The 72,089-nt window shown below is 39.9% G+C and overlaps 1 protein-coding gene across 1 annotated transcript; it reads right to left on the reverse strand.

Annotated features, from left to right (window-relative positions):
* Positions 1–5,713: 5,713 nt before the first annotated feature.
* NXPH2 (neurexophilin 2) lies at positions 5,714–43,874 on the reverse strand. The gene is made up of 2 exons (XM_061354340.1): positions 43,458–43,874; positions 5,714–7,282 (listed from the first exon to the last, which is right to left on the reverse strand). Exons 1-2 carry the CDS (start codon positions 43,509–43,511, stop codon positions 6,539–6,541), a joined length of 798 nt encoding a protein of 265 aa, XP_061210324.1. The 5' UTR covers positions 43,512–43,874; the 3' UTR covers positions 5,714–6,538.
* Between the last annotated feature and the right edge of the window lie 28,215 nt (positions 43,875–72,089).

Raw genomic sequence — 72,089 nt, forward strand, 5'->3', positions numbered from 1 at the left:
ACCAGCTTTAGCAGAGGATATAAACCTGACCAATACTAGGACAGCTAAGCAAACACCCTGATAACTCTGGGTGGATTTTTGGGCCATTTTAAACTTTAGGGCTAGTTCAGGTAACCTCCAAGTCTCATATTTCGCTATTCTCTTTCTTGCCAATTTGGAACCAATTATAATGTATCACCTTTCAGGAAGATCACCAGCTTATTTGGAGCTGTTAAGATAAAGTAGCCAAAGCTTAATTGACTGCATAATTATGAAGGAGCCACATACTGTCTGGAAATGAGTCAAGAGAACAGAGAAATGGGATTTGCATCCAAAGGGCTAAACCATAGAGCTGCCAGGGCAGATGTGCAGGATAATGATGGAAGTGTGAGATGCCAGTCTGGGCTCAAGTTGGTAATAAAACTGTCTTGTTTCCCAACAGGAGTTAAAGTTGGAGGGGCAAGGTGAGTGGTGGGGTGTCTAAGAACATGTTTCAGATGCAGCTTTTGTACAGTTGCCTCTCTCTTGTGGCCATGCTCAGCTGTAGCTGTGTCCCCTGCTCTGAGCGCTCAGCCCTGAGTGAGAGCCCCAAGTCCTGCCAGAAGAGACCACTGTCTCCCTGTGTGCTAGCTCTATTTCCCGTGTTAGTCATTCCAGAGAATTGCAGAATGGTTTGGGTTGGAAGGGGCCTTAAAGCTCATCCAGTTCCCACCCCCCTGCCTTGGGCAAGGACACCTTTCACTAGACCAGGTTGCTCAAGGCCCTGTCTAACCTGGCCTTAAACACTGCCAGGGATGGGGCAGGCACAACTTCTCTGGGCAGCCTGTGCCTCACACACCCTCACAGGGAAGAACTTCTTCCTTATATTGAATCTAAATCTACTCTCTTTCAGTTTGAAGCCATTCCCTTTCTGAAGCTGGTTAGGAAAGGTAGTTGAACCTCTTGACATAAGCAGAGAAACACTCCACATCTCCCTCAGTATAATTCAGCTTCCCTTGTCCGGGTGAGGAATCACAGACATGGGCATTTTTCCTACAATGAAGAGAATACATTCAAAAGTCCCCGAACTAATGGATTTTTTTCCTTCCCTGTTCTGACCTGACAAAACCAGTGAGCAGTGCAAGCAAACCTGTCAAGCCGGCTGGCTGTTTCACTGCTGTTGAATAGGAAGCTGTTGGTGTTTCTTTTGGAGCCTTGTTTTAAAGTCCTACCACTGTCTATGTAGGTGGCTTTTTTTTTTTTTTCCTGAAAAAACCCCTGTTTTCCCATGAACATAATGGCTTTTCAGTGGGGGTGAAGCTGGTGCTGGATTTGAGCTGAGTTAAAGACTGAATTATGTCCTTGGAAACGCATTTTCTGGTGACTCTTTCCCTTCAGAATTTAGTCTAAATGATTGGGGTTCTTGCTGGAGAGCACCAGCAACCACAGGCTTGCTCCTGACTGAAAACTCACAGGTATTATGGGCTGGAGAGTGGCCTGATGGGGATGGTTACAGCAGTCTCTGTAGAAAGAGGCTGCTGTGCCGTGCTGCCAGCAGCATCCAGCAGACTCCAGTCAGCTTTCAGCCTTTCCAATTCCAGATCTGCTGAGGTCTGGCTGACCCTTGCTCAGCAGCCGCCCCAGGTGAGGTGTGGTTTGACTGAAGCAGGGGCAATTCATGGCAATTCAACTCCTTCTGCAAAACCAGTCCCTAGGATCCCTCTTTTGTGGATCCGGTGTGTTCCTTCACATGCAGCAAGCAGGGCTACACAGGCAATGGGGAGCTGCCTGGTGAGTCGTGGTTTAACTTCACTAACTCCAGGGACCTGAATCAAGCAGGAATGTGATATAAACCTGTGATTTCTTTGGAAACCTGTCGAGGGGATGACACTAACTGCTAGTGTTTTGTCTAACACAGTACAGCCAATAGTCTCTCAGTACAGTTTGGTGCTAGTTGCCAATATGCCATTTTCTTAGTTTTCAAACAAATAAGGAGGCTGCTTCTGACGGATGTGTGCAAGAGGCGTTGGCGAAAGAAATGGGACTGGCAATGCCTAGTTTTCAACACGACACCCAACAGCTAAAAATCCACTTGATTGCCATGTGTTTCATTGAGCTACTTTGTATATTGTGACTTGTTTTGTCTTTTCAACTGTGCGTATTTGAATAGGGACAGTGGAAATGATGGATCATTATTATACTATAAATAAAACATAATCCAGGTTAGGCTAGTCAGCAGAGCATAAAACAAATTGCAAATTCTCATGTCCTTGAATTAACAGAAAGCAGCACAGGATGCTGATGTGCACTGAACACCTTCGCCTAGCTGCTATGAGAGTTTTTCCAGTGGTATCGGGATTATTCAGGGGTTTGGTCTTTTAGCACTGCCTTGTAAATCCTCCCTTAAAAGAAAATGTAGCAACCCTGGGGAGCTCACAGCAACCAATGCTCGGCTTTTTGCCTTTTTCCTGCCTTGCTCACTGCTGTAGCATCTGCTTGATGTAAGAGTCTGGGAATTGCCACACAGACAGCAAGGCCGGGGAAGTGCCATGGCTCCCAGCGCAGTATCGCAGCACTGCAATGACAGGAGGCCGAGGAGCTTGCGGCAGGATCCGACCACAGGCAAGGGTTACAATGAGATAAAGGGGCTCCTGATCCAAGGTGTGAAACTCTTGAGGGGAAAAGGGAAAGCACCCCCCTAAAGTGTTAGTTCCCTGCTCCAGCTGAAATGATTAAAAACGCAAGCAGCACTCATGTGCGTGTGGTTCCTGCGGCACTGTGCACTGTGCTGCCTCAGGCACGAGTGCCAACGCTTATGTGGTATCATGAATTAGCTTTTTATTGGGACTTTTTATATGTATATCCATGGGATGGGAAAAGCAATAGGGAGTGTATTTAGTAAGGAGTTTAAATGCATATTTGCATTGCTATGCATGCATGCACAACTATACTGTTGAGATTTGGATTAAATTGAAGATGTATATTAAACTGAAACACGTATATTGAAAACTTCCAGATTACATTGCTGTGGTTGTAAGTCATTATTGTCCACTTGAGACCCTTCCAGAAAATGGTATTTAATCTTCCAGATTTTTACTTTAAAATCCTTTGAGTAAGAGTCATGAGAGGAAGAATCCCTGAAACTTGTCTGTTCCACACGAAAATGGTGGGTGGTTCTGTTTTGTTGGTTGGTTTGGTTTTGTTTTTAATGGCCTATTCTGTGTGAAATTAAATCGAATTTAATTCTGTTTAAACTTCATGGACAGTGTGAAATTTGACCTTATGAAGTCTGTCCCTTCTATTCATTACATTGAATTTTGCTTAGGTGCAAGTAACTTCTTTAATCTGACTTTGGCTGCAGTTAAGAGTGTGGTTTTTCTGCAGTGTTTTTCTTAAAATTGATCAGAAAAAAGCATTACAGGTTGGGGTTTTCTTAAGCTTAAGGTATTTTGATAGGAAAAAAGTGTGGTGGTGAGGAGGAGAAGGAGCAAGCCTTGGTACCAAACCCCTCCTGCTGTAGCTGCCTAGCCCCTGCCTTGTGCTGGGGCTTGGAGCAAGGTGCAAGCCTCTCCCATTGCCCCCACTCCAAGTGCTGGAAAACTGGTCAGATGCTGCTGCCGAGGTTAAGTTCTCCCTGGGAAAACACTCGGACTATGCTAAAGCACCCACTAAGTCTCCAAAGGCAGCCCCTCCTTCCTGAGTTCCGTTGCCTTTGCAACCTCAGCAAACCTCAGCTTTTGCTGAAGTGTTCGGGGTCTGCTGGCTGCAGAGGGACGCAAGCACGTTTGGTGGTGGTGGCTCTTCTATCAGGAGGTTTGGGAGCAGGGAGCTCCTTGGTGGGACTTAGATGCAAAAGATGACAGCTCTTCCCAGTGCTCTGCTGGAAGATGGGTCCAGGTTCACCATCTCCTGCTGTAGAGGGCTCTGTTTCTCTGCTGCTGCCCATACCCAACACTGCTCCCATGGTGTGGCACCTGCCTGAGCCTCACTTGAAGAGCCTAAGAATTATTTTAAGTCAAAAGCTGCCAGGTGGATGCATGTTGTTTTCCTGTTCAAGAAGCTCAGTGTTAAACCTGTTAAAATACTTGGCCCTTGATCCCTAATAGCCTTTCCATGTGGATCCCCAGATAGCCCAGGCTCTCTGGGTGTTTACAGAGTGATGTGTGTTTGCTCAAGGCCCTGGTTCGTCTTCCTGAGATCTGGAAAGCTGAACCTGGGATGTGGCTGTGCTGCAGTGAGGGGATGTCTGTGTGGAGGATGGTAACTTGGAGCAAGGGCTGAATCAGCAGCGTGCTGCCGCCTCTCCCAGCGTTTCCTAATTTAGACTAACCCCTTCACTTCTAATGCACCCTGCACAATTACTAAACAGTTCGTGACTTTGTCAAAACATGCACTTAATTTGTCAAATATGAAATGCTACTGAACCTACTCTGCCTAGGCTTGTAGCACAGTTCACTGTAGCGCATACTTAAACTTCATCTCCTAGAAAAACAAATGGGGAAAAATGTTCCAGTGGCTTAGTTTTACTTTGTCTTTAATATATATATGGGTGTGTGTGCATATATATATATATATATATACACACAGCATTTAAGAAAAAACATTAAAAATCAAGTATGCCACGAGCAAGTGCCAGATTTGGCAAACTCTCTTTATTTACATACAAATACATGTACACATATATTCTGTATATGTACACATATTTAAGAGTATATACATACATAATTTCCACATTCTCTACAATAAACAGCATGTAGGGTTTTCTTTTAATTGCCTACAGTTCTGAGTAAAAATAGATGGCAATAAAACCATGGCTTACAGCTAAATTACAAAAGCACCAACCACTGAACTCATTGCAATAAATCCGAGCTTATATACAGCCAGGACGAGGACACGCTATACAGAATACAAAGTAGACCATCTTGTAGGAATTGATAGTAACAGACAAACTAAAAACCAGCGTTTAGACCAAGAGAGACTCCGTATGAAATACGATGAAGGAAAACATTTAGATTATTGATCAAACTAAACCACACATTTAGATTTGTCACCTAAAGAGAAAAACAAATTAGCCAGTTACTCATCTATTTTTAACAGTATTTATTTATTTTGTATGAGTCTTTATCAAGGAAATCAGAGTTAATCTCCCAAGCTGAGTGCTCCCAAGCTGTCACAGGGTGTGTTTCTGGGTGTGCACCACTTAAATGGAGTATTTTAATAGTCCTGCAGCTGTATGTAATACTGAATATTTTTATACTGATAGTAGTTGTTTGAAATGTGCTTTATGAGGTGAAGGTACATAGGCTGTTGTTTTTTCTGTTTACTTGTCATTGCTTATATTTTGATTTAATTGCAATGCAATGCTAAGGAAGTCAACTGGATGCCATTAAGCAGAAAGCTTGTCGTTGTTTGGGTATTGCCCTTATGCTGTGATGTATTATCCTTGCTGCAACACAGTGTTAAAGAGGGCTAGACAGCAAAATCATAGAATCATAGAATAGTTAAGAGTTGGAAAGGACCTTAAGATCATCAAGTGCCGACCCCCCTGCCATGGGCAGGGACACCTCACTCTAAACCATATCACCCAAGGCCTCGTCCAACCTGGCCTTGAACACTGCCAGGGATGCAGCATTCACAACCTCCGTGGGCATCCCATTCCAGTGCCTCACCACCCTAACAGGAAAGAATTTCCTCCTTATATCGAACCTAAACTTCCCCTGTTTAAGTTTTAACCCATTACCCCTTGTCCTAATTGCTTCCTGTACATGGAAGCCAGCCCCTGCCATAATTTCCGAACTTAAACAGAGATTCTCTTTTTCCAAGGTAAGTGTATTCTCTATCACTGTAAAACTTGTACTGGTGTGAATTTAAACAGTGGAGAAGAATCAAAACCAGAGTTGATGCACACCAAACCTGCACACCTGGTGGGTCTAATAAACTAAAGCTCGCCAATGTCTTATTACATAATTGCATATCCACAGGTAAGAAGGCTGAAGGAAGAACTACCCACTCTTCACTTCAATTAATACGTACAACTACTATAACTCATAAAAATGCAGATGCCGTTCCTTTTTTTTGTCCCAGAAATAGCACTTTCTCTTAGTATTTGAACTTGATTCCTTAAGCCCCATGTAACATTCTTTATTAAATTAGTGGGAGATCTGTTTATTTGGATTTTGTATATAAGCATGTGAGAGTCTGCTTCATCATTTGTTCTTTATGTCATCATCTAATGTCCCCAGTGAGAAACCGAATCCAATGCAAGTAAAAGACTTCTCTACCATCAAGTCTAGTTTAGAAAACTGGTTTTCAAGATCAGTGTTCATGATAGACAGAATTCTGTTTGAGTTTTGTCATGAGTCTGCTTGGTAGTTCCCTTATTAATGATGAGAGCTAAAACGCAAGAGTCTCAAAGGAAAATGATTGTTACCTAAAGTTTATTATCTATGGTACAGCACAAACACCACTACAGTTTTTAAGGATTTTTTTTAACCTGTTAGGAAAACATGTTCTTCTCCAAAAGGTGAATGGAAATACGTATTTTTGAGTGATGCTGTATCTCTAGTTACCCATGATTGCATCAGCCAGAGGACAAGTACGGAGTCTCACTATGGTAATTATAATCAGGACAGACCTTTTGCACCAGTTTGTAATCTACGCTGTAGAAAGCAATGTAGATGCAGATAACTTTAAAGGGTTTGGAACACAGCCAGGAGACATGGCTTTGAGTCTGCTCTTGGTAGCAGATCTTTGAAGGATCAAAATTGCACAAGGCAGTTTTTTTAGCGCGGTCTGTTTTTTCATACTCGATTCGGCAGTTGAAGGACTTGGATTCCTTGGTCTCCAGTGTTGACTGTGGAGACGATTCAAACTCGACCACCTTGGAAGGTGGCACCAAGCTTACAGAAACATTTCCTAAACCTGTGGAGTTATGTCGGAAATAAACACTGAAGGTCCCGTTGCCATGATCGACGATCTTCCCTGTGATGAGGAGGTTCAACTTAACAGTTTTGATGTTAGAGTGGAAGTCGCCCCATCCGAACATTTTCTTGAATTTCCCAGTTTTTACTATAGGTCTGCGTTTAGTTCGTGTGAGGGATTCCTGAACCTCTGTGATGTTGGACAACCAATCCCAAAAGTTTTCTATGCTGTCTGAGTAGGACACCTGGCCGTGTTTCAGTACTGGAGATGGCTTAACAAACAGGCGTAAAGGATTGATGATCCTGGAATGGACCACGTTGTCAACGAGTGTCTCTGCAGCATCCTTGTCTTCCCAGTCCAGCACGTCTGTGGCTTGTACAACTCTGTCAGTGTCACAAAATACCTGTTTCAAAGCAGAAAGAAAGAGTTGTATAAAACTATCAAGATACTAGAGGAGCCATTAATACTTATTTTTACACCAGTAGCGTCTGAACCAGTCCAGCACCATCTTCTGCCCCATGAAACCTCAAGAATTTTACTCAAAATAGCTGACAGAAGATGGAAAAAGCTCAGCAGGAGCTGTCCACTGGCACAAATGGATAAATCTCTGGACAGGTTGCGGGCTGTGATGTGCAGGAGCAGTCACCCTCTGCTTGCAGATTTGTTAAATAGAAAGATGCCCACGGAAGCAGGAAAATCTGAAAGCAAAGTGGCACCTCTGCTGAGAGATGGGCGTGAAACAGAACCAGCAGCATTTCCCATTCCCCTTTTCTTTTTCTCTTAACCTGTCAACTGGTTTAAGCTTAAAATCCTGCCTTGCTCAGCTGCTTCTGGTATTGTATTTGTATACTAAACTGTTTATAGTACTTTTGTCTTTCCCGGTGTTGCCTCTTCCATTTTTCCCAACTCAATGTGCCCATTTGTGCTTTAATTTGAGACCAACGACAAAGGTAATCATATTTTTGGTGTCTTGGCTTCAGTTGCGAAGCTTGCCTGCGTTTAGCCAGGCCCAGCCTCCAAGAAGCTCTGAGCAATCCCAGCCATATCACACATCTCACTATTCAGAAATGTGATGAGACCAAGCTAAGTTTGATGCAAAATTGTCTGTAATCGGAAAGCAAGTAATTACTTCTTGTAGCAACAGAACACTCTTAGATTTCAGAGTGAAACACTGAAAGTAAACGGCAGACTTCCAATTTAAGGTAGAAAGACACTGCTTGTGTATGTTCCTCTTGCATGCTGCGGGAGTGCTGTTGAAAACGCAGAATGCTCAGGAGGTCAAAAGCAGAATCCGTATTTCAGCAGGCTAGAAATGACCACATAACTTTTCCTGTTTAATTCCTTTAAGGGTTGACTCTAAGTTTTGGATAATGGCTTTTGCACTCTTCAGGACTTCCTTATGCTATCATCCTAATGTATAGAGAAAAACTTTTTCAGCTGCAATTATTCTTACAAAATGTGTGAAGAGAATGAAATGGCACTCAAAATGTAAAGAAGAACACACTGCCCTCATCCTCAGTGAGAAATTGCTGCTGCCTCTTCCTCCTGGCCAAATGCTGCTCTCACTTCATCATCCATCTTGCAGTGCCAGGATCTGGATAGAGGGCTTCCAGTATCACTGCCACACAGGATGGAGCTTTCATTATGCAGCAGGCAACCACAGCAGGACTACAGGGTCAAATCTTGCCTAAAGCAATCAAAACACTGAGTGCCGATGCTGGGTGGGATATGCTGCCTGTCTCACTAGGGAAACGGCAATGCTGGGCTTGCTTTTCCCTCTGCTGCTCATCCAAAGGGGTCTTTTACAAATTTAGTTCCTAGCTGTATTCAGCTTCTAGAATATTCTGTTTCTATAATCTTTAATTTTTAGTTTCAACATCTGGCAAAGATCAGAAGCTCTGAAGGGCTTACTCCTCACTGGGGCCTATTCTCTAGCAATAGGCTCTACTCCAGCACCCAAACCCACTTGCTATGTTTTCCTTCTTCATCATCCCTAACCCAGTAATTAAGATTGGATGTTGAAAGGCAGCCATTGCAGCAATGTTCACAACTCAAATGCTGAGAAAGGTGGCCATCACCATTACTATTGCTAAATAAATCTACAGCTGGATCGAAATGCAGTGGTCAGGCGTGTTTCTGCAGAAGTACAGTATTTTCTTCTTCAGATTAGGAAGGGGCGAAGAACAGACAACAGCAATCACTCTCAGCCTGAGACCCTGTATGTCAACTTTCTGCCTCTATGCTACGTTTTTTTATGGCTGAGCTATGAACCCAGGAAAATAGGAGATTCTAATGGAAACAGTGACAGATGCTTATCTGTACCAGCACAAATAGCGCTGTCATAACGATGCTGGGGGAAGCATCATTTCCGCTGTGATGGAAAGCTCCTGGTGAAGCAATGTCATGTTTATGCGTGGGTCTTCAGCCACTTTTAAGCCTATTCCTAATCTCAGAATCAGTGGGGTGATGCTGGGAACAGCTGGCCATCACCACTGCCAGCAAAATAACTCCCCTGCCACAGAGAAGCGACCCTGTTCAGATGAAACAAGAACTGATGTGCATGTTCGCCCATCCTCCACCCCAAAACTGACCTGAGGCCTTTACAAGCACAGAAGAGGCTTTGCTGCTGTGTTTCTAGAGTGCAGCTGGGACCAGGGGCCTAGCAGTGCTGAAATACCAGAAACTTTTCTCTGTGTTTGCATGGCTAAAGCACTTGCTACTTAAAATGCTAATGACCACCCAAAAATGTGGGCACAGGTGGTTGGTGCTGCTGTTAGCAACCGAACTGGAGGGAACTGCCATTGGAAATTTTAAGTAGGAATAAATAGAAATGAAGCCACTTGGTTCACAGGAGGTTCTAACTTTGCGGGTGTCCGCACCCAGTTCTGACTGTTCTGTGGCAAGGGCACAAGGACACACGCACACACATCCTTCTGGGCTACTTCTGCAATGTTTACTGAAATCCATGCAATGGCTCTTTGGTATTTCTTCTCTCTCCTTTTATGAAGCGATCTAGAGGCCAATGAGTCATGTGCTGCTGGTAATACTCAATGTATGTCTCTTTAGGGGGCTTTCACTCCAAATGAGATAGCAGAGTATTGCTTTTTGAATTGCTTTTTTTCAGAAGGCTCTGATATAAAAAGAAGAAATATGTAAGTGTAAAGTTTGGGATGGCTGAAGGGTGGGAAATACTAATGTATGCTAAAACTAGGTGGGTTTGTCACACTGATAATGTATTAGGGCACAATTCAAAACCATGATGGTGGAATTGCAGAGTTGCATCACACTAAACTACTACTTTTAATTATTTATGTGTTACACTGAATGAGATGTAATCATAAGATAATGAAACAGAGCTACAGCAACATGGACTGTTTCATGTGGCAGCGAAACAGCTTTCATAATATGAGAACATGACATCATTAATATACTCAATTATAAGGATGTAATATTTGCCTTTAACACCTAGACAGCAATCACTAGCTACTGCTGAGAGATGTACCTGACACTTGACCCGAGTCTTTTTTTTTTTTTCCTCCTCCTCCTTGAAACAGTTTGTAGACTGCAGGATTCTCCGATCTCACTCAGAATTAACTCTGTCTTCATCCGACTTCTTGTTTCACAGATTTCAGTATCGGCAGGAGATTCAGAGGCCGAGAGAGTTGTCAGCTCCATGGGCTGCAGGGAAGGGGACTGGGCAGGGTGGCACATTTGTGTGTTTTGCAAATGTTCAGTACGAAGGTGTCTAACAAAAGTGCTCCTGGCTCTGCTCAGTGCCCAGCGCAGGAGCAGGAATGAGGGGGCATTGTTCAGAAATGTGAATAATACTTGTGCTATTTTAATGCAAAACCTTTTTTGTGCATGGGCAGGAGATTGGGTTTTTTTCCTATTTTGAATAAAGCTTTCTGCACTATAAGAGAACCAAACTCTTAACGCTTAATTTTCCTCTATACATCACAAAGGCCCTTCCTTTGCTTGACAGCAGGTTTTTGCTGGTAGCAAGGATGGGCTGATGCTCTTTGTTCATCTGTTTATTCACATTGGTTAGCAATTTCTGGGCAATAAAAAATCTGTATTGAAAGAATGCAGCACATGCTGGAAAAAAATTACTTCCTCAGCATCTTCCCATTTCACTATAATGCTTCCCTGTAGTGGAAAATACTGCTCGTAGGGTATCTGAAAAAATACTAGCTTAGGGAAGTTAGCATATACATTTAAATAGATGGCTATTGCTGTAGTTCTCTGCTGCACCTGCATTTCCCATTCCCTCCAAACCATCAATTTCCAAACAGAAGAAAACACCTAATCTTTTTCTGTATTACACAGGCTGTAAAATGTCACCTGGTTACCCTAAAATTTCCATTAGACTGTAGATATCTTCCAGTAAGAAACATAATCTTGGACCAGCCGAGATGCACAGAATACACAGCATGGTTTAGTGTTTCTTTTTGCGATGCTAACCACAAGAGCAGCTCAAACCAAAGCATGATGTGCTTTATATTTATGCAGTTTTAAACTTCAAGTCACTTGTTTTTCCCTGTGCACTTCTCTAAAAGATGCTTTTCAAAAACTCTCTCTCCATGAATGATCCTGACCATGGCAGAGCAGCACAGGGTTAAATAACGTTCTCTGTCAACTGTTTCTGAGAAATGAGCCTGCGTTGATGTGACACTGGAATCAGTAAATGCTCCAGTTTTTTCTATTTGCCCAGATAAATTTGGGGTTGTCTGGAACTTGCTGGGCAAAGCAGGTGTGCAGGAGTTCATCATTTTGATGCTTTGAGAATTTTACCCAGGTTATTCACCAATCACCACAATCATTTCTGTAGCTTCACCCTGCTAGGAATTGTTTAAAAACTCTTGGTAATTAGCTAAAATAAATAGATCTGTTGGGATAAATAGCTCTGAAGCACCTCTCAGACACTCACTGGTGAGTGTTTTATTCCACTGATGGAAAGGGTGGTAGGAAGGAGGTGGTACTCAGTAACTTCCTCCCACTCCCAGTTTCACCAGTGATAAACCCATAATGAGGGAGGCTTTCAGGGATCCCCTCACTCAGCTGCTTCCATCCCTTAGGCTGTACCTAACGGTTTATACTCGTGCCACTGCTGCAGCAGCACAGGGCACTTCTCAGGCTTCCTCGTACCATCTCAGAACCTCCCCTGCCACCATAATGCAGCATCACTGAGTGGCTGCACAAAACCTTAGTTTGAAGGGGGTGGGGAGGGAAGAGAAATAGTTCTGCTTTATCTGGTTGAAAATTCAACGATTTCAACACATTTATCATATTTGAAATAATTTATGTCTTGACAGGCCTTACCAATTTTGCAAAGCACACGCATTAACCAGATAGATAGATACAATGATCTCATATTAGCTTTTTCAGCATCTTACACTGAAGCCCAGAAAGATTCATAAAAACTCAGCCCATCATCAATTAAATGGAAACCCACAAAATTATGTTCCATTATAGCCTTTTTTTTTTCCTTTTTTTTTGGCAAGAAAATGCTGATGGGTTCTAATAATTCATCACAACAAGCTGAGCTTGAACTTTACTGATTATTAAATACGTTTTTCCCAAAGGCAGAGGCCATGATGGGTTTTATGGCAGCAGATGTGGTCGCTGTCAGGAATGCTTCAAGGAGTTCAGGAATTAAGCATCTTTTTTTCAATAAGACTGTAGAGAAGAGCCACGTTCATTCCATCTAGTCACAGACTTATTTTTCAGGATAGTATAAGCCCATGTGCTTTCATAATTGTCAGGTGGATTAGCCTGCATTTATCATCACAGCTTTTGCTAGGAATGAAAGCTGTGAATTAACAACTTAAGCTGCTACGCAGAAACATCCTTAAGGATGCCTCGAACTTCAGCTGCCTAAACACATGCTCAGGTTTCTGATTGTGAGTTTTTGATTTTTAATCCCTTCTCCCAAATATTCTGCTGGGAACATTTTGGATTCCCCTTGAGAAAACAAAGCTGCACAGGTCAGCTTGCCCCAGGAAACAAGATTTTGCTTTGCACTGAATCACAACTCTTTCATTTCCAGACAGCTTCTGGAATTTGCACTGCTTTCTCCTCCTCCTGACTTCACAATCAGCTGCAGCTCCCATACAACTACCCCTGTGCCAATGTGAAGGGCTAGTTCATGTTGCCAACAGAAAGCTGCATCAAGTGAAAACTGAGTGTGTACTCTGCTTTGTACACAGCACGTAACATCCTGCCACAGACTGCAGTTTGTATTTCTTCTCAGAAGGTGTATCTTAAATTACCTACGTACAGAGGAGTTGATAGAAGCTGCTTATTAGAAATTGGTTTTCTAAGTTAAGAAGTGTACGTGAGCACCTGTGGATGGTGCTCCCCCACTCCTGTCGATGCTCACTACTTATGTGGCAGCCGGTCTGACCCATGGGGAGCCCATGAGCCATCATGTGGCATTTAATCCACCGAGCACTGAGCTGGTGGGAGGGCATCGAGTGAGCAGGGATTTCCTTTTGTCAGTCTTCTGAAACGAAACGACAAAAGACAGCTGGTGATTGCGAGCGGGGTCTCTGTGCTCCATGTGGCTCTGGAAGCAGTGTCTGTGGTTTGCAGCCTGGGAGAAAGGGGTGCAAGAAGCACACCGGCAGAAGCGGGACCTGATTATTACTGAAGGTCCTGCTGTCAGCTTTATTGGTTAAGCGACCCCAGTTTCATTACACATTTGTCAAAAGCCGGGAATTAATTATTTCTCCATGTAAATGAAGAGACTCCACAGAAATCGCTGTCACCATTTACCCATGCTGGTGGTAGGATGTGAATATTCAGAGGAGGCTGAATGTTGTAACTGAAGATGCCCTTGCTCTCCAGGAACCCAAAACACTTTTCTACACTTGCACAACCTCTCCCTTGCTAAACTGTAAATAAATAAACACCAGCAAGTTGTTGTGACTGGCTTCCTCCCTCCTGTGGGCGATGACAGACTCTTTGAAACACTCTGGTGCCAAGATAAAATTAAGTAAATCATAAATTCAGAGTTCACCTGCTTTATTCCTCTCTCATTTTAGAATGGATTATAAAGAGGGACTATGGGGATCAGCACACTGATTTCAGCAAAGATACCCTTTACTTGGGGGAAACAGCAGAGCAGGGAGTGGACTGCCATAGGCGCAGATTGGCATAGCTGGACGACAGCAGAGCACAGACTTCTGAAAATCTCCCAGTCATGTCAGGGATGCTGCAATTTGGAAAGTTTTAAAGGCTCATACAGCTACTGCTACTGTCTTTTGCTCAGGAAAGGTGGACAGAAATCCCCTGTTCAGTAGCTAATAAAACTGGATTGCTTTAACAATTTTGTCCTGTCTCCTACAGTTAAAACTAAAATGACAAGCTGCTTCAGCAGAAAAAAAAAGCCTCATGATTGAACCTCGCAGCCCATTAAATTTTCTGCTTGTAAATGAATCCTACAGAGAAATTCCCCCCTGCAGAGGGATGGTGTACTAGCATCCCCGCCAACAGAAGGGAAGTGATCGTTGCTCTACCACATCCTGCTATCAGTGACCTAGTGATAGGGCTTTCTCCATAGCCGCTGCTGTTCAGCATCGCAGGAAAAGGGTCCGAGTGGCATGACAGGAAAGTGACAGAAAGAAAATGAGGAATGGCAGGCTGAAACTGTGCATCAATCTATTAACTGAGAATGTTAATACTTGTCTGAAAGTCAACTAATACTGCTAAACACAAGCACACACTTAAATATCTGAAAGAGACATAACAATAAGGGTATACCTGAAGCTTTCTCTTGCTTTTTAGCCTTTTGCCTGTCAGGATTTTCAGACTGTCACAGAAGGTTAAGTCAGAAAACATAAACTGGAAACATGAAAGCCAGCGTGCGACTCAGCACTATTTTTCGTCCCTAAAATGTAGCAAGTTGCTCTTCTGCTCTCACGGTAGGCGTGCAGGAAGCTAATGGAAGTGTGGCTCCTGGCACACTGCTGAAAGGTGCTTCGCCATTTTTCCTCAAAAGATCTGACAGAGAAAGATCTCTGTCTACATCTGTACACAACTAAGGGCTAGGGAGGGCAACAGGTAGAAATCTTGGCTTTAATGAGGATGTGAGATGATAATATCCAAATAACACACAGACAAAAATATGAATCGAAAATGAAGGGGTATTTTGGGAGAAGTTTCAACTCGTGATGCGATTTCATTGCACAGTTTTAAACAAAACAGATACTTCAAACTCAGTGCTGTGTTTTACAGAAAGATAAAAATCACTTTAAGATCCTCCAATTTGTGTGAGAAAGCAAAATAATATTTTACAAATACAGCACTTCAACAAAGAAACAAAACTGGGGAGGAAGAAGGAGTAAAAATTAAAAGTAAAGCCTGCGAAGATTTCCTTTTTCACAGATGTATTTGTGGAAAGTATGTATGTGCTGCCTTTTCACACAACCCTGATAAGTAGTTTTAAGTTTTATCTGAGGTGTTCCCTCCAGCCTCAACTGGATAAATTGCTTAGAACACAGCTAGCTTTTAAATTTTATCCACTCATTGAACTGATCTACCTTTTTGCTGAGAACAGAAAATTTGTCCTGAGAAACGCTTCTTGCCAAAAAATGTGCACCACAGCCATTCTTGAAGACTTAACCTCTTTTTACTTGTTTAGGTTTTGCCCCTAACTCTGAAATAGAGATCTTTGAGATAAAAAATAGGTAACCCATTTGTATGTCTGTAGAGGAATGACTCTTACAATTTTGTCTGAAACTACTATGTAGTTTTCCTCTTTGCTATATATGGTGATTCCAGCTCTTCTTGAAGGGTGGAGAAGTAACATAGATGTAAACCATTCTGTGAATGACCTGAAAACAAAATATCTTGTACAAAAAAACATTGAATTAAGTTATGATAGATACAGAAAGCTTAGACTTTATATATATATATAAATATAAATACATTAAATGTTCAAGAAGAATTTTTGGTTCATAACAAGACAGATAAGGAAATGCTGCCAAGGAGTGGTGGGTTGGTGATCCACCTGACTGGCTACATGGTGTCTTGAACTGTGTTAAGAGATCAACTGTCCTTCAGCAAATAAAATAAAAAGATCGTTGAGTCTATGACAGTACTGGAATAACCTAGCCAGGTGGGACTTCTGAAGGACTTCTGCTGACAGATGGCTAAAAGCTGAACTCTGACTTCAAAAATCAATGTGCATTTATTTCAAGAGTAGTTTCAAACCTTGGTAATTGGAAGGGAGAAGATGAAACCTAAGCTGACCATGTGGGTTCCTGATGGAGCAAGTCCAGAGGAGGCCATGACGATGCTCTGAGGGCTGAAGCACCTATCCTACGGAGACAGGCTGAGAGAGCTGGTGCTGTTCAGCCTGGAGAAGAGAATGCTCTGGGGAGACCTTTGAGCAGCTTACAGTACCTAAAGGGGCTTACAGGAAATCTGGAGAGGGCCTTTGGACAAAGGAAAGTAAGATGAGGACAAGGGGGAATAGCTTTAAACTGAAGGAGGAGAGATTTAGATTAGATATTAGAAAGAAGTTCTTCCCTGTGAGGGTGATGAGGCACTGCACAGGTTGCCCAGAGAAGCTGTGGATGCCCCATCCCTGGCAGTGTTCAAAGCCAGGGTGGATGGGGCTTTGAGCAACCTGGTCTAGTGAAAGGTGTCCCTGCTCATGGCAGGTGGTTGGAACTAGATGGTTTTTAATGTCCCTTCCAACCCAAAACCATTCTGTGATTCTATGGTGGCCTGTGTCTTCTGGCTGTCCAAGTGCATCTCAAGGCTGTGGTGGGGTTGAAATGGCTTTTGGCAGAGGTCTTCAAGCAGGTACCTCTAAATGTTGGGTTCTCCTCTCTACACAACCCTCTCCCTTTCCTTGAAACTTAGGCTGCACTCTTGCAATCTGTTTTGCACTGAGCTTCACTGGTGCTACATGGACACACGTATTCTCTTCTAGGACTGAGCATTTTGCTTTTAGGATGAAGATCTGGCAGTTACTTATTTTTAGAAGACATTCCTGTTCACCTGAAAAGCATGTGAGATGTCCCGGATGTCTTCAATCTCCACTGAAGTCACCGTGCCACTTGCAGACACTGCCCACAGAATCATTTTGTTTGGAAAAGACCTGTTAAGATCAAGTCCAACCCTAAACATGACGCTACCAAGTCCCACTAAACCACATCCCTCGGCAGCTTGCTGGACCAAGACCCGAACAAGCTTCCTCTTACCAAAAATTGAAACAGGAACATTCAACTCCTTTGCCAAGGCAGCACCTGCTGACCACCCGTCTGTTGAACTTTACAGTTAATAATTTTCTCTCCTGCTTATTTCTTTAATGCCTGAGAGATTTCGCTTTACATTTGCTGAGATCAGTTCATTAAAATACTAATTTCAAACTGTAATTATCTGTTGGTGAGCACTGCCGGTTGAACCAGCAGTAGCACTGATATGCTCTCAGTTTGCAGGAGAGTTCACAGATGCTCAGGTCCTCGAAGCTCCTAGCAGGAGTCACGCTGCTACAAGCCAGCTTGCAAGAATTTTTTTTGGGGGGTTAATGTTTTAAGAATCATATTTAACCACTAAGACTATTTTATGTGGTAGGGAAAATGCATTAACAGATAACTGCTGTATCTGTTAGAAATGAACCTGGTTTTACTGAAGTTGTCATCAAGGTTTTTGAATGCCTTGTAGATTTTAAATTAAAAATCAATTACTGAACAGCTCTTAATCTCCTCTATGGAGCTGATTCATTTTTGGATGTGAACTCCAAGACCCTTAGTGACCTCCCTCCGTTCTAAATACGACACAGCAAAAGCTGATTTTTCTATCTTCCTACTCATGTGCCATTATTCAATTTTTTACTGCATTATGAAGAAGAGAGTTTTAATAATCGAGCCAGATTAAAGGAATAAAAGGATGCTTCTGGCAAGTTAGAGAGAAACTGCGCATTTCTAGCAGATTTCAAGCTCTGTATTATTACAACGTGTAAGAGATGATTAACAAAGAAAAATATTACAGTTATCTACTCCCTTTGAGAGTCTAACTAATGAACCTCTAACAGCTGCTGTTGAAAAATCAGTAACACTATCACTATCAATTCCAAGACAAAGCACAGCTGACAGATGTTTGAAGTGATAGATCAGGCTGCACAAGGATTAAAATAACAAGCCCCAAATGGCCTTTAAAAGACAAAGGTGCTGCAGCAAACTATTTTCAGACACTTTGGATACTGTCAAAAGTTAGCTCACTGAAAAAATTATCTTGCAAAACAGTAATGACCAAAGTAATACGTTATGAAAAATCTAACAATGGTGATATTTGAGCCAAGTTTCTGAAAAGAATGGGGTTTACAGTCATTTGTGCTTTTAATGGCAGAACTGAGAATGCTGTGCTGCCCTTCATATTACTCCTGGGAATGAGTTATGAAAAGTACACACTGGCTTGAAGCATAAAATGTAACTGAATTGCATTCTTGTACATTCTAATTAATCCTACTTTAAAGCAAGAAGTTACATTTTAATAGGCAATGAACACCGTTCTTTAAATAAGGCGTAAGATCTTTGTGTTGCTTCACTGCAGGCTGAATCCCCTAACAACCTGTCAATAATGTGATAGAGACGAAGAGCCCATTCCTGGAAGACACCTTCTGCCTCTAATCTGAGGTGACTGTAGCAAGAGGAGAATGAGCTGAACCAATTCCAAGTTTCTGGATTTTATCTCAGCTTTCTCTGTTCAGTGTGTCTTGTCAGAGGCTCAGACAGGAGACCTGTACCTGGCTCAGACAGGGACCCACAGGAGCGATGGCAGGACACGCTGTGTGGCTGCAGTGCTGTGCAGGGCCAAGATGAGCCTGCCATGTCCCTGGCTAAGCCCAATTCACAACACTGTCACACTGCAGTTTAACCGTAGTTTAGGAATACCACGGAGTTCAGCGTGCAAAGCTCCTGGTTGAAAAAAGCTGCCGCAAGTTACTTTCTGTGCTGACATCCTGGGAAAGCTGTGGCCACCCCAAGTCTCTGGGCAATACCCTTTTGTTAAAGGTTCTGTTAACTGGGGTTATTCAGGGACTCTTCATGATGCCTCTTGAACCCTCCTGGTATTTGAAGGACATGTGTGGATGTATCCAAGAGTCCATCAGCAGGGATAAGGGGGATTGACTTATCTCAAGTTCAAACCTTTCTCCCTGAAAACACATTCCATCATTTATTTTAAGCATGATGTTCTTTCTTGGAAACCCTACATCCCACGTGCACTTTTGTTAGTGCACCAGAAAGGAGAGAGTCAGCCCCAAGCCATGTTTGTATCATGTCCCCTAGAATAATATTTTTGCTTAAAAGCTTTGTGATAGAAACACATGGGAATTACAAGAGCATGCCAGACTGCAACTGATACACAGGAAAAGGTGAATTCCCACTCCACAAGAAATGCTATGTGATACTGGGTGAGGGCAGGGGTACAAACGCTGGGGATGAGGCTGCTTCAGAAGAGCGGCAGGGAGGCGTGAGGCTCACGCACTGGGAAGAGCCTCCACCGACATGTCTTGAGCATAGTGGAGGCCCTCTGGGAAATGCCTGGCTAGCGCTGGGGTGAGCACCTTCCCAGGACTGTGAAAAACAGCCATCCCTTGCTGGGGGTAGCGGGCAGCCCCTTCTCACTGCCTTTCCCCACCTGCTCTGGCTGAGATAATGCCGTTGCACCGATTCGGGAGGAAGGCAGGGTTGCAGTTTGTCTTCCTCCCCACCACGCAGCTGGGTGTGGGAGCTGGAAGTTGCCTGCCCTCTCCCCTGCCAGAGGAGCAGTGGCGTGCTGGCTCACAGCGTCCCTCCTCCCCGCAGTATGTGTAGCAGACCACTGCGGTTCCCTAAATTAAATTAAAATCTCTATTCTTTTCAAACCACTTAGCATGAGGTTGCACACTGGGGCACTTCGAGACTTTTTATTGCTGCCTACACACATGCATCCATGCTGCTTTCCTAAATGAATTACTCTCTTAAAGAAGAGAAAATCATTGACTGAAGCTGCCTTCTTATTAAGTTTTAAGGTGAAACAATATTAGCCTTTGCCTAGCAGCAGCCAGCCACGCCTGCAGCCATTATGCACTGCATAATGGTATAGTTACAGTGACTTCATACTGTAAGGTCCTATTGAAACCCAATTTTAATCCCTTTTAATTTATTCAGCCATCTTTCATGTCCCTGAGAAGAGGAAAAACAGGATTCCTTTCAGCCTGAATTTGTTTGTGCTTTGGAGATTTGGGGAACAGCTTGAGATTAGTTGGTCAAATCTTTCCTAAATTAAAAGCTTTCTAAAACTGAAACATTTTCCTTAGCATTGTTTTTAAATAGAAAACCTTGGGTTTTTTGATTGATTCTTATAACAGACAAATAAATCAGAATTAGTCATATTCTAGACCAGTGGTAGGTATAGATAAATGCTACTTCCAAAATGAAATTATAGGTTTGACGCACTCTAAAAATGACAAGGTACAAATCTGAAATCCAGTCACTGCGTAAGTTTTAACAGGTCTTAATTATAAGCTGGCAAGTCATCTGTCCTGATATAATAAATCCATGACTTGGGTTTAAAAAAAGGAGAGATGAGTTTGATACCTAGTTTGACTGGAAGAATGTCACAACATGTGCCTGGCTTGTTCACTTTCCATAATTTACAGAGATATTTAATATCTAAGATCTTTGTACATGCACTGTAAGAACAGAAAGAGGATCTGAAGAAAGAATTACATCAGATGAAAATGTTACATTCTAGCACAATAGGAGTTAATACAAATTGCTGTCATTTGCGTATAAAATATACTTTCAAACCTATTTGCTCCACATATGCCTTATCTGTATCAAACATAAAAGGGAATACATTCAACACATCTTTATATCTTTCAATCTTTATTTCACTGTGAATTACTGTGCACATAACCCCAAGTATTAATTTGGTTTTATCCCACCATGCATTTGATGCATTTCAATTGGCGTATAAAGAATAACATTTTCAGGTTGCATGAAAGAACTGTACTAGCAGGGTGCTTGCAGCTGGTGAAACAAGCACCAAAAGCACACAAATCCCCCACAGGAGAACTGGGGGCAGGGGAAATGGGACTCTTGCATACAGCTTTTAAGGCACACATGTCCAAAATGTATACCCTGAAAAGGTACAATCCTAGAAACAAAGTATCTCTTTGGACGTTTACTAAAGGTGTTTTAGAGGAAAGACCATATAAAAGCGTAACTGTAGAAAGTTTTTGCTTTGTTAGCATGAATAATGCAAACTGGAATGCAAATATCAGGGGATACATGTGCTGTAATAGCCAGCTGGATCCCAAACCTCTGGCTGCAAAACCTGGGAAGGCCTGAACACGATGAGGTCAGTTTACATAAGTATCCAGTGAGAAATCTCAGCTCAGCTCTATCAACTTGTCTTTCTCAGAGCACACATATTCCCCCCCATCCCCCCCAAAGTTTAGATAATGTCTACATTATCCCCATTCCTCTTTGCTTTTGATTCTCTTCCCTACTCCTGGACTTGACCATGCATGATAACAAAACCAAAGTGCTCCTTTTGCACCTCAGGGTTCAAATTTCTTTGGGGACTTTTTCAGTTGAGCACACTCTTGCCCTCCCTATCACATAACGAATTTGCCTCCAAAATGGAGTTTGCTAATTTAATATTTACTCTGAAAAAGGCCACTCTATGGTAATCAGTTCTCACCACTTTTAAAAAACCGGATCAAACCAGTTCAGAAGAATCATAATTGCAAGTAAGACTTACAGGTCACTGCATAATTCATGTACTGTCTGAAAAGGTTTAGTACAAAACAAGGCCTTTTCCATTAAATAGCCAAATTCTGAGTTTGCGTAAGAAACCTAACTGCAATTTATGAATGGGTTTGGGGCTGAATGTTAACAAGTGGCATGAAAAATCTCTAAAGCCAAACAAACTGGGGTTAGGAAGAATGGGCTGTTAAAGCAAAGGATGAGATGTCGAGCTGATAAGCAGAAGGTTTAAGAACCAGTGATGTGCAGGTGAAGTCAGGCTTAAGAAGCCATTTGTTCCTTCTTGTTTCTAATTTCATACAGAATGTGTAGATCAAAGAAGGAAGCAAACCAAAATGTATCTGCTGCCTAGACCAAAGTGGGTAATAAGAATATAACAGATAAAAAATTACCTCTGTTGTAAATATTTTAAACTGCCTCCTGTAGATACAAAAGGTGGTTCTACAGAAACAGGAAATAATCCCTGTATTAAAATTGAATGTGTTGCCCTACGTGATCGATTTCAGAGATTTTCTGAAGTCTATAAATATGTATGTGCATGAATGAATCCGTAATAAGAATGTGATTTTGTCCATCTCTGAGGCCAATAAACTGTGTTACATCAAATAACATTTCAACTAATGATACCTATGAAAGTGCCAGTTGCTTGTGAAGAACCATTTCAGGAAGGGCTTGTCTGTCCTACCTGCCCACAATGCTGCAGGGATAAGGATTAAGGCAGCACAGCCCCACGCCAGATCCCTGTATGGATCACCCACCAGTACAAACTTAATCTGGACAAAGCATAACCACCAAATTAGCCAGAGTATATGTACAGTAGTTTGCTATGGATTTTGGTTCAGAAATCTGTAAATAAATCAGGTTCATCTGTTCTTCTGGGCTGGGGTTGAAGCAGGGAACCTTCCAGCTCCTGTTTGAGGTATAGCAGTTTCTTCCATTCACAAGCCACATACAGAGGAAAGCAGGATGGCGGGACTCAGTGAGAAACAAGAGTTGTTAACACCTACATTCAGAGAAAAAAAATCTCAAGTACACTACTTCACTGAACAGAGTTGCTATTTCCAAATCACGCTCCAGAAATATCTTGGCAGATCTCTGTCCAGTCAGCAAAGGGCAACACCTCATTAGTGTAGATCAGATGCATGTGGCTCATGTTCAACTTTGCTTAGGGCTCAGCTGAATTTCAGAAAAAAAATCCGACAGCTGAATATGGATCAAAATGTCTAAACGATTTTGAAGTGTGCTCCATTTTGCTCAATACTCAGGAAGAGATGCTTTCTCCAGGGTGCCAACAGCATGCTTCACTTAGCTGCTTTTCCTGCTTTCATCTTCATGGTCACTATTTAGGGTAAATGTAGCACAGATTGGAGGGAGAAGGCAAAGCTGCTACACTGCTGGTTTGCTCTCTCTCTGTTTTGGGATGCTTCTTTCTTGGCCTCATAGCCAGACTGTGATGTTCCCACCACTATTCCTCTATTCTCAAGGTATGAGAGCTGCTCCTGTTCAGGTCTGGATTTGGGAACAGGGGGTTGGCTGAACACCAAAGATTCCCTGCTTGCTGTATTCCTCCTCTCTGCCATCCCACCTGGTGCTGTACACTGGGAGCACATCACTAATACCAGGCTTTGCATTAAGGACAGCCAGTCTCCTCTTGTGTGTCCTGGATTATCACAGAAACCCTCTTCTTCCCCACACTGGTGAACAGGCATTCAGGTATGCACATACAAAATTAAGAGAAAGCATTCAATTTGGAAGAATGCAAACACTGAAAGGCCAGATATAGTCTGATGTTCTACATTTAGAGACCTTTGATTTCCTGTATGTTAAGTCCAGAGCTAAGGATACTATACTTGAGTCGTTTTTTGTAATAAACATCATGCATTTTGCACGACTGTATGAGGAAAACATTCCCTACCAGAAATTAGACCTATGCAGCCATCCATGAGTTTCAGCACAAAGTAACTGGAAAGCACACTGGCTGCAGATTCAGCTTCTCCTGTCCCATAGCTACAGGCTAGACTCATGCAAATAACTGATGTGTGATTGTGACAAACGTAAATTCTAATACCAGGTAGTCCTGACAGAAGATACACCACTGCAGGTCAAGAATAGCTAACAACTGCCTTTACTTTTAATTTTTTTTATTACATGATAAATGAATGAACAAGATACATGTGTATTTTATTGCTCTACCCGTGGCTCAAACCAAGTATCTCTTACTGTTTGCTGTGGCTAATATTACAATTAAACCTTGGTATACAGACTGGGATTTTATAAAATCACAACCCCTTCTCAGCTGTGCTACGCAGAATAATTCTTACAGAACCATTCTTTTTCTGTTTTCTTCCACGTCAATATTCTTTACAGAGCAAACAGATAGAGGGAATCAAATCACACAACCTATAAAAGGAGTGAAGGACCTTACTTGCTCCCAGTAGTGAAGGAACGCAGTGTTAAGACTTGAAGCTCATTTCCTATTTTTTGTGTTTGTAATACAGTCTCTAAACAGTGCATTATCTCACATACCAGATGTGCAGCGGTATCTAGGTACAACAGGGTGCAATAAGTATGGAATTTCAGCCCTATTTCTTCTTTTATGTTTTAAGTCAAACCCTTACTCTGATTTTAATTTAGGTTTTTGTCTTGTTTTCTGTGTACTTTGAGGGGTGGGAGAGATGTGGGGAGTTGGCATTCAATTATAGGAATGGAAAAATAAATTATCCAGGACTCAGAACATCTTAACAGCACAAGAGAAATCAACATCTAAACCTCTAACTTCATTTAAACTGGTGTAAAACTACAGTACAGAAACAATTTGTGCTGATGTGATTAACTCCACTTAAGTGTAATTTGCCCACAAGGCTCTTGGCTGACACATCAAGCTGCATTTGGAACCAAAATAAATTGGAAAGATCTTGAAAGTTATCTGAACCACTGTCAAATATTATTCTGAAAATATTGTTTGTATGTTAAGTAATTTGAACACATTTCAATAAATAAGTCCATTATTTTCATATTACTAATAAGTTCACCAATAAAAATCCTAGTAATATTAAAAAATACTGTTGTGTCTCAGCTGAGAGGTGGTAACCTTGTAAAGCAGTCAGTGTTGCAAGAGCATGCTTTCCAAATATAAGTAGTCACCCTGGAAATAGAAGAAATAAAGCTTTGCACCAGGATGAGTATAAAATTTGGATACAGCATGCTAATTTTCTGGTATGTTAATAGTATTTGGGAGTTGGAAGGTGGGAGTTTCAGCAAGGGAAAAGGGAGACCGCAGTGAGGGAAAATGAGCTTTAATCTTCAAGACACATTTTTGTCATGCTGTTTCTCCAGGAAGGCCCCTTTGCCTGCAAGGAATCACTGAGTGCTCTTTGGATTCAAAGGAAACTCCTTGCTGGTTTCTGTGGGCTTCCACTGGGGCCCAGTGCCTAAACATCAGCTTGGTGCTGATGGCCCCACAGGTGTGAAGACTGTTTCTGTGGAAGTTGAAAAGTGTAGGTTCCTTGCAGGATTCAACTGCTGCATGTCTTTACAGCAGCAAAGCATGATGTGCAATGCTTCCAGTCATCCACAAATGAGTGAGCTAATTAAAGATTTTTTTCCCTTTCTCTGGCACACTGCATAGTCCAATTAAGTTGCTAAGCCAATCATCTTGAAATAAATCAACCATATTGTTACATAATTCTTTTTAATAAACAGAGATATCATTATACGAACTAGGTTCTAAGGGTGCCAGATGCTCTTAAACAGGCAGCCTAATTTATTTCATTGAGTTTAAGAAGCAACTCATTCATGTGTGATAGCTTTTATCATCCACATTGCTAATTCTTATCTGAGTTTAAAGTAGATTTCTTTCTCATACATAAATGAACATATAAAAGCTAAATATGAACCTTCCTTACTTCCCCATCACACAATCACATAGAACTGTTGTCTCAAACCACTGAATAAACGTCTTTTTTAACACAGTTAATAGGATCGCAACAGAAGAGGCCAAAACCCCCTCTCAAAATTACTGCACTCAACAAGAAGAGAAACCTTTGAAACCAAAGATTTTGCTGAGGAAAGAACACACACTGCAAGGTTACCACTTGTAATGGGAAAAGGGGGATGAACTGGGTTCATTGCAGCCCACAGTGCTGCCCAGGAATTGTGCTCAGCCTTGGAGGAAAGGAGAGCCATGCCAGGAGCTGGCAGGTCCTGCAGCAGATTTGGTCTCAGACAGACAGGGAAACCTAGTTTCCTCTGTAAAAAAAACCCAAGATTAACTGATTTAGTCTTAATGTTTCAAGGATACTATTAAAGGAGATGGGAAGTAGAGATGTTCCTTTCAAATACTGTCAATGACGTAGGCTCCCCCAGAGGAGAGTGTAATGCATACATCAAACCCAGTAATCAAGCAAGACTATTTTTATCTTTTTGCCCTTGGTTTATGCTTTTTTCTCCCATAAAGAAGATTGTACAAAACAAAAAAATATTTCAGTTGTTTCTTGATAGCTTCGTTGGAGGGATGAATGAGTCACACAGAAGTTAAGGTATGCAAAGTACCTTTACTGGACAGTCCTCTTCCAACCCATCATGAAGTGCTTCCTGAAGAAATGGCCAATAAACATTCACAATCTGCGCCCCTCAAAGAAGCAGGCCATTTAGAACATGGCTGAGAAGAAAGCAATAGTGGCTACTGAGTACGTCTGGTGCACCTGCACCTACCACCCCAATTTGTTCCTGTTTACTTTGGACCTCAACAAAACAGGTTTTGCTTTGTATTTTTACTTAGACAGTGATGGCTGAAAGCTACTTCTCTGCATAAAAGCTGAAAGAAAAACCCCTGTGGTTTCCATTTGGACATTAGAGGGTTGATATGTTTTGCTGTCACGTTCTATTTTTAAATGCATGACACTGCACAGGTGTTCAGACTCCAAATCCTTAACTAAATCTGTCATCTCTCTGCAGCTTGTCACTACATCAGCTAACAATCTGAGGGGAGAATGAAGTTCCCGTATGGCAGAAAACTGCAAATGCTTGACAATGGTTAACAATAATTTCTTTCCCTAGCTGAAAAATATCACTGCACTTGATAAATTTGCAGGTGTTATAATTGCTTTGAGGTTCATTTGCCTATCTAGATTTTTGCAATTTAATAATTTATCTACAAGCCCTTAATATGTAGGACACAAACTAACAGATGATTAAAAATGCAAATTGTTTTTGCAGGAGTAAAAATTGGTAATCTGACTCGAAGCATAGGCTGGCAGTTTTACCTCTGTGCTTGCAAACCATAAAACACCGGCTGAATTCAGGAAGAGGAGATTCACCAAGAATTACAAATCATCTTCCTGTGTCTGCCTTAAGCATATATTATTTCTGTATCTGTGGGTATTGACAAAATACAATACATCAAAGAATATAATAATCAGTATTTTAAGCAAGCTGGTCATGAGGTTTTACTCCAAAAATGAGGCTAACGCACACTAACGCTGTTCTTGAAATTTTTGCTGAACCTTATGTGCTGATGATGTAGACTTCTGCAAAAAGTATACTCTGTTCAAACTATACAGGAATAAAGGAAGATGGGAGAATGAATCATTTCATACAGGACTGATGTTCCAGAGTCAGCATGAGAGTGGACACTGGTGCTTCCCCCAGGAGCAGCGTCACTCACAAGGAACATTTCTTTCTAAGACCAAACTCAAGACCTACCCTTGTAAGTAAAGTTAAATCTCCTTAAGACTTGAAGTGAACCATCATGTTCTTCTAGAGCTAATTTAGAGGAAAAATATGTGAATGACAACTCTTCCTTTGCAGATGAGACTATTTTAATTTTGGTCTAATGATCATTTAGCATCCATCACTAAACAAAACCAGTGGTGCTTATCTCAGTGAGATAACACTGAACTCCAAGGGATGCATTTGACTCTTGCACAACAACTAAGTGCAACTAATTCAGGACCACTGAAGTTTTGACTCTGTTCCTTGCACGATTCTTATTATCAGTCACAGAAGAGAACTCAAGTCAGTGATCCCCTGAACAATCTGAACCATACGTTGGCCACAAGGATGGACTGATATCATTCAAGTGTGCTGGAAGAGCTGGCTGATGTTATTATAAGGTTGTTCACTATTAAGTTTGAAAGGTTCTGGAGACTGGGGGAGGAAAACCCCAAATACAGTGACTGTTCTCAAAAAAGGCTAAGAATAACGAGAAGGTTACCAGCTGCTCAAACTCACGGCAGGCCCTGGGGAAATCATGGAGCAAATCCTTCCTCAAGTCATATCTGGGCATGTGACTGGGAATAGCCAGCATAGATTTACCAAGGATTTACTAAATTTACCATGCTTGACTAAACTGATAGCCAAGTGTTTATTAAAAGACTAGATCTGCAGAAGAGAAGAGAGCAGAGGAACGTCATCTACTTTACCAAGGTTTTTGACACGGTCTCCCAAGCATTTCTGTCTCCAAGCTGGGACATTAACTGCATTGATGAGTGGACTACTGTTTGGGTGAAAAAGCAGCTGGACTCAGGCTCAGAGGGTAGCAATTCACATGCTTTACTCCAACTGGAGGTCAGTAACAAATGGAGTCCCATTCTCTGTAAGATTCTACCCTGAATTCACAGAGAGATTTTCTAAGCTTAAATTTCCATAATCACTATCATTACTGAAAAATTTTGATGTAGTTTGCTGGAAAACACAGTATAAGCAAAATAAAATGCCTGAGAACTAATCTTCCCAAAGAAGATGATTACAACAATCTTATTTGCTTCAAATTCTATTATAAAGTTACTTTCAAAATATATTGTTGAAAGGTGTTGCTGTTGGGTTTGAAGACCCCAAAGAAGGTGTTATTAAACATGCAGAATTTCCATATTAATGAAAATATAACTTTCTCTTCAGCAGATGCTGAGGGGTGCTGAGCATTTAAGTTAGTGTTTTCCTGTCAGTATTAGTACTGTACTTTTGCCCCAAGGCCCATATTTATGCAGCATCACTGAGGGTGGACTTCCTTCACCAGGTTAAACAAGCATGGGTATCCAAAAAGGCACTATCACCACCCTTCTCTTACTGTTCCAGTGCACTGTTTTTCCTTCACAGAAATGCTTGTGCTAAAATGCTCTATATGATCCACTTGAAATAATATTTCCTAGAAGCTTTATTTTTTAAACATGATGACTCAAAGTTATCTGAATTACAGACTTTGAATGGAAGCATATAAATGAATTTGGCAATATTGTTTCCTTGTTTCAAAGGTACATATTCCTTGAAACAAAAGTCATATTTATGTTGTGTAGTAGACTTAAAGGACAGCTTTCACCTGCTACCTTCCCACTGATTGTGCCATAGGACAAGATGTTCTTCTTTGCTTGGTAATATAGCTAGACACGGACTGATTCCTATTTGATTTGTCTGGAAAACAGCACACTTCCTGAATAAGTGGCTCAAAAACATTAAGAAAACAGGTTTGGGGTTTTTTTGCCTGATAGACTTAAAGATATTTCAGTGCAGACATATGGTTAGCATTATGCAAAAGAAGAACTTATGTTGAATTTAACTTTAAAGGATTGTATTTTTATTTACAAAGATTAAAGAAAAAATAAAAATAAAGACTAATTGTGATCTACTGACTTGATCTTTCACCTTACACATGGATGTAGTACTGCAGACCCCTAATCGCTTCCAGGAATGTGACAGACCATAGGGAGGGCTTAACTCTATGGTATGTCACCGCAATTGAGAACACAATCAGAAAATGAACCACTAGATCGGAAGTACATAAATGTGTCTCTCTTTTTAGGAGTTACATCAATCAGTTGTACTTATTTATACTCTTACAGAACATTAAGTAAATTAATAGAACATTAATATACTTTTACAGCAGGGTAATTTATAAAAAAGGAAAAGAAAATTAGGAAAAGCTCTGATGCAGCTACTGCTAAATTTTGCTCATGAGGAGACTGTTACACTACTCACCTTGCAAACACTTCTAAAAATGGACAAAGTAGAGCCTAGGAAGGTTATTCTGTATCTTATCCTCCAGGGTCAATAATTCTATACTTGGAGCCTTTTCTGAACCGATTTGTCTGTACTTCAGATAGGCATGCACCTTGATGTTTCTAACCAAACTGATGAATTTCTCCCACATGTTTATTGTTCTTATTTCTGGCTACTGCATGAAAAAACAGCACCTTGTCTAGCTCTTAAGGGAAAATTTATCTATTAAAGGTGATGACTGGAATGAGAAGAAGGTGGTGGTTCCAGGTAAAAGCACTATTTTACACACTACTCTAAATGCATTTCTTTCAGGAATAAGAAATCTGAAGCAGTATCAGGTTTATAGCAACAGAACATGGAATAGCATTTTTCAACAGCAGCTTTTCTTACACACTGACGGCGAAAAAGGTCATCACTGTTTGCAAAGAAACATGTCACTTGGGATATTTTTCTTTAATCAGAAATTAGAAACTGAGCAAAATATTTTGGTATACAATCTGTTTATGTGTAATTGCTGCTATTTTTCTCTACAGCCACTACTGTATTTACTCAGGGCACTGATGTGTGTTCAGCTCTGTACGCAAAGCAGAAGGTACTCCTAAAGAGCTTGTAATGGAAGTAATATGTCAGAGAGATTGGTAATGTTTCTAGCTACATATAAGAATGTTCTGTCTGAGCTTCTGAGCTGATCAAAACCTTTTAACTGTACTCATCTTTTCAGTGTTGTACTCATTAACTTGTGCATAGTGCTAATATAGTCATGTAGTTGACACCTTCAGAACACACATGAGGATGCACATAGTTGCATCCTCAGGGGCTGACTGCTGATGTCCATTAAAAAAAAACCAAGCTGCCTAGATAAGCTGCCCAGAGATGTATAAAAAGATTTGGTAGTGAAATCATTGCAATTTTAAGTAGAAAAAAATACTCCCAAGATAATTATTCAGAATATAGTATGTGTCTACTGAATCTAGTTCATTTTCTTCATATGCAAAATTGCCAAATTCTACAAGAGACCTCTATGCTTAGTTGGTATGTTTTAACCCTAATTATATGGGTCTCCACTGTGAATATCTGTTCATTAAGATGGTCTGTGAAAACCAATAGGGGGATGGAGGGGAAGGGGGTGTCAGGAATGGCAGTGGATGCAAGCTACTCCAAACATGCACGACCAGTAGAAAAAGAAGCAAAACATGCCTTGACTCACAATGCTGACATTATAGTTCTTTGAGCAAAAGGTCCCCAGGAACAGGCAAATAAGACAGCCTAAAGCAAAGTGTTTCATGAGTGATAGAAAAGAAGATAGGTATGCATAACAGGAAGGAATTAAGAAAGCTTTGTGTATAATAGGAAAAACTTACTAAACAATATGATACTGTCAGCTGTGAAACTTCCTAGGGATTATAATGGGAACCTAAGGAAGAATACTAGGAAATGCTCAGGATGAGCAACACTACATCACAGGAAGATAGGGTAGCTTTTCCCAGTATCCATCTGCCAAAAAAAAAAAAAAAAAAAAAACAACAAAAGAACAGGGAGAGCTTGAGACACATAAAGTATAATTTTTCCACAGGTTCATAACAGACGCTTAGGTGCTAAGTCAATAACCTCTAAAACCATACTGTAAGACACATGACTCAAACAGCCCTTACATTGTAAAGAGGCAAACTGCCTTTAGTTTGTTTTGGAGCATGCCTCTCTGAGCACGCCTCTCTGAGCACATGAGATCCTAATCCATGTATGGCTCTCTCAGGATATAAATCTAGACATTCCTTCAATACTTTTTGTTGAGGATCTTATCTAGGATGTGGTTTTCACACACCTTTGACTAAGGTCACAAGAAGAAGAATAAATGCTTGCAATGATCCCTCCACCACTTTCTAGTTTAGTTTAGTTTTTAGGGTTTTTTTTAGTCTCGTGTATCCTTACGGGAACAAGTACATCTTCTGGTAGGTGCACAAGAGTGTCAGTTTCCTGCTTTCACTAAATTTAAACATACCTATCCCACCTCCTGCCAAAAAAAAAAAACCAACCAAAAAACCAAACACACCCCCCCCCCAAAAAAAAAGAAAAAAAACAAACCCCACACATAAAAACCCAAACCAACAAAGCCAAACCAACCAATGAAACAAACAAAAACCCCACGCCCCTCCCCCCAAAAAACAAACAAACAAACAAAAAAAAATCACACCAAAACCCAAACCAATTTTGTACTTAATCTCTCTCTTCCTCCAAAAAGGTTGATCCAAGCAGCTTTCAGTCCCTTTGGGGATGAGGACTGAGCACCCTCCTGTCCAACACTCATCTTGATAAATATGATACCGTCTTGAGAGATGCACCCTATCCCTAACTAGGGGATAAGTGCCGACTTATTTGCACAGAGAGAATGGAGATATTATTATTGCCTATTAAAAGCTGTGCGACCTTAGGCTAACCTGTTTTCCTTAAAAAGCCCATGAGTCTAAGTGAAAGAAGGCATCTTGCAACCCAGAGGAAGGCTCTGAAGTTTCTAAAACGGTTGCACATTAAGCTCCTTTCTTCTCAGGACCTTGCTAGTTATCTTCCCTCCTTCTGTGTGGGGAGCTTGCTTAACATCATTCTCGGGCACCATATGCAAACTGCAGGTGTTTAATTCGAAGCTGTGATATAAATCACTTCTGTACTAAAATTTTAATGATTTTGAATTTTCCAGAACCACAGGAAAAATCCTGAACATATTTAGCCGTTAATCTCAAACTGAAGAAATTAGAAATAAAAAACCCAAACACAATCAAAAAAACCCCAAACCAAACAAACAAAACCAAAAGAACAAAACCCAAACAAACCCACAAAAAATAAACCAAGCCAAACCCCAAAAGACATTTGTGTAGGTTTTCTTGCCCCACTAATAGTGATTACTACAACTTTTCCAGTTGAATATTTTGAAGAGGAGCCTGAACTAAATGAATTACACAGTAAGTAAAGATTCAGATCTCCTTTATAGCCTCTACAGTTTGATACAACAATCACCAAAACCCTGAAATGGCATTACCCCAGGAGGTCCTGGTGAACTTCTGATTGGGATGCAGATGTGTTTTAGCTTTCAGACTCATTTCTGTTTCAAATATTATTTTAACCCTTTTCCTAAGAAAATCAGGCTTCCTATGGTGATGCTGTCTGTCAGCTGTATGTCAGTACTACTCAAGTAACTGTTCAAACATTCTGTGCAGTTCAATTGGATATGACAGATCTGGTGATCTCAAGGATAATTAGATTTCAATTAAATAACTGCAGTGGGTAAGACAGAAATTGGGGCATAGGGCACATACTCATAGTAGAACAGGTTTTACTAATACCTGCTCACAGGCAAGTTTACCTCTATATTCCCTCAATGCACAGGAGATTAGTATCACTGGTATAGACAAGGCACTTAAGTGACTACTGGTTTGTGTTGTGAGGACTACAGTTTTAATATCTAAATAGAACATACACTTTAATCTCCTTCACAGTTACCAGCTTTACGGACATCAATTACAAACTATGTCTAGTAGTTAATCTGAACTGGACAAGACAGTGCAATCCATCAAAACACAAGAAAGATACAACACCTATTAAATTTGTATTTTTCAACATATTAATCCTGTTATCCCACCAAAAATATAGCTGCGCTGTTCACTGAAAGAACACTGCAAACTCACCAGAAGGTAAATCTCTGCAGAAAGTCATCATAAATACAAAGTTAGCAATTTTAAATCCATTCCTTTCCCCCAGTGTTCAACATTAAGTATAAAAAACAGCGACACTGAACCTTCAATCCAAGCTAGCAGAGTAACAGATCCTATCCAACAGCCATAAAAAGGTTTTGTTAAACAGAATGAGGAGTCTGAATTCCCTAGTCACAGCAACGCTAGGCTGTCCACTGCTGATAATACACAGATGATGCATATCTGAATAAAAGGATTATGGGGTGAACACCATAAAATGGATCCAAGTATGAGGTATGTCAAGTTTTCGCATTCTTACATTTACAGGCATTTCATTTACTTTAAATCAAATAGATTCTAACTCAGCAATGAATTTATTCTCCTGTCAGACACTCAACTACCTTGGTATTATTTTATGCTAGCTTCAGTTATGTGCCAGGACTGGATACAGACCTACTGAGATGAAAGGAGGCTTGAAGAGCGAGCTGGATGAGAATGACTCCACCACTTTTTTAGAACTTTAAGGAAAAACATCAGCAGTGGTTTCACCAGAACTGCTGCAGGAAAAGAAATATGGGATTTGGGGCTCTAGGGGAAAGGAGGGAAAACATAAAAACAAAAGACCCTTCTGTGGCCCAAGAATGCTAATGTGGTAAAAGCACAGCTTGTTGTATTTCTTCGTCTTGATCTAAATTTTACACACCTGAGCTCACTGCCACAGCAAGACCTTGATAGGGGGAGGGTGTCAGAAGGGAAATACATGGTTTATAGAGAACTAGTGCACTGTCTATAGATTCCGCAGTTCTGTAAAACTTGCTTCTTAAAAATACTAAGTATGACAGTCCCCACATCATGTTCTAGCCTTTTGCTATAATAATGGCTATTCACTCAGATTTTGCTGTGTTACAAATGAGTTGAAACTGGACAACTTTAAATAGAAACGCTCTAGAAGTATGTCATATAACCTAGGACTCAAAGCTGATAAAGCCTTTGAAATGACCTGCTACTAGAGAGCTTGGACAGGTACCTGTCAGCAAGGGGTGAACTTACGATCACTAACAGATTCTGGAACTATTTATCCCAGATTTGTTTCCTGTACAAATACAGTGCATTTTGTTTTAAAATATAAACAAAACAAAAACAAACAAACAAAAAAAAAAGAATCAAACCAACCAACCAAACAAAAACCCCAACTAAATAAATCTGGACACTAGAAAGAAAATCTTTTTACTTGCTCCTGGCTACTGTACTTTGGATTATGTGAGCATCTCCAGGAGGAGAAGCAAGCAAGTAAGCTGCTGCTTTTCCCAGAGGAACTGAGGAGCCTTTGCTTGGAAAAACTTCAGGAAGATGGGTCAGGGAGGGACAGAGAAAAAGAGGTGGCAAGCAGGCAGATCATGGCAGACTGCAGCTTAGAAAAGCTCCCTGGAGGGCCAGAAACTTCCTTACAGGAGAGAGGAGACTCAAGCCAGGGGAAAGCAAAGATGACTTGTGGATTTGTCATTCAGCACAGAAGACAGTGCAGTTTGTTTCAAAATTAACTAAAAAATTGATGTTTCCAGTACTGAAAGACTAAGTCAATGGCTAGTTCAAAAGAGGGATAGAGGAGAATCTGGCATACAACTGCAGTTGCATCGCAGGATTTGTCCCAACCCAGGAAGAAGTTTGACACAAGACTTTTCCTTGCCTTGAATGGTGACAGAATTGAAATTAGCAATGGACAAAATTTAATCTGTTTTAAAGGGAAGCAAGGTGTAATTCAGTGATTGTCACATAGAAATGTTTCAATCATCTCATTTAACGTGGTCCAGGCTAACACACCTGACAACTCTTCAGTGGCGCCACAGCAACAGGAGTAACATTATCTACTACACATCTTTCCACAAAGCTGATTACCATTTTGTTAGTTTAATGAGTGGAAAACAACATGGGCTTTAGGCTTCTCCCCTGCACATTGCTGCTCAAGAAACTGAAGGACTTGGGCTTCACTCCTCCCTTGCTCCATATTATGTCACTCTGAAAACATCCCAGTCACTGACCAATTAATATCAAATTTAGTAGCACCTTTAACTCAAGATATTGCTTCCCAACTTCTTTATTAGTTCTGAATTATCTTAGAGAGATTTTTATTCGCTTTTAAACCAAGTAGGATCCAAACTAAAAGAACTTTTTAAGAATCCACTACAGAATAAAGTACAAGAGGAGGATTCTGTAATTATCCCAAAATTAAACACCAAAATCTGTGAAATAAGTTTAGTTTTGCACATGCAATACACAGTTCCTGGCACATGTGAATACACATCTACATGGCCTACAATGAGCAGTTGTACAGCTTCTCCTGCATATAAATCTGGAGGCTGTTTAAATATATTTAGGTTTAAATTTTGCCAATCTTAAAAAGATTTAGTGGCACGGACTTGTGCTACCTTATTTGACTTCCAGACCGGATTGAACTCTATGAACAAAGGGAATACACTAGAGTTTCTATGTGCCCATGTAGACCACAGCCTCATAATGCAAGCTTCATCCTGTAGTATATGAAATAAATATCTTATTACACTTTGTCCTGAAAATATCTTAAAATATACTGTAAAGATATTCAAGAAGGCATTTTATGCTTTCCTCCTCAAAGGAACTTGTTGAAAAAAATCCCACTTTCAAATTGTCTCCAGTGGGATGAGAGGAAGGAAGATGGATTTTCTACAAGGAAATTCTCTCCAGCAGAAAGAATCCACCACAGCCTCTCACATGCACAACCTGGTGTAACTGTAGGAATATTCCCTGTCACTGTTGGTCTGTCTGTCCCTCTCCTGCAGTAGCTGCTCAGGCTCATTCCACCTGCACACTGGGCTGTTTTATTTCCACCATCTACCGCCCTCTCATATTCACCTCTTATTCCCACAGCAAGCTTCAAGTTCTTCTTTTTCCTCAGGTCAGGCTCAAGCACAGGCAGCTCCTTCTCCATCAGAACCATAAAAACCCCTTAAATCTACATAATAACAGAATATAGAAGCATTTTTATGCACAGTACTTTATTTTCCAAGATAATGAGGACAGCAAGATGAAATTAAGCTTGTGCATTACACTGGTGATGCATGGTATTAGAAATACCTGGTCATCACCAAAAAGAAGTACAAAGTCAGGAATTCTCAACTTACCATAAACAAACCAAACATGCTGGATCTGGAAAATCAGAATTAGGACATTTGAAGTAGCCTCAACTCTGCACGGTAATGACACAATAACCATAATTGGTCCCAGTGCACATAAAAACTGATTTTAGAAATACTAGATTCTTAGATTTTTATTTCTCCCTATTCTTTCATTTTCACTTTCCTGCTAATAATAGCTTCTATTACTACCAATCATTTGGAACAATGAGAAAACCTGTCTCAAGAACTACAGCTCTTACAGCTCTTTACTTCTACCTGAAATTACAGCCAAGTCGTTCAAATTCTCTATTTACAGTAGCGCTGCCATTCCAGAGAGAGTAGAGCATCATACCAGCAATGAAATCCCTGTTGCAAGGACAAAACTACTTACTTAGTCTTAACTGTGGACCCATCTTCACAGCCCTTTATTTCCTCCTCACTCTTAATTTGTTTCCTTGAACCTCTTTGTTAACTGAGATGGAGCTTATAGCTGACAAAGGACACCAACCCACAAGGAAATTCCCTAAAGGAAACAAATGAACACTGTTTTCAAAGTCTTGACCTACAGACCTCTTAGGTTTTGTGTGAGATTCATCCAGAAACTCATCCACCCTCTGTTTCATCTCTTGCTCATCTGGCAGAGTGCTGACATCTCTCATATTTCTGCACAGGACCCAGAGCTTTTCCATTATCCCAAGTGGCTGGTATGCAGAGCTTGGGAGCAGGTGAACATTAGAGCTCCAGTCCATACTCCATGCTGGGAGGAGTCCCACTGCAACACATGGTCTCCTGGACTGCAGCCAGGAGAGGCTGAGGGTCCTCCATTGTTTCATTTTACTCAAGGAGTATCCTCAGTGTATGACGCCACTCGCAGGCACAATGATGTTGCATGACACTGCACATACCTTAGCACATTTTCAGTGCTACAACAATACAGTAACAGCATGTGAAGTATAAACAAGGAAACAGCCAATAAACAGGATGAATATAGATAAGAGTATCAGAGTAAACTCACAAGTCTGAAAGTACTATACTGGGGAAAAGGGACTCTTAAGAGTGTGAAACCTACCCAGCAGGTTCACCCATCATCTTCTTTAATTAAACAAACGTCATTAACTAAAACCACAAACATGGTGGGAAATTGAGGGAATGAAAAGAGAATGGTAACAATGAATGGAGTTGAGGAAACATGCGCAAGCATACTTAAGATTTGAAGTGAAAGGCCAAAGCTGCCTTAGAGCAGGATGTTTGGAAATCAAATTCAAGATGAATTTATAAGTTATGTGAAAATGAACTACTTCTCTTTTTTTCCAGTTCTGCCAGATTTGAGCTAGTAAAAATTTCAAGGCCAGTATTTCTGTTTTACAATGGGTACAGTGAAGTAGTTAAACGTGGGCAAAAATCAGGACTAGAAGGCAGATTAACAGAGCAAATGCACTGTCTCTTGAAGTACACATGCTTTTAAATAGTCACTTACCACAGCAATTTTGTGATAAAGGCAAAAATTCTTCCCTTTTCCTTGCATTTGGTTTTGATATATTGACAAATATGTGGTGAAAGACTCAAAGCTTCCTTAAGCATCAGAACAGTTCTGGTCTTTCTGATGAAGATTTAACCCAGAGGATGGAACCTAAACATATGGAATTATAGCTTTTTTCTTAAAACCATTAAGCATAGACTAGCACTGATCTTTCCTTATTGCAGCTATTTATCAAGAATTGCCACGTTTTATTCCATACTTGAGCCAAACACAGCTTAACACCTCACACACTAATCACAGGCTAAGCGCTGGTTACTGCCAGCTACTACTGGTGAGGGTTACTGCTCATTGCTTATTTTCCATGCCATGCCAAGTAGCTCTTGCTTCTCCTCATATGTTTTTGACCTTGAAGTGTTGATTTTTAACAGCATAGGAGGAATTTGGGGCACCTAGAGCAGAGCTTTACTTCTCTGATGTCGTGAATGTCCTGATCAGCGAGTGGTTTCTGCTGCCCTCTTTCAACTCACATACCCAAATCCCCTTCTTGCAGAAACCAAGGCTGAAAATGCAAAACAGAAAGCTGGGACCAATCAGTGCACTCCAATCTAGTTTTGGGCTCCATCCATCTTTCCGTTTCACTTCCCCATCATTTACACTGCACTACCAGTAAAAAGAAGTATCTACAGATGATCTCTAACATGTAGCTTCCAATGTGCTTTACAATGGTAGAAAAATACCTTCCATGTTACAAATGGAAAAAGTGAGACTTGAGTTTTATGCGCTCTGTGCTAAGGAAGCCTGGGGTACTTTGTGGTCTACTGGACATGAGTCAAACAGACTTGCTGTACAAATTTTAAATGGGGTCTATAACCTTTCTATGCCCCCAGTCAAGCTACAAATAAACGGAAAAGTATCAGTCAGTGATTCCACAGAATTAGGTCAAAAGATATGATGTAAGGACAAGCTGAGTTGCATGTGAGCCCCTATGTAAACTACACCTAGCCTCATCCACCTTAAGACATAACTCCTTATTTAGGATAATAAATTCTTGAACTGCTGAAACCAGTGTTTGTTGAGCTGTCAACTTCAAACTGCCTGCATTCCTTGGGATACTTATATTACTTTATTTTTCTAGAACAAGATGTGGGTTTACAATGCCTACAGCACCTAGAAAAATACCAAAATAAACCAAATGAAATCTTGGGCCCAATATATTTCATGTCAAAGTTCCCCCTGGAATTAAGGGGGATGGAATTTCATCTGCATGCTTCAAGATGACTAGAGGGAAGCATTTACCTTTCCAAAACAGAGTTGAGAGTTTTGCACGGTGCCTATTTCTGATTCTCACTGCAAGGGCATGTTACACAGACCACATTTACAAGGCTATGGAGACAAAGGTAAAGTAGCCAGGAGGAATATACCTCTGTGTTTCTATGCCTCGCATGCTATACGTGTTTTATATGGAAATACAGCTTTATCTCAGTTTTCAAGCTATTTCTGCTTATGAAGCAATGTCATATACTGTAGCAAGTTATGAATATTCTTTTCAGCTCAAGTTGTTAAGAACCTCAAATTCTGTTAAAGAAACCAACCAAAACAAAAACCCTCTAAAAATTTTGGCTTGTGTGACAAATTGTGTTAAAAATTTCAGCTCTTGAAAAGTCCACAACAAACAAATCTGTCATGGAACTTCACTCATGTCAAATGCTATACCCCAGTCTTGGTGGAGAAAAATCTTAAAATAACATAGTTTGTTTGGGTTTTAGTCCCTCCATGTCCCCCCCAGTTATCTGTCATCTATAGAAACACTACTGGGAGAAAAAAATAACTGTTTTTTAAGGGTTTGTAAAAGAACTGATTCCTGGTTTTCTAACATGGTGACAACTCTGCCTAATCGATAACATTTGAAAAGAGCTTCTTGGTGGGAATGCTGATACAACTGTAGGCGCAAGAAAATGCGCCTCAATTTCAGATTGCAAAGATGCAAAAATAAACTGACAGTTAAGGTGCCTGGTTATCCTACATAACCACAGGCTCTTTCTGTGTGCGTCTGTAACTGTACCTTGCCAAGACAAAGGGAAAGCAGCAGCTACAGTAGCTGTACCTAGCAAAAGCAAATTCAGCTTCTTGACTGAAACCCAATAAACAGATCTTTCCCCCCAGCCCCCTTCTTTCTGAGAGGGAGAAATTCTATACATTTTGAAGATCCCATATGAACTATTTTAAACAATGTTATGAAATGTGACATTTTAAAAGGTGCAAATTAATAGCATGAAAAGAAAATAATGGATACTGACAGCGGAGGCCTTTTTCTGTTATGGGTTTTGGTTGTTTTTGTTTTGTTTGGGCATTTTGGTTTGGTTTTGTTTTTTTTTTTTTAAACCAAGATTTATTTAAAAGGACAAGTAATATTCCCACAGAAGTAGCAGAAGTCCCCCTCCCTTTAAGGCACATAAAGCTAACTTAAACACTAGCAGGCATATTATAAACCGTATAATCCTAATACTTCAGTTTTTTCAATTCCCAACATGCTGAACTCCATTATTTATAATGAGCCAAGTAACAAGATATTCAGCATTATGTGACAATTGAAAAAGCTTACCTAAGAATAATAGCAAAGCAGCAGTACCTACTAGTGATGACACAATACAACAATTTTTGGACTTCTTATCACTAACAGCCCAGACTAGTACTGCCTATGCATTGTAGATTATTGTTTCTATCTATGTTGACAATATAATGTAAACATGACTTTGAACATTAATGCATTTTTACAGAAGCAATTTAGCACCTTAACCTGACTCAACAGCGAGTTTTCTTATTGTTTAATATATGCAAATATGCAGAGTAGTGTAAGAAATGTGTATGCACTTATGCTGCATGTATACTGGTACACCACCTGTTAATCAAAATAATAATCGAGGAACATGCTACAGAAATACTTCCACACTCTGTTAAGTACTAAACGTGAACTTCTGATTGGTCAGTATTAGATACAGCACATAAACAATCATCTAACTAACACTGAATTCTGAAATTTAGTGAGATTGCCTGACATAACTCCCAGCATCTCCTCAAATTTGTTAAGTTTCACATGGGTTGTATCCAGCATTTATGCATCTTTAAGAAACAGGAAAGCAGATAGTACACTTCGGTATTTGAAAGCCAAGCACACATTTGAAGTTAAATCTAATAAAAAAAACAAACAAACAAAAAAAGCACCACACACACAAAAACCAAAACACAAGTACCTCCACCTTCACTAAAATACGGTGCCAAAGCATTTTGCATTCCAAAATCTCCAGTTTCATAAAAACTTAAGATTGCGCTATCAGGAAGGGCTCGATTTCTGCACAGCAACACTGAAACCCATGCTTGTTTTCTCTCTTCGCTGAAATGCTGAGCCTTTAGTGTTGTCTTAATTTTAACAACTTCAGTCTTCAGTTAAACAAAAAAAAAAAAAAATGCAAAACAACCAAACAAGCAAAACAAACCAAAACAAAAAATTAATTGAGATTTAGTACCACCAATGCCTGCCTGCTAAAACTGCTAATTAGATTCCAGGAAGTCACCAGTCCTTCCAAATACTGGCCAGAGAACAATGACTAGCACAGAGACTTGTATTCAATGTTACCACCAGCACCAAGTTATTTCTCAACTCCGTTTCTAATGAGCTGTAACTTTAACCAGATGTTAACCAGGTACCTTGATAATAGTATGCCAAAATGCATTTACTCAAGTTTTTAATACTATTACTAAAAGGTATACCTAAAATACTTCCAAAATTCTACCCATTCTCACATTGCCTTAATTTATAATTTCAACTAATTTATATAAGCCATAAAACTGATTGACTCTAAAACTTTACCAGTTTGTATACAAGGAACACAGAAAACAGGAATACCCGAGAGAGCTGAGTGCCACCTCCACCTGAAAAACTGGACTAACTATGCATGACTATTTTAACTCAAGACAGCAACTTTGCTTCTTTGGTCTGCCTTCACTCAAGGTGTGTAAAACCACAGCAAGCAGCTTCCCAACATCATCAATAAAACATCATGTAACAAACCCGATTCCTGTTGATGGATTCAATCAATCCCTTTGATATGTTTAAAATAAGTAAAAAGGAGAGTGTGAGAGAGGTTGTAGGTGCCAGGAAAAGAGGGTTTATTTAGTTCCTTTTGCTCAACAACTTCGTAATCCATTTGCTGCTTTCCCATCTCTCACCCTTGCGCGTTGCTACTGGGCTGCAAGAATGTGGAGAGTGTAAACAGCCTTTTATTGTCCAAAAGGATAGGAGTGTGAAAGCAATGGGTGCCTTATCGCAGGACTGCAGCTCGCTACTTCATTGCTGTGATAAAGCGCTGGAGCAAAAAACATTACACGACAAGCACAATCCGAAACCGGATTAGAATTTGACATAAGCTTCCTCAAAAACTAATCAATCAACTCACACTGTAATATTAGACTCCAGTTCTTAAGGAGGCTGTTTAATCCTTTCAAGGTTTATTACACACTCCCTACTGACTATAGTGACAAAGTTTCAGATACTTTCAGCCGGGAAAGAGAGGCACAACTTTTGCAGCACGAATCGGAGGGGACTGAAATCAAAACTTCCCTCCGCCCCCGAATAACTTCGAATTAACATTTTAAAGACACTCCTTAAAGTGAAGATTGCCGAGCCTGTTTGCAAATACAGGTTTTCCTCTTTTTAAACCTCTCCCACCGCGTTACCACGAGCACTAGGACCATTTTTCTACCACTGACACTCCACAACCCAGCAGTTTCTGGCTCAGGGAGAAGCTGGCCTCCGCGTTCCCGACTCCAGACTCGCACCTCGCTGTCCTTCCCTCCCCTACACAGTTCGGGGGTCCCAACTTCACATTTCACCCCCACGTCAGTCTCAAATCCCCCGCTGCACGCAAAGGAACACGTAGCACAATACAGGCGTGTGCTACAGTCCAGGGTAAAAATTATCAGCCCCCCCATGCCCGCGCTGCAACAAGCCGAAACTAACAGGGGAGCTTCCGAAGCTCGGGTGACTCGACCTCCACAGCCCGTTATGTCATCCCCACGAAGAGAGACACCTGAGCCCAGCAGAAAACTTTTCCGGAGCAGGCAGTTCCGGGCGGTACTTGGCACCTACCCGCCCGCCGTGCTCAGTCAGCCCCACGGTGGCTACCGGCGCATCCCGGCTCCCGGAGCCGCTCTTTACCTGCGTGCCCCACCATCCCAAACAAGCCCGCCGAGCGGCAAACGCCTGGAAAAGCACGGATGCACTTAATACTTATATGTATATATACACATATTAAAAGAAAGAGATAAGAATAGGTGTCGTGCTGTGGAAGGCTGCCCGCGGGCGCGGTGCGCGCTGCCCGAAGCCAGCTCTGCCTTTGCCTTCAGAGTAGACCGCATCAGCCGCTCACACAAGCGGGAAAGGAGCCACTTCCCCCGAAGTCCTGCAGCGGGGGACCGGAGAGGGACCGCGGGGAAGGACACTTACGAGCTGTAGGACGCCCTGGACGACGACGAGGGGCAGGGGCCGCAGGTGCACCATCCTGGCTGCCGGTCTAAGAGGCGACTCCCTTCGCACGGGTCTCGCACATCTCCGCTGCGGGGAGCGGGGGGGCCGGGCTGAGCGCAGGGACACGCCGCCCCGCTTGTCCCCCCTCACGGGGCGCTGGCAGGCAGCGACGAGACCCCGGCACTGCCACGCCGCTGAGCTCCGCGGGCGGCCATAGCGGGCAGGAGGCGGAAAAAAGGAGGCGGGGGACGGCAGTGGCGGCGGCGCTGCCCAGCCGGGCGGCCGCGGCACCCCCTGCGGGGCGGAGGGGGAACCCCTCACAGCCTAGCGCGGGTCGGCGGCGCGACAGAATGCCAGCAGTCCGAGCCCGCCGCCCTGCTGCCTGCCATGGTGTTGCTGGGGAGAAGCAGCAGCCGGGCCAAACTGAAGTTGAGACGAACCGCAGCGGGGAATACAGAACGAAAGAAGTATCCCCACCGGGCGCTGAGGAAACTCTATTGCCCCGGGCGGGGCGCCCCTCACGGAAAGTTTAAAGGCATGGCGGCCCCTCTTCCGCCTGTAGCCACCGCCCGCAGGGCGGCCTGCGGGCCTAGAGCCAAGATTTATCGGGGTGCGGGGGTAAGCAACCCCGCTGTAGCCCCCTCCTCAGGGAGCCGTCGCTGCCTGGCCCTGCCGCTGGCCTCATGCTCTGGTACGAAAGGAGAGACAGGTGAAGAATTTGACTTAACGTGGCCTTTTCCCAGTTGTGCTTTATAGGAAAACTGCTATCATTGTTCTGTCTCCCAAGGGTCGATCTGCTCTCCCACCCCTGGCACCCATACTCTGTGGTCCTTGTGGGGAAACTCAACAGGTTTATTCTCCCCAGCTATGATGGCAGAGGTATAGTGGGACAGGGGGCGCAGGGTCCGAATGCACCCCTCAGCCTGCCAGGGGGCACCACATGTCTGTGCCCTTGAGTGGTCCTAGGTACAGTGTCAAGTTCAGGGGGGCTCCTCATGAGGGGCTTGAGCTGTGCTGGGCAATGGGTTAGAGTGGTGCTGCTGGAGACAAGGGGCATACTGCGCCTGGTAAATAGCATCCAAGTGTGCTGGGAGCCCGAGGGCTGAAGGATCCAGGTTCAAAGAAGTCACCCTGGGGTTGTATCCATTTAATAACATAAATTAATAAACACATTGTGAACCTGCTTTTGAGATGGGCATAAGCAGCCTGAAAATTTCATTCCTGTGCTGTCAAGCTGCAGGAGAGACCACCTTGTAATGCAGTAGCCTTGAAAGGGGAGATACGGTTCTGAGAGCAGGAGGCCAGGACCTGACGGAAAGCAGCCATGTTTTGGCACACGTGCCTAGAGCTGGAGCACCAGCACCGTAACAGATATACCTGCATCCAGTCTAGCAGTGTGGGCGGTTGTTGGTTGGCAATGCATGTGGAATGTGATACACAAGCTCTCTGCCACTCAAGTGAACTTAGTGGCATCAGTTTCCAACCCTGCATCTCATTTGCAGATTAGTTTCCTCTTAATTCTTGGTTTCCCTGTCTCATCTTACTAGGCCTGTGTTCACGTTGTGTTTTAACTACCTTTGTATTTTCAACCACTAAAATCCTTGCCAGGGGAGACAGCTTTGCAAGACCTTTCACTGCGCTGGTGGGCAGCCATTTTACCAGATAGTGACTGTGGTTATTTAGCTGTTACACCCCACTGGTTCCTTTCCTAGCTCTGCTGCCAGGTGTCCTGAAAAACACATCATGTGGATGTGATCAAGCCACAAATTGTGTTCTCTCATTTCGATTCAGAAAAGATGTTTGACCTATAGCAAAGGAAAATACATATAAACTCAACAACTCTAAAATGGGTTTATTTGCAGCAGATTCAAAGATTCAGATAAAAGCGGAAACAGTGTTAATCACTGAGTCAAAATTTCATAAAAAGTTCTTTTTAAAGTGTGTATTTTAGTGTTCTTCAACCTATTATGCTACCATTTGATTTTATTTTTACTATAAAATGATCAGCATAAGATGTGTTAGGATTTTCCTGGTAGAATTTAAATCTAAAAGATGTCTTTGCAGCCTGGATGGAAAATAGTTAAATGCTGCTATGCATTAAATGCTGCTATGCATAGGCTTAGTATATTAAAAAAAAAAGTATATTTTCTATGGTACAGAAATTATGTATTTGTGTGTGTGACTTGTCCAGTTATTGGTCTAACTGTAAGGAAGCACTTTATGGAGCTGACCAAAGCTGTTGTATTGAGCACCCTGTGCAGGGATGAGCCATATAGGTGTGAGTTTACCTTGTGCCAGGCTCGTACGGGAATAGGGGTCTGGTCTCACTCGGGTCCTCATAGTAAATGGAAATATCTTGAGTGCTATCTACTGCTCACAGGCGGTACTGCCTGCAAGTGCAGAGTGAAGATTTTATTTCCTCATGACGAATTACATTATACAGCTGGGTGAAAAGACTGTTACGCAATTAGTTAGAATTATGAAGACTAAATTCGGATGAAGTATTTAGATAAATCTTTTTTTCAAATGGAAAGCTGTGCTCTATAAATTTAAGGAAGGTTGAATTTCTATAAGTGGCTTTTAATGGAACAATGGTGTTTAAACTAAAATACTGTACTATCCTATTAAATACCAACAGACTCCATTTAAATGACATTAACTTTGTCACACAAGCTATCAAAAGCTGGCCTTAAACCATACTTTTTCCAGATTAACTATCAGGAAATATTTGTTAAGCACTTTGAAGATGAAAAGCACTGTGCACAATAAGTGATTATTGTTATTTGTATTACTTCCCAGAAAAGTGATGCTAGGGTTGGTTAATAACAGAATGTAAGGCCTGAGCTTTGTGTTTCCCTGCTTTGGCACGTTAGCATTATCTTCAGACGTCATTTAAATGGGGAAGGGAAATTTTTCTGGTCCAATTTTAGGGCACAGTAGCAAGTAGTTGGTTCATTTCAGGAAATAACAGTTGTATATGGCAGGAAGTAATACTAATCTCTCTAGAAATGGATTCATGAGCCAGCTGTGCGAAAACTAAACTAAGAACTCGGGGTCCTACTAAGCCATCTCTGCTGCTGAAAGAAAATGAAAAATATCTGATTAGTAATGATCTCTGATGCTTGTGCATAAAATTAATAGTAATTTTTATTCCTTTAGCAAGGAATTTAGAAGCACAAACAAGTAAAACCTGTAGTTAGCATCAAACCCATCTGTCAGTCAACCTCAATTTAATTCGCAAATCTCATTCCTCCAAGTTAACTGAAAACACATCAACTTCTGCTTGTCTTAGTCCTAAGGACTCTTCACTCTGTTTCCAAATTAGAAATGGTGGACTGGGAAGAGCAGCTAGTGCCACTCAGTCTATCTCTCTAGAGTGCAGGCAGTGAAGTGTTGGTTCTTTCTGGAAACTCTTCAGGATCTGTCTTTAAATTAGCTAATCAGGAGTGGGGGGAATCCCACGCTGCATAAGGAAGCCGTTCCAAAAATTCACTCCTGGCATTTGAAAACCTTCTAACTTCTAGTTTCCAGATTTACTGTATTTGATAGGTGGTTTTATACACTCTTGTTCTTTTATAGTCACTGCTTTATCTTGGTGAGCTCCTTTTCCTCCTTCTGACAATGTGTAGCCCCCCAAAATTTAGAAGGTACAGATTCCCTCTCACATTTTATTAATTATGTGAGCCAGGAGGCAGTCTCTCTCAGGCAATACCTCTGCATTTCCTGTGTTAGTCTAGTAAAGCTTTTCTTTTATCCCCATTAGAATTAATCTTTTCTGAATGTGGGTACATGGCCAAATTTAGATGTTAGTAGTCTTGTGGAACATCATGAATGTCTAGTCTATCTCTGTTGGAAATAGGTCCTCTGAAACATGGTGTTACTGTATTTCCCGTTTCAAGAATATGTAACAATTATATTTTCTCTTTATTATTCTGGTTGTTCCAGCATGTTATCCAGATCCTTCACACTACCAACTGCCTACTGTGTGTGTGTCAGCAGCACATTTCAATAGCAAGGTCCTAAATTTATGCTGGAATTGCAAATTAATTTATTGAATAGTAGTGGTCCCAAGATCAGTCTTTGGTGAATTCTATTAGTTATTTCCTTCCAGACCCTGAGTGCAACCTGTTAAACCATACATTACCCTCTTCACAACCTTTTCCTAATCACCTTCTTCAGCCTAATTTTTTCCCACATGACATGCAGTCATGTTTTGATTGAAGGCCTGCTAGATGACTCTATTTAATTTGCCTAGAAAATTAGCAACCTAATCAAAGGCAGGTAATGAAATATTCATTATCCTAGAAATAATCTGTAACTTTCTGTATTAAATAAACACACCAAAATGAGCCCAAACAAAAACCAAACAAATTGATCCCATTTTCTGTCTCAGACAGAGATTGCCTTCCCACTGGAATTTTCTGTCAAATCGGTTAATTAGGGTTACACACAAAGGCTTTTCCTCAGTGCAGCTAGTGTTCTGGGTTTCTCTGCAGTGACTAGTCTAAACAGAGAATAATAGTCTATTGCTACTACTCCTGCTTTAACTCAGGTAGTGAATCTGTGCTGTAGCACTGACAAACTTTAGTTCAGATCCTTAAAGAAGTTCATTACAAATTTAGATTTAAACCTTGGTTTTAGAAGTCTCTGAGGGACCGCTGTATTATAGAATCATAGAATAGTTAGGGTTGGAAAGGACCTTAAGATCATCTAGTTCCAACCCCCGTGCCATGGGCAGGAACACCTCACACTAAACCATGCCACTTTTAATTTGATTTTTGATCTTGAAAACTATTTGAAAGAGAGATTAGTCACCAGTACTTACTAGCTCCTTTTGAGTTCCTAGAATTCAAATATATTCAGAAGTTTAAAAATCCAAGCAAGTGAAATATAACAGTGTACCAGATCTGTGAGTAGATACAAAGGAACATCCAGATCTAATTCTATGGACAAATACAACCTTTTGATAAAGCAGAATTTTTAGTAGATATGCTGGTGACCCTGGAAGAGGGTTGGTGAGAGCAGGTCACTAATTACAACTGAGAGGTGTGCATTAGTGGTAACCAGTAAATTTTAAATATTTTTATGAATATGAATTAATAAATAAAAAGTGACATTGGCAAATCAGCAATTATCAAAGTCTAATGCCAGGCAAAATACTGAAGAAATTGATAAAACAGGACCTAGAAAGTAATTTGTGTCTGATGTTCCTGCTTTTACAAAGACTAGACCAAACTTAACATTCCAGCAGTGTTTTGTTTGTTGAGGTTTTTTTTATGATTGCATCTATTCCCATTAATAATAATATTTTAACATGGGAGGAAAAATTTGCATGATTCCAGCTGTAATAGTCACAAATAATGTATGTTGTGTGGTGCATTTTTGCTTTATTTTAATTATGCAATTATTTATTTATTTTGTTTTGTGAATCAAATGGGGTTTTTTGATGATGAGTAGTTCCCATTCAGGGAAGTGCTGCAGCCTGCATTGAAGTCCTTTTCAAGAAAGCATTTCAGCATCTGCCGAACTTCATTGACTTTAGTCATCTATAAATATCTTCAGCAGAGAAATTTTCTCGAACTGGAACCATATGAGTAACTGCATCAGATGGAGCAAGTTACCTACTTAATATGCTGTATTCCTCACAATATTTTTATATGTTTCTATGTCAGAGTGTTGGGGATACTCTAGCATAGATTAATTCTGATTTATGGTAGTGCTCTACACTTGGTAGACATTTAAAATGGCTTAAATTCTTAATGTTTTTTTATTTTTAAATCTACATGTATTATCATTTACTAGAATAGTTAAACTTCCAAAATTTAAAAACTATGGCTAGACATGTCAAAACAAGACCATGGAAAAAATTTTGGAAGATATAATAAAAAAAAGTAATGAGGAAAATTCTGCTTTGACGGAGAATGAGTTATCTGTAACAGGGTAACAAGAGCTATGAAATAAGATTTGGTTTAGAAGTCATACTAGCTAGAGTTATTGCAATACTAAATATTTACATAGAGCAATTGTAGCATTTAAGGGCAGTGTCCCTGAATGAATACTCTCAGGTGTTCTTTTTTCTCACCTTCAGAATTTTTAATACATTTTCCTCCTCATAGATAGATATAGTATTTTATCGGTTAATTTCTTGCAAAGGAATAATTTATCAATTAGAATGGACTCTTGTGTGAGATTCATTTATGCCGTTTACTTTAGCTCTAAGGTTCTAAGTTCTAAAATTGTTTTCTACTTGAAGATTTTTTTGAAGGATTTTAATTTTTTTCCTGTTTTTCCCCTAGAATATGAATAAACCATATCAGCACACCTGTACCATGTGGATAATGTTTGATCCAGGAGGCAAAAGAAGCAAATCTGCATTATCTACAAAAATATTTGCTGTGTAATTCTGATAAAAAAATTCCAACATAATATTATGAACAAAAAAAAGTCACAATTGTGCTAAAATGATGACTGTGACTGGAGAGATTAGAATTTGTTATTGCATTCATTGAGTATTGGGGGAAAAAGAATGTTCAGTGAGCACTTCCAAATCCACTTCACTTTCATTTCTAAGTCATAATCTCCTATATAAAAAGATGCAATTTTTTTACTGTCAACTTTTGCATGAGGAACAATAAGGAAATATCTGTATAGAACATTCACAATTACTAAATATCAAGGTGAATTATGGCTAGTTCTAAATGAGAACACAAAAATAATGCTTTTCATGTTTTTTAGAGTTTTGGCAAGTCAGGGATATAAATAGCTTAAAGAGATAACATGCCCAAGTGAACTTTTTCAGAGATAGAGATAAACGCATCTTTGTCTTCCTTAAAGAGGTCTCATGTGTTTTTTAAAAAGATAATTTTTCTGACCAAATTGGCCAAATGGGTATCTATTTATAACGTTCCCCACCTAGGCAGTGACTTGAATCACTGATTAAGACATTGAGCTCTGTGTCTGTTTTCACATTGATTATCAGCAATTGTCAGATTGTATTACTCTTTTTTTTTTTTTTTTTTATTTATTCTGAATCTACCCAAGCTAGACTGTAGCACATGTTCCAGTGGCCTTTGGTACCTCGTGAGGTAAAGGTCCTCATAAAACAGCCAGAACATGCATTACAGTATCAGAACAATTCTAGCAGACTGACAAATAGTGCAAACTCTTTGGCTAAGTACCCAATCAGTTGGTTTTGAAAATTAACACACATCCTTTGTTTCTTTTACCATTTTCTACAATGCCAAAGCAAATATTCACAAAACATTTTTATGTCTGAGGGAAACGGAATTTTTCAAGCTTTCCTCATGTCATGCTACTTGGAAAGAATTTGTGCTTCCCTCTTCTATAAGCTTGTCATTAGACAGCTGAGGTGGAGAGTAAGCACAATTCCTTCCACTGATTTCCTATACTACCTGCCACAGTTATGAGATCAAAGAATTGCTGCCCGTAATGTGAGCCCTGCTGTTAAATGTGATATAGGTGGTGTAGACCTTCGCAGCCTGTAGTTACTCACTCCCCTGAGTTCAAGCTTCTGAATGTATCTTCATCCTCCTTCATAAATGAAGTTTCCTTTGACATTCAGTATAAAATTTTGTGACTTAAATAAGGTAACACCCCTTCCATTTAACATCCTAAACATCTAAAATCACAATGTTTTTCACTCTGAAGGTAACTGTGTACTTCAACACCTTTTTTTTTCAGCACTGAAAACAGCATCCCTCTTTTTTTAGTTTTTCTTATAGTACCTTTCCTGTGTTGTTTTAAATATCTACATCTTTTTCAGGCACTATAGCCCCTGGAGCAAGCAGCATCAGCCTGCTCATTCAGGGGAGTGAATTACCTTGAGAAGGGTAGTTCAGAAGCAGGGAAAATAGACTCAAACCTCTTATTTTTGTTTAGGATCCAGACCAGAACCACTGAGGAGCTTTGGATGAAGTAGTGTTTTGATGCTCTGGAGAAACAACTTATCTCTATGGATAAAAAGAGAAAGAAAGGCAGACTTTGATTTCCAGCACTGTTATTTAGGAGAACTGGCAAAGCCTGCTGCAAAGTTGCTCAGTTTGTTCAGCATTAGAATAAATCAGAGGGCCTAAGGGATCTCACTGAAACAAGGTAGTTTATTTAGTTTATTTTGTTGCTTTTTGTTTTTCATTTTGGGAATTTTGTTTGAAAAAATCTGTGACCTCTGGGGACCAGGAGCTTGAAATTCAGACAAATGTGCGGAAAAACTGGCCTCACTGGGAAAAACTGTTGGACTAGAAGTCCAGGGACACAGCCATGGGTTTACAATTGAGCTTGCCGTATACTCCCATGAATGGTATTTAACTTTGCTCTGAAAAACCTGTCTCAGTAAGGGCAAGCTGTCTAAAAATGTCTAAAAATCATATATTGAGACCAGCTGACTTGTATAAGGACAGCAGCAATAATTTATGAATGACCTATTAACATTTCCTATATAATGTCACACAGCAGTTTGTTCTGTGTTGGCCTCCGATTTTATTCTGCTGTTCAGCTCAGGGGATAGATAACTGCATGAAAATTGAAATGTAGTAGTAAATGTTGCAGTACCTGTGGGAGATCTGGAACAGACTAAGACTCCTCTGTTCTAGAATGTCTGGAAGCAATTAGTCTGCAATGGTTACAGGGGTCTAAAATTGCATCTTCTGATATCATCAATATCATCTCATTTGATGCTGCTGGACTGAATAGGAGACATCATCCTTCTGCTCACAGGGAGACAAAGCTGTAAACTGAGTGTGAACAGAAGATGAGGTATGGAGTGTTCCTGCTGGTGACTTAGAAGAGATTTTCTTTCACTCAGCAGAAAGAGGCATATATATGTCTTGTTACATTCATTTTTATCCACCAGGTCTTTGACAAAACTATCACAGTCTCTTTTTTCTTGCTTGGAGAATTCTGACAATTTTTTATGATTGTAAGACTAAGTTGAAAAGACCTATGAAAGCTTTTGCCATCTTTAAAAGTTGCAGAATTAGACCAATAAAGATTTGACAGATTAATTTTTCTGAGAGTGGAATCAGGAGGGAGGAAGGAAAGAAAATGCCCCAGATGGATGAGAAAAGCTGGATTTCTCAAGTCAGATGACATTCTTCAAAAGCATTACCAAAATTAAAACCCCTAACAGCCTTCTTTGATCTGATGATTAGTGGAGGCAAGTACTACCACTGTAACTTTTCAGTCAGCAAATATCATCAATAAAGTAATGAATCGAGGGAAATATGCTTTGTAGGATTAAATATTTCATGAAAGATACCTAGGGATTTTGTGCAGTCATGTTGTTCCCTCTTTATTCTCAGATCACATAAGGCATGTTGTAGCCAGATTGTGAAGAAGTGTAGCGAGTAGAAATCTTCAGTAGTTTGCACACTACTGAAAGGACTGCAGCTCAACGTTCATTTTAAGATTTAGGAGTCAAACCCATTAGCGCTGCTTCCAGTCATTCCAAAGCAACAGTGGACATAAGTTTAGGCAGGTGGTATTTGACATATGTAGACTCCTTCAAAGTTACTACAGAGAGCTTTTAAATGACCAGAAATTTTTGTTTAGTGATTGTAATTTCCACATGCTTACAGCATTTGTAGCAGTTTTCTCGAAACATACACCATAGCTTATTGTCTTGGACAGCCAATATGCAAGATTAAATTTATTGATACTGGTGCTTAATGCAATGTGTTTGGCAACTGTGAGGAGTGGAAAGACATTGGAAAGTGAGTTATAAGTGAGGAGGCTTCTGTTTGCTGTATTTGTCATTTTTCCTTCTCTTCACAGCAGTTGGAGGGGATTTAAAACTGCTTAACTACTTTTATTACAAACTTCTGTTAGCAGCCCTGCATGTGAGTGGGAATTGACCAAGTGTGGACTTGTGCCTATGGCAAATGCTCTAGTTCAGCAGCTTCTGACCCCTTGTCCTGAGGTTAATGTATTTCTTTTCAGTGATCAAGAAGAATAAACAGGAAAAACATGCCAATTGTAAGTTGGTTTACATTTTCAGTGTTGGAATATTTGAACACTTTAATGGGCCTGCCAACTGAGAAAAGGAAGAAAACAATGGTTTAGCTATTCAACTTAATAAAGCAGTTACCATGTGATTATGTGGTAAGATATGGAGATTTTTTTTAATCTCACAAGACAGAGTGCCACACGTAAGGCTGTTATATCCGTTATGCCTTTTTGTTTCTTCGTATGTTTTTCCTGCAGTGTCACATTTGGCACATGTTGCATACATAGCAGTCTTTCCTACACTGATGCATTCCCAGAGAGTGCAGGTTCTTATCCATGAGGACTGACAGTGGTTTATCCTGCAGTTGCTCATCAGGACAGAGATCGCTAGCTAGTGCCTCTTTTCCTTCCATTTGTGACTGCCTAATGAGACTCAAAATATGATCAGTCACTCTGTGGTATGTGTTCAGTATCAAAAGAAAATCACTGACTGTAGGGAGGAGGTCATTCAGCATTGCCACTAACAGCTTTTGATACTTCTGCATTAAAACCCAAACCAAACATTATAGGCACTGAACCATCTGCAGGCATAAGTGGGCTTATTGCTGTTTAACTTCTTAGCACAAATGAAGAGGTCTGTTATGTACTTCTGTCTGCTTTTGTGTCATCGGTGCTCCTAAACAATGAATCCTCTGCTGCTACCACCACTGTGTCAGAATTGAATGAGATGCAAAGAGATTCTTTGTTAAGTGTGTGTTGTTGCTCTCTGCTCCCTCACAGCAACATGATCTGACAATAAAAAGAGATGGCTCTTCGTAAGATAATGTCAAGTTTTTTTGTGAAACGGCCTATCAGACCTGTAACTCTCCTCCCAGCAGTTCAGCTGCCTGAGATCCAAGACACAGCTTGCCCACAGTGTGCTTGTGTAACCCCAGGTTAGACTTTGGAGAAACCTGCTAAAAACCTGTTAGAAACCTGGTAGAAAGAGCTGTAAAAGCCTACATAGAATAAAGTCATGCAAAACCAGGAAGGTGAAACTGCAGAGGTAAGTTTAGTGAGAAAGGCATAGTTGGCAGCGCAATAATTCAAAAAGTTAAAACAAACATGGAATCCTAAGGAGAAAACAAGGAGACTGAAGATGGCAACTCTGCAGCACTGAGGACTGGCCTGTCCCAAGGACAAATAAAGGAAAGCCTCCTCATATGATTTGCCTGGTGGGCAAATGTTGGTTGATGTCATCTCAGGAGAACTAAGCTTCTTGACCATTGGATTGGTAGCTCATTATTCCTATGTATTATTTTTGTGTATTGGACAATAATGAGTTAGTTTGTACTTTTATGTGGTGTGTATTCTGCTTCCAGAATCTCTTTGCATGTTAGAAGTTGCCTAAAGTGACCCAGTGAGGGAGCGTTGCATACCCAAGAATTTGTCTGCAGAGGAAACCACATCAGATCATGCCTTCTGTTTGCCTGATCATGGCTTATCTTTAGCTGATTGTGTGCCCGCATCTTTCTTTCTCCTTTCTAATCCCTACTTCACTTTCAGGCTGTGGCCAGGTTATTAAGAAATTCTTCAGACCTTTTGTACTGAAGTCTTTGAAGTTCAGCTGTAGTTTCATCAGTCAGAGCTTCGCTCGTACATCATAGCTGGTTTCTGTCGGCCTCTTTGCAGTCTAGCTTTGATTTTTGTGACTTTGCTTCATTCCCAACACATTGGTGCATGTAAAGAAAGAACCAAAGGGACAGATACTTTATTTGGAACTTTCTGGGCAGTGTCAGAGGTTATTTGATAAACAGTTAAGTGAAATAGTTTCATAGAAACAGGAATTTACATACCGACAAGGGCTGTCTAATGCAGGGAGTATTAGAAAATACATCATGGAAGACCTGATGCAAATCAGAGACATTTTAGTTCACGGTAAAATTATGAAGGATTAAAAAGAAGAGTGAATTATTTTCTTCTTAATGTGGAGCAGCTCTAAACTTCTGTCTATGAAAATGTTGGTTACGTAGTACATAATCTGTGAAGTATGTAGAAACCTCCATCAGCCTGCCACATAAACTCAATTTCCAACAATTTGCCAAAGTTAATGGTGGCCTGAGGCTTCTGTGTTTGTAACGGAGGCTTCATCAGAACAGCACTCGCTGTGGAATCTGCTTGGACTGATGAACCAAAGCCTACTTTATTGCCATAATCTTCCACTGATGGTATTTGGCACAGCTGTGGAAGCTTGCTGAAGATGTGGTACATAGTATATACTGTTAACCTAGACAAATTATAAAGATGGTGGAGCTAAGTGAGCAGCCCCATAATCTCTCTTGGGTGAAAAAAGCCCTAACAAAATACCAGCTTGCATGAGAAGAATTTCTGAGAACTTTTTTATGATATAAAACTGCTTTTGCTGGAGGTCTGAAGACAGACTAGGAGATACAGTCACAGCAAGCTGCCAGAGAGCATTCTGTTCCAGATGGGTATCCAAGACAAGACTAAATCCTTCTTCAGACACTGAGTCAATCAAGAAAAATGGGACATGCGGTAGCATGGAAAAGCCAAAGGCTAACACTAAAAGTTGCACATCCAGATGAGCATAGCCAAAATTAAGTATCCATATTCTTTGTATGCACACACTTACCTAGAAATTAATTCTCTTTCTGATTTGCAGACCCAATTCTTACTTCCTAAAAGTGGGGGCAGGGAGTGAGAATGTGGCTTCTCATAAATTTTGATCTCTTGTTTTCTAACTGCATTTAGCTGCCAATTAACCTAAACATTTTGAACTGTCTAGATCAGATATTATTAGCTGCAACTCAATTGCTGTTCTATTAGCTGAAAACAGCACAATTATCTTCTTGGCTCTGCTAAACCGGGGCTTAATTTCTTGCCTGTTTCTATGTTCAGAACTACTTCCCATGCATGACTCAAACCTAAGCCAAATTCCACTTATTTTTAATGGTAACATAGTTTATCTATATTAAAAAATATATGTATAGTTACATATTTTTACATATAGATATCTCTTTATAGATAATCTCCCTATAAATATGTATCTGTGAAGAATCTTCTGTTATGCAAGCTCATCTGCTCTGCTTTAAAAAATACTATACTACTATTAAACTTCTGACATGTTAGCTTTCTATAACATTGAATGTAATATTTACGTTTTTAACTCTATAGAACAACATGTTTCTGAAAGCAGGTAAATTAGAACTCCAGTTCTAGTGTAGCACATCTTACAATCTTTTTGTGTTGGATATGTTACAACAGATGTTAAACTGGTCTATAATGTGCGAGGACAGAAAACTGGCTTGTACCTTTAGGGACATCTGGTGAATTCTGTCATGCCTGCTCATGCCCTATTCACAGTATTTAAATATATAATAACATTAGGTCCTGGTGCCCCTCTTTTAGTCTTATCTTTGTTAAACGCTACTTCAGAGAAGATTCCTCCCCCCCACCTCCCCCAGTATTATGATACATCAAATTTATTAGATCCTGAAGAAATAAGGAGGAAACACTTGGAAAGAGAAGCCATGGGGAAATACAGACTAATGCTAAGATAATCAAGAATAGAGAGGTCATAAAAAGAAATCCAAGGGTGAGAAGAGTATTTATCAAAGAGATACAGAATCGTTTTGTCAGTTGTCATGCTGAATATAAAGGTGTGCTCAGGACCTGAGAAATGATAGTTGCAAGTAGGATATATTAGGGCAGAGTTTGAGGGTGGAGAAGTGGAAATCTGCTTGCCTGTGTTTATAGTATTAGGTTTATGCAGACGTTTTACTGCTGTTAATCGCTATAATTGTTACAATTTATTGTAACATTTTTTATTATTATTATGTCATTACCTTGGGGGTCTTTAAATTCTATTGTCATTTTGCTTCATTAATATACTTTGCAGTACAAAGGAGTTTTTCATCTTTCACTTCAACTCAAAGCACACTGAATTTCAAAGGCATATTGAATTTTGGACTTTTTGACATAGTCTTTTCCAATAATTGTGTGGTGATGGTCCCCAAGTATAAGCAGCTGGTTTCAACTTCTGCCCCTTGATTGATGGACTTTTAGAGACTAAGAAAATCCAAGGACCTGCAAGAAGAAGCCTGGGGAAGCATGTGCTCCTTCTGACAGGCACTGAGAGTCCTGGGGCAGCGGGAGCTGGGTAGAGAGCACCCTGATCTGTGTGCCCAGACCTCAGAAGCTTAGAGGGCCCTGTGGTTGTAGCACATGAACCCACCAGGAGCATAGGCTTCACAGCCAGTGTTTCCATCAATGCCGCACAGTCCAGCTATCAGACCTCTGGCATGGGAGCCATGCAAACTACCTATACAAGCTCAAACCAAAAAGGCTTGCTGCTTTAAAGCAATCTATATGCTTTCACATATTAGAAGGCCCTCCTGAGGCCTTGCTTTATTAAGATCAATTGTGTGTGATATGTTGTAGCATAAAAAGTACTATATTGTTTGACAGAATGGTTTTCTTTTGCTACAGTGCTGAAGCACCTGCTACTTGCAATGTGGAAAAAGTGGAATTTTAGCTGCTTCTGAGGGACAGCAGGCTAATGAGGTAATTTCAGGTAAGAAAAAAGCACTAACAATCCCAAATAGATTCTTGTTTCCTTAACATTTATTTTGAAATGGCCAAGTCATTCTGGCTGTAGCATCAACATGACACAAGGGATGCATGAGCTAGTTGTTGATTCTTTGCACTTCTATAAAATTATCAGTCAAATGTACTGTTAAACTGCTATATTGTCAGAAAGCGAAAAGGATATATCCAGGCTCCGTTAACAGGTGTAGGGGAGAGAAGGCTGCCTATACACTGTGAAAACTCTGCTTTAAGTATACCCTGAACTTCCTAACCTAAAAGAATCACATCCCATTAATTGAAATAAACCTTGCATACAAGGGAGAGAAAAATACACTTTTGTTATGTTACCCACATAATCTAATGTAATTGCTTATTCTCAGGAGCAGACCACAGATTGGAAGTACAAATAACAAAGCTCATTATCTAAACTCCATTGTATTTTTGAAAATGCAAAGTTTTAGGAATTTAGAAATTAGAATGACTGAAACCTATCTGCTACATATTTGGTGGATTTTTTTCCTGTTAAAATTACCATATGGAAACTACTTCAGAGAGTAGTAAAGTTTTGGAATTCATTATTTTAAATTTAAGTTTATACTCACAGATATATTGCTACTGCCTTTTATACAGGTAGGAAATGAAGAAATTGTTAGGTATGTGTTTGTGTTTTTTGATAACAGGAAAATATTTTGTGTGGTGAAGAATTTTGAAGAGGCAGAGATAGAGAGCTGGTTTTGTTGCTAGGAATGATACCTGAACTCCAGTTGCAGGGCTGGAAATCCAAATTCACAAACCTTTCTGAGTATCTGTACTAAGTGACTTCATCCAGCTTATCTCTGCTTTCCAGAAATCTTTTTATTTCTGCAAATCGTTACTTTGAAAAAAAACACAAACCAAACCCTAACAATAAGCCCACACCAAACCAAACCGAACCACCAACAAAAAACAAACTACAAAAAACCCACAGCAAGAAACAAAACAAAGAATCAAGGAAAACTTCACTCTTTGATTAAGTCCCTGAAGGACTTCTAAGAGACATGACTACAGTAGTTTGCTGTGAGAGAATAGGAATAAGGGTTTACAAAGACCCAATTTTTTCTGTCTGAAAGTTTGTTTTCCCTGTAGGTATTTTCACAGAGCCGGTACCAGCTAAGCAGCCGCATGCTGCCATCTGCTGGCAAAAGACACAATAAGTACTCTAGAACAAAAACAGCAAATGCCATCAAATTTATTTCGTAACCTTTTCTTTAAATTGATACCCAGCAGAAGACAACCCTGTAATTGAAGGACAGAGTTGAGAAAAAAGATACTGTTCAAAATCAAAAAATTGCAATGACAGTAAGTGAAACAAGTGCTATAGATCACAATAGTGTGCAAGTCATCGATATGCAGTATTTTAAAATGGTATTTCACATTAGAGGGAGAACGTGGGAGAAAATAAACCATTTATTTATGATTACGTTTCATCTCTTTCTCAACATGCTGAAAACAAAAGAACTATGCAGTATTTCCCTCAAGTAAGATACTTGGGATGGAAATGGTTCTACAAATCTGAAAGCTAATGGTTGTGCAGCCAAAGGGGAATGTTGTACGAATGTGTGCAGTAAACAGTACCTTGCATGAAAGAGATTCAGTAGCAAAAATGGTATTTGTAATCCCTTCTGAACCCATCTCACTTAACATACTTGAATTAATAATGTGTCACCACTTTTAACTCTCTCACTCAATCTCTTGGGACCAGGTCTGTAAAGGATAAGGGCTTGTATACATGCAGTCAACACAGCATCTGGGGAGAATATATAAGCAACAAGAGTTCTTCAGTGCTTTTAACGAATTGTTCTGAAAACTGGTTTTCAATGCATGATTTGTTTTTGTTTCCCAGACTGCTATACAACATGCTGGGTGTGTGGGAGGGCATGGGGAGAGGAGAAAAGGGTACTGTGTTTTTATGAAAGTTGCCTGCTAAAATTTCATTAATGTTTTGTATATGAATGAAGAAATATATGCAATTTTTCCTCCATTCCCATGAAAAAGGAACATACATAAAAATCATGACAACTTGATCAGATACCTGGTTGTTGATCAGAGAGTAAAATCATTCTGTTTATGACCAAGCTTACCATCTGCTTTTAGTGAGTTGATGTATTTGCATTTGCAGACAAGGTATCCCTCTCCAAACTACCAAAACATCTAGAGTCTCTTAGCTTTTTGAAACAAGTATTGACTCTTATGGAGTGAAATGGCATCTGCAGTCCAAAGCATCTCATGTGAGTCGTCGCTTCCAGTGCTGGGAGCTTATCTATCTGATTGTGTACAGCCTGTGCCTCCACTTGTTTCCCATCATGTCTTCCCAAACATCCTCTTGTTTCCTAAGTCATCTTCTCCCATTTTCTAGCTTTTCCAGATTCGGCCACCTTGTTGATGGTTGCTAAATGGCTTTTTTGACAAATGTGAAACAAGTTCCTAAACCAGTTTAAAATCTCTGTGTTCAATTAAAATTTTGCCATCATGAAGTTGACATTCTTTCCTGTTTCCTGTTTATAGGACATAGCAGTCTTTAGAGTCTTCCTTATGCACATGTGAATGCACATTTTTGAGTGAATGCATGTAGTGCTGGGATGAATTCTCGTACTATTTGAAATAGCAAACTTATTTGCTAAAACTTAGAATTCTGGTCAAAAAAGAGGAAAAAAATTGTCAAGTGCTTTCATGAGTAATATTCAGTTTTCCTATCTCATTCAGAGTACCACCAGGGACACCAAGTATATTTTAGAGAGCAATAAATCATATTTGAGTTTGGGTAGAGTTTATTCTGTGATGGAGAGATAAAAGACTTGTAGGCTGATTTTCCCCTCAATGCAGTGTTGTGTCTCTTTAATTTTTTTTTATATTATTTTTCCCATGCTGGTAATGGGACTCTGTGAGACAAATTTACACCTGGGTGTTGAGTTGATGCTATCCAGTCTGTAGTCCAAGACCTGGGCAGAAGCTGGAGACTTGGAAACTAGACCTCAAAGTTCAGCTGAGGAGAAGATGAGCAGAAACAGGAGTAGAATCTGCTTCTTTCCAAGGACATGGGTTGTTTCCTCTGGTGAAGTCTCAAGGGGGGAAGTTATTGCTCTCTACAACTACCTGAAAGGAGGGTGGAGCAAGGAAATCACTGGTCTCTTCTCCCAAGTAATAAGTGATAGGACAAGAGGAAATGACCTCAAGCTGTGCCAGGGCAGGTTTACATTAGATATTAGAAACAATTTCTTCACCAAAAAGGTGGTCAGATATTGGAACAGGCTGCCTAAGGAAGTGGTGAAATCATCACCCCTGGAAGTGCTCAAAAAACACGTGGATGAGGCCCTTAGTGATACGGTTTAGTGGTGGACGTGGCAGTCCTTGCAGTAAAGGTTAGACTTAACCTTGAAGGTCTTTTCCAACGTAGTTGATTCTATGGACCAGTTACCCAAGGCTGTGTCCTGAATCAGCTCGCGGAGAAAAACTGCACAGGACATAGGCAGTGATCAGCAAGCTAACCTGGCTACTATACCTATGGATTTCTTTCTATGTATTTCTGTTTGGAGGTTAAAGAATTCGTCTTAGGGACGTCTTTCTGAATGGTGGCAACCTGTTGGCCTCAGACAGCAGAGATGTGTGAACTACTGTGGCATAGTAATACTGAGCAACCAACAGGCTCTTTTCCTTGTCCACCACTTTGGCGCCTTCCTTTTCTTCCTACTAGAATTTGACTATTGGGGTACCCTGGTTAAAGTTTGTTACTTTATTGAGACTTTCAGGGTAAGGATAAGAGCATATGAGTGTCCCTACTCCTTTGGGTGAAATCCAAAATTGGATGGCACCTGTTTTCTAGATCTGGATGGGCTGCAATTCAAGTTGATGTAAATGTCATGAACAGCTGATCTTGAAGCAAGGACTGTCAAAACACTAATGTTTTACAACCTTAAGCCCATTTTTAGCTCCAAACAATGCTCTGATATATCAAGCAAAAGAAAACCTTGAGTTTTCTTTTTGTTGTTTACTCTGGAGATTTTGTTATGAAGTGTATCAAATACTGCTGCTTTCAAATTAAAAAGATATGTTCTGGTAGAGTCATAAATCGAGCCTTGACTCTGAACCTGCCCTACACATGAAACCAGATCTGATTATTGCCTCCTGAGGCTATTTCTAATGAACAAAATGGTAAGAAGTGGGATATAGAAAAAATACGAGCTTGTTCTGAATTAACCTCTAATCAAAGAATATTCTGACAGAAGTTAAAACAAAAACCTTATCAAGTTATATACATATTTTATGAGTCTTCTGTATGGCAGTCTTCTGTAAGGTACAGATGAGCCAGGCACAGAAAGGTTTTAATACTCTGCCCAGCCCTAAATAATTTCAATGCAACTTTGTCCTGTATTAGAACCTGTGCTTTCTTATGCTAAATATTTCCTCAGTTTTTATGTGTGGCCTCAGGGAAAAGTATAGGACATGCAATAGATTTTACAGAAGTGTTCCTATATTGTCTGATTTTTGCAGTTAGTTTCTTTGGATACTGGGTTGGTGGCCTACCTCTGGTAACAAAGCAAGTTCTTTCTAGCTTTTAATCAGGTTTTATGCTGAGGGTTTGGCTAAATTTATGGGGCAGAATATTTTATTGATAGAGGGCTTGCCAGACCTCTTTGGCAATGCTCTCTTTTCACTTAAAGACCTTGATGTAAATCTTTTTAATGGTTCAGCTACAAAAAATTTGAAGAATCTTTCCCCACTTCTTACAATTGCACTATCATCTGTGTAAATCATCTTGCTTACTCATTCTCTTAGCTACTTTAGATTGTTAGTCTTAATGACAGGATTGCAGTAAAAGTGGAAAAAAAAGTATTTTAAACTGTCATTAGTCCATAAAACTTTGATCATTTATAGTAAGTGGCAATTCATCTTGGACTTTTAAGGGAAGGGAGAGGTCAGTCAGACCATCCCTACTCAGTTGTGCACCCATGTGATAAAGCACACCTCAAGGGAAGAGTAGAAGGTGGAAATCTAAGTATTAAATGTTTTAAGACTTGGGTAGAGCTACACTTTAAGCTATAAAATATGATGAAATAATAGTAAGTACTGAGGGCTTTTTCCTTGAACCTGTCCTGTACTTTAGTGTTGCATATTTTAGAGTAAGGGCTTTTTTAGTGGCACAAAGTTGGATTGCAGTAATTCCAGTTACCATTGTCATCATTCAGCAGTTCCTGAAATGTAAATCCCATGCTTATTGTAGTACTGAAAAAGGACTTTTTGTTGTGTATTCTGTATTTGCATGCATTTTTAACAACTGTGACAATGTGCAGGAAACTCTTCCAGGGTAAATGTGGGTCCAGTGCAGAGTCATTAACATTTTTCTTGTTAAAACTTTTAGTGAGACAGAAAGGCTTCCCTGGTACCTTGTGCTGTATTAACATGAACTTCAACCACAGCCTCTGTGTTTGCCAAGCTTTATTGGTATTGATAAACTGGATTGCATGACCAGACCTTAAGATATTCTAAAACTAGGCTTTTGCTGTGAGTTTTAAGATATAACCTTTGACAGATTAAGAGTAGGCCTCTTGGAATGCCAATACTTTGTGTATGGATGCTCTTTGAGATTAATTTTGGATTACCAAAAAATTAAGTGCTGCTGAAGTATGCAGGTTTCATAAAGCAATTCAACTTTGCGAAGTGCAAAGCACTGTGTAAGAAGATAGGAATTTTTCTCTTTAAATAGGTGTGTTGTGATCATTAGTGAATAGAAGTTGGTTTATGCATGTTAAGTATTGTGCTAGTATGTGTGTTCTCTAGTTTTGTTTGTTTTAATACATGCGTTTTACAGTACATCTGAAAATCCATTCCTGACATTCATCAAGCATCATTTCAGTTCACTCAGTGACTTCCCTGCCCAGCTCTTTCCAAACTTATGTAAAGCCCATTTAGACTCTATTTTTGTTATGCTTAGTTTCAATAGAAACAGATAATTGTGACAATAATTTGACAAACGACTGTTTATCCCTTTTAAATTAGTAGTATTTGAAAAAAAAAATACACTGTTATGTTTGCTACATAGAATAGGCTGATTTTGGAATACTCTTGCACATACGTAGTTGGTGTATTTGTGAAGTGGTGCAGCATGCTGCCGTGTTGTTCTGAACTCATGCTTTGGTTTTGCTGTTCCTCTTACATAAAAATCAGCAGCCTTTAAAAGAAGTAACCATCTGTGCAAATGGGACACAATAGCACAGGGACTATCTTTCTTAAACACTCATATACCTTTTGGGCAAATGCAAGCATTGTTTTGAGCAAAAACTGTACGTGATACGTACTATGCTGGAGAGGTTTGCCATGTTTTGTCTTTCCCTTGTAATTTATATAAATTCAGGTTCCATAAAGGAAAAGTTAAACACTGAGTAAATATCTTTACTGAATTTCAACCTAGATTATGAATAATTATTTTGGAGACTTAGAATTCAGCTTACAGCATATGCATTTCAAAGGGGCTTGTTTCCTGGCTTGCTTTATTTAGCATCCTTGCAAATAGTTTTTCACTATTGATTTTTGTTGTTGTGTTTGCCTACAAGATTTGCTAGATGCGCTGGAGGTGTCCTTTGTACAATTTCATTTTCTTTTATTGGTTCCCTTAGGACATCATTATCCTTTGAATAAGCACAGAAAACTGTGTTCTCATTTTCCTGTTTGGATTTCTTCCATGCTCTTTATTTCTATTTGAACAAGAAGATTGGTCAGGGAATTCAGAATTAAGACTCCATTTCATATTCTCTTCCTTGCCTAACTGTGTTGCAACTAATACTGTCCTAGGGGTATTTAATAAAATGAAACAGGAACTGACCCTGGCAAAACAGTAGGGCCACACTTAAGGGGCTGGAATGCACAAGTCACAAATTATGTGAAAATGTTCTTAAGCTCAAAAGAGCTGATATGAAGAAGTTTGCAGTCAGAATTACTTTATGAGGAGGAAATATATGTCAGAATTAGAGTATGATACCCACAAAGAAGTAGAAAACTCTTTTGAAATTTATTCTTCTTGTAGATCTCTAACTTTTCTGTCCCATCTATCTTTCTATATAGTCTCACTCCTACTTTCTGTTTATTAAGAAAACCTCTTTAAAATGAACTTATAATCTGGTGGTGCAAGCAATTCCACTTCAGTCGTGGCAAAGAGAACATAAGAAACGTCTTCTCTCAGCTTGTTTATCCCAAAGAGATAGATGGTTTCTGCTATGGTTTCAGGAAAAAGAGATGCTCTCAATGGCACATCTTCTACTGACACTAAGATTTCAAGGAATTAAAAAAAAAAAAAGGAAAAAAAGAAAAAAGAGGACAAAATTTTCAAATTAAAAAGATGAGCAAGGAGAATTTTTCATCCTCATTTTATTTGTTTTCTAGAGCTTTGACAGCTGAAAAGGGGGAAAAAAAACCTAATTTCAGTTGAAATGAAAAAGTGTTAGGCCTTTAAAACAACAACAACAACAACAACAACAACAAACCAAAACAAAAAAACCAAGCTGAAAGGCATCCTCTTGGTGCAGGGTGTAAGAGGGAAGTTCTGGCCTAATTGCAAGGATGCAAAACCTCAGAAAACTACAGAGCTGCTTGAATTTGATGCATCACATAAAAGCAGAGTCAGACTGTGCTGTTGCAAAGGGTCTTTGCTTTGCCTTTCATTATATTGTGTTTTAAAACCAGATTTACTTAAGTTTAATTGCAAGCTGCTAGTCTTGGTTTAAGCCATGAACTCTTTACTCTCCTGGAAGCTAGAATTTCCTAAAATGTTAGAAGATTTAAATGAGAAGCACTTTAAGTAAAACTATTCCTGTTTCTCTGCTTTGGTATCATGTCAAACCCTTAATGTTTATTGCTTTATTATGCATTTGTGTTTGAGCGAGCAGCTTAGTGAGGCTCCATCTGCGCAGTTCTGGTAGAGTCCAGGAGGATGTGAGGGATTCAGTTACAGTGTTTGAAGAGTAGTACATAACTCCAGTACCGTGGCCAACACTCCCTTCCCTCACTTCATAGCTCTGAAGATTAACTGGCATTAATGCAAGCATTCACAGCTGCACATGGAATATTACAGAAAATATGATGGCTCCATGTCTGTCTTGCATATGCTCATTTGCCTACAAATAGGTGCAGAGGCTTGTTCTGGTTTTCTTTTTTTTTCCCTTTTCTATTTTCTCTCTTGGGAAAGTGTAGAAGCATGGCAAAAGCTATTCTGGTAGTGTGCAGTTTTGTTTTTTGTTGTTGTTGGGTTTGTTTATTTTTTAATTAAATAAAATCCTTCAAAGCGTTTTCTGAAGGCTCATATACTATTAGGGTCAGACTGATGAATTAGTAGTCTCCAAGTTATTCCATCCCACCTTTTAAAACATACACAGTGTATTTTCTCTTTTCAAGCCTGAATTTCTTAGATGTATTAGACAAAAAATTCCATCAGACTTTCTTTATTAATGGTGACTATTAAATGTATTCGATCTGGGAATATTAAGCTTTACTTTTACTTTGGATTCAGTGGCACCCATTCCTCAACCTCTTTGCAGTTACCTGTCTCACCTGTACTGAAAGCTTCGGAGTTGTCAACTGGGTGAGCATTCAGAGAGACTTGGGAGTCTTAATCTGGAAGCCTAAACTGGGAAAATAGCTGTCTTATTTGATGTACAGGCAGGAACTAATAGACCTAAATAATACTAATAATACTAATACACCTAAATGCAATGTTTAGAATTTTTAGTCACAGGTAGATGAGTTTTAATTTATGCCTGACAACAGTTTATTGTATCCCTGATCTTATTTTCCTGTTCTCTTACATATTGATGAAGAATAATTCTGTTCTAAATTTTGCTGCAGATTCTCATCCAGTGTGGTTTTTGATATTTTTCACCCTTTTTCTCCTGATCTTGAGGTCTCATTTGATCCTGAAAATGAAACAGTGCTCTTTGCTGAATGGTCTTTTTTTGCTGAATGGTAGCCTCTGCATAGCTATAGCACCATTCTGGGCTGGTTTTAGCTCAGTGTAAAACTCTTTTTTTACTAGCTTTTAATCTTTACTTGAAACACAAGTGCCAAGTGTATTTTGAATTTAAAAAACTTCTAAACCTAACCGATGTTTTTGGCATAGTAATAGCTAGTATTTTCAAAAGGTTAAGCTGCATGAAAAATGTGACAAGATGTACTTACAAAATTAGTGATAATTCAGCCATTTTTTTAATGTACACTTTAAATATGCCACATCATGCAATTTTAAATCAGCCTTCCATGTTGGCATCTATGACTGGCATAGATGACAGGCAGCTGCCACGTCCAGATCTTGTTTGTGATTCTGCAGCCTTTGCAGAAATGTCATGGTGTTTGGTTGTTAACACTGATGTTAAATTTCAAAGAACTCTTCTTCCACTGAAAGGAGGCATGAAGGATATCTCAGAATTGATTTTTACCACTTTGGAACATGTCTGGACATAACTGGTGCTGTGATACCTGCCTATCTGAAACATTTACTCTGTGCTGTGACCTGCATTACACAAACCCTGCAATATCGGGGTGTCCTGGTTGCTACTAACCCATTGATCCTCTACATGCTGCTTTTCTTCTATCAGTTTAATTCAGTTCTTCCTTGGTGAGAAGGAATACAGCCCTCTTGCTTCCCTCTCTATTCCTGAAGGAGAGGCCCATCAGGCTGGCTGTCAAAGGGAATGACTGCCTTTTCTGGTAAGGCACTGTAGGTATTTTGAGTGCTGGCTTTAAGGGAGAAACAGGAATTCAAACAACAGTTACCTGATTTAATCTTTTGGGTGGCTTGGTTTTGTCTGATAACGTAAGGAGAGCCAAAACCAGCTAAACAAAGTGTAGTTGTGGAGCACACTAGGGCACAATCTAATTTTGCATGGGTTCTGTGTTCAGCTGCAGGGAGTAACTGAATTGTTCTGCTATTGCTAGTTATATTATTTTGCTTGAGGATGTGCTCAGATTCTGTTGAAACAATAATTAAGCTTCATTTGTAGGGGATGACTGAATGTATGGAAGGACAGATAAAATAATCAAGGACACAATTACTCACAAAATCAATAGAAATTCTAATAATCTTATGCAGTGCAACTTAATTTCTTTTTCATAAAACTGCTTTGTTGTTAGTGTTTCAAGTTTTCCTTATGTACAGGTCAATTCAATTTTAGGTAATTAAATACACTTTTTCACTATTATTTGCCTTCAAAGGCTACTGTATATCACTAATTTATATAAACTACACTTACACAGCCTATTTTTAACATTCCATACTTGAACAAAATGCTTGGCTATTGACCTTTGCTGGGTCACACCTGTGTATATTACTGAGTAATAGCCAAGTTGCTGTTCCAATCTGTTATGTGCTGTACATGTTTGATTGAACCTACAATATTGAACACAATAATTTAAGTTAATTTTATTTAAAGACAGAGAATTATTCTTGCTGTAAGATGAGGGAAGAAATCAGAAGTTTTTGCTATGACTCACAAGTGCCTGACAATGTTTAGACAAAGTATCACTGTTCTAATCTTTTGGGACTTTTTTATCACTGAACTTTATTTCAGAATTGTAACACCCCCATAAATATGAAAATCTAAACCAGGGAGGCTTTTAAGTTAAAAATATTAAAACTCCATATTTTCATTGCAGTAGAACAGATAAAAATTTGTTTTTATTAATGTGCTAATGGGACCTAATTATCAGATACCTGCTGATATTGCCTTCCTTCTCTTAAAGTGAATGTCTAAATGCATTGTATAATATATATTTTGAGGCGATCTGTTCATCTATTAATTAATTTCTTTCCAAGGGTCTACTTGCCAGATGGAAACAGGCACAAAAATAAAAGCATATCTAGTGATGCTGCATTTTAATTCTATGTAAAATGACTTAGAGAAATATGAACATACACAAATGCATGTACATGCTTAATGAGTTGCTAAATACCATCTTATTTAATGAACTGTTGGGGTATGAAGATGAGCAGAACACATAGTCCAACTAAGGCAATAGACGATCGCACTGCTGTTACTGTCAGTCACAAGTTTAAAATACTCCTGATCACAAGCTTTTCTGTCAGCAGCCTTGAATTAAATCCTAATTAACACAGAAATGTATGGTAACCTCATGAAATTGGAGGTTTGATACTCTACAAGGGACTTGCTAAATCTTGCATTAATTTCATTTAGAGATGAGGACCTAAAATAATAGCTGCAATTTAGTGTCCATGTTATTATTATGCACATTATATTGGCTGCATTAAAATTATTTATTTTGCCAGTGTAAAGAGCAAAACAAACAAAACAAGCCCAGACAAAACTGGGTGCATTTTTTTTCTTTGCTAGATTACTAACAAGTATCCAAGAGCCATCTGTAGAGGGCTCAGGCACCTCACAATATTGAATGCTTCAATTTCCTCTGTGTTACTACATCACAGTGCTCAAGGCTACTTCAGTGCCTATTTGTCATACTTGCAAGCACCTGTAATCTGATTTTTCTTACTCACTGCACAGCATATGCAAACACCAGTATAGCAAGATCTATAATGTGATTTTAAAGTTTAGTGAACAGAACACTTAATCAGTGCCACAGAATTTGTTTTAGCTATACTTTCAGAACAAGAGGTACTATTTTAATTTTCCAAGATGGTGCAGTTGTTAGAAATTGAAACCTACCCTTTAATGTTGAGGCGAACTGAGCTGTAGGCTTCATTTGTGCCTATAATGGGAGTATAATGGAGTACCATCCTTAGAAAAACTGGGATTTGTACTGTCTAGCAGAAGGGGTGCATGCCCATGGCAGGTTGAAGCTAGGTGATCTTTTAGGTCTTTCCAAACCAAACCATTCTATGATACTTTGATTATCTGAGGTAATATTCCAGTCATGCATAGCAGATTGACTTGTCACAAGAAAGCTCAAACCATGTACCATATGTCATCAAGTAGAAACACAAAGGGGTTTTGTTATTTTTTCCTCAGTTGGCACTGAGTTCTCCCTTTTATTTCCAGGCCTATATATTGCTCAGCTGCTCTGCTGACATTTGGTTGTAGAGCAGCAATTGGGTGTTCAGGGACTCTCTCAGCAGAGATTGGAGAATGTGGTGTTTAGAGCTAAATTACTGAAATGTGTATTTCAGTTCTATGTCTTTGGCCTGTAAAAAGAAACAAACATACTGAGGAGAGCAGCTTGTTTTTTGACTCCTCCTCTCTGTGTCCTGGCTGTATGGCTTGTTGTGTTCAGCGGAGATGGAGTATACTTCCATTAGTATCTTAATGGAAGTAAGTTGATAGCAACTGCGTTGAGGCATAGAGGTCATACACTCTGTTCATCACTTCTTAGCTGATATTCACCCCTATAAATTATTCTGCATTAGTTTGATTGTTTTCTCAATTTGGAATATATGAAGATGGTCTCTTGTATTCCTGCTTATTTGAATACTGGTCAATTTTAGTTCAGTTCAAGTAATGGTTGGTCTAGAAGTACATACACAGAAGCATCTTAGAATGTATGTAGGTGTTAAATGTTTATATGCATTGTCATTTTAATCAGCATCAGAATACTGGTATTTTCTTTTCATAAAACCTTAATTTAATTTTCAAAGACCCAAGTCTTGTTGAAATTCAAGTGAATTTGGATATTGACAGGCAAGTTCCATCAATTTCTGACTGTACAGTTTTAGAAGCTATTGCCTCATCAGTATGTCTTTTCTGTGACAGAATAAGTGGCTAGCAGAGCTGGCAAAAGTAACTGGATCTTTAACCACCATAACTAAGATTGTAATGTGTCCTTTGAAATGGCCGTTGATCTCGTTTAAACTATTATATCAGTCCAAGAACAGTGGTACCTCCAAGGTTTAATCTCTTTCTGCTGGTACAAAGAGTAACTTTCAGTAGATGGAGGTGGTGGGCAACAGATTCCAAATCACTGGTGCAGGAATTGGCCAACCTTGTCTTTTTACAGCCTTCATTTTCTCCATTGCTTAAGCTCTTCAGCTTTCTTCTGCCTTTCTCTTTCTTTTTTTTTTCTTTTTTTTGGCATCTGTTAAACTACTTATGAAAGAGAACCAGATCTGGAGGGTAATGGAGTGAAATTATTAGCCTTTTAGAATCAGATGATAATTAAGCCAACACGAGAAGATCACTAACTGTAAATAATAGCAGTGAAAATAAGTTTGCTAATTCTTATTTACATTATGGCTACTTTTGGACTCCTTTATACTCTCTGAGGCCATAAGATCTTTAAAGTCTGTAATGGAAATGAGAATGGGCCTTTTAAATAGTTTTAATTAAACAGTTTAACCAGCTTAATTAAAACGTCTCATGAGTAGTGGTGTTTTCCTAACAGTAGTGATTTGTTATGTCATTTTTTTGTGTGTGTTTCCCATCCTGGGGAAAGCTGGGCCACATGAGTAAAGGCAAACATACCAAAATGGAAGCAAGAAATAGTTTCTGCACAGAAAAGGAGCTGCTCATTTGTTACATGTTAGTGATGGCTGAAATGTGCCAATCAGTGGATTGTCTCATGTAATGAAGTACACTGCAATGTTACAGCATTTGCTGGAATGTACAGCCGCGCCATTACATGCATTTTATTTCTGCTTCATCTCATTACAGATGCTAAAATAAGCAGTAATATGTTTTATGTAGCAGAAAAGTAGTCTTTAATTTTTATCCTGGGTCTAGCTGGATCCAACTATATTTTGTATGGTGCAGTAATGTTGCAGATTGCTTTTGTTGGCTGTTTCTCCTTGGGTCTGTGTTGCTGGCCACTGCTGGTGGTTCAGTGGTCCTGACCTATGCTCGGCTAGCCCAGGGCTGGTGCTTAGCGCCTACCTGGTACAGACAGTGAGCGTTCCAGAGACTGCCTCTTACATCAGCCAGAAACTCTCACACTGTTATCTTTCACAGCACCTGTTATTTAAGCCTGTCTTTTCCACTTACATTTTCTTTGAGCAGTGTGGCAAATAAAAATAATCGGTTGTGGGCGTAACAAACAGCACACAGCAGGACCTTGTTACCCTGCAGCTTGGTTCCAGTTCCC

Source organism: Neopsephotus bourkii, unplaced genomic scaffold (assembly GCF_033783945.1).
Source record: "Neopsephotus bourkii isolate Nb327-2 ecotype Australia unplaced genomic scaffold, CSIRO-AGI_Nbou_v1 NB_730, whole genome shotgun sequence".
NCBI lineage: Eukaryota > Metazoa > Chordata > Aves > Psittaciformes > Psittacidae > Neopsephotus > Neopsephotus bourkii.

Coding starts and splice junctions, on each gene's coding strand:
- NXPH2 (XM_061354340.1), bottom strand. CDS start 43,511: ATGGTGCACCTGCGGCCCCTGCCCCTCGTCGTCGTCCAGGGCGTCCTA. Junction 7,283..43,457: donor TCCAGGGCGTCCTACAGCTC/GTAAGTGTCCTT, acceptor GCTTTGAAACAG/GTATTTTGTGACACTGACAG.